Below are 72,089 nucleotides of genomic sequence, written 5' to 3' on the forward strand. Positions count from 1 at the left end.
CACTGTTCATAATGGGCCAAAGATGGAATCAACCATGATGTCCATCATCCAGTAAATGGATGAAGAAAATGTTATATGTAGATACACATATATTTGCACACAAACACACACACACATGAAATATTATTCATCTACAAAATGAGTAAAATCCTATCAGCAAAGTGGATGGAACTGGAGGATATAATGTCAAGTTAAATAAACCAAACAGAAAGACAAAAACCACATATTCTCCCTTGTATGGATGAGTTAAAATATTTTAAAAATGAAACTCAATCAGAACAAAGAATGTTGATCATTAGAGGTTGAGGGGATGCAAGGGATGAAAGAAGTCTGAGTTAAAAAAAAAATAGGATAACCTGCGTGTGATTCAATAATTGTGACAAAGATATAATATGAGATGTTAATAGGGGAAATGGAATGAGGGATACATGGGAATTCTTTGTATTACTACCTGATTTTTTTTTCAAAATTTAAAGCTATTTTGAAATAAAATGCTAAGAAAAAGAAAATATCAATGTCTTATGCAAATACGAGTACAGTGTTTGAAAACACATCTGATTTGAATGATCTGATAATTTAAAAAGCTTTGTCTGTGTACTCTGCTGTATTGACATCAGAGATTCCACTGATAATCTTCATGGAGCCTTGTCAATCACCCAAAAACTCATAAAGAACATCAGATACAGCAAAGAGACTTGCTATCTTTTTATGTTTTTATCACTAAACAGCAAATAAATATATATTCCTACAAAGCACATTTTATATGCCTTTCAGAATATAAAACCCTGAGGTTTTGATGACTATTCAAGCACAGCTTTCATATTTTGGATGGCAAAGCAAATTGAACTCCAAAAATAAAATGATAAAGAAATTATTCAGAACATGCTCAAATTTGTGACTTTTTATCACAAATTCAGGAATAGATTTTTGATTCAAGATTAAAAAGTTGCTTTTATGGTTGATGCTAAAAATAAGTACTCAAGCTGATACTCTAGAAGACAAAATTGGAAATATTATAAACTTCAATATTGTTTCAGATCTATAGGTAGTGCATTTTTAGAATAAAGAGAATATGAGAAAAAGATAAGTAAAGTCTATAATTTTTATCTATAAGTAGAAAGTTACGGAGTTATATTCAAACATTGCAGAAGTCTTTATGAAAATTAAGCTATACTATATAGGCAGCCATTAATATGAAGGAAAAAATATAACCACAAATTTACAGCTAAGCATATGAAATAAGGTATTACAGACATATATAAAAGGCCTTGTGTATTTCAGCATGATTGTTTATACTTCTTTCTAAGATTTCAAGCAATATCCTGAAGTCGAGTTTCTCAAATTCTAGTGCTTTTATATTGTATTAATATGGAGATAGTATCACTACATAATATAATCCATCATCAATCAAATAATTAATTTTATATAAATAATAACATGGTCTGTACATTCTATTATAATTGCTCATAATTTTTGAGACATTTATTCATTTTTTCATGTATAAATCTAGCTAATTCCTTGTTTTCTTAGCTGTGTAGTGTCCCATTGGATTAATCACCCATGACATTTATTAATTCTGTTGGTGAATAGAAGTCATACTCCAGTTAGATGTTAAGTTTGTGCTATAATTGGAAACAACTTCTATGCATCAGAAAAGCATTAATTTCTTTTTAAAAAGGATTTATTTATTATTTATTTATTTGAGAAGTAAAGTAACAAAGAGAGACAGGGAGAGACAGAAAGAAAAGTCTTCCATCTGCTGGTTCACTCCCCAAATAGCCAGAATGGCTTGGTCCAAGCAGATCTGAAGCCAGGAGCTAGGAGCCAGGAGCTTCTTCCAGGTCTCCCACATGGGTGCAAGGGTCCAAGCACTTGGGCCATCTTCCACTGCTTTCCCAGGCCATAGCAGAGAGCTGGATGGGAAGAGGAGCAGCTAGGGTTGAACTGGTGCCCACATGAGATGCTGGCACCACAGTCAGCAACTTTACACACTACGTCCCAGCACTGGCCCCAGCATTTATTTCCTGCTCAGGCAGACTATGCTATAATTTAAGAAGATGCTCATTTCCACTGTGTACTCAGAGATCCAGGTTCTTACCTAGAAAACCATGATCAGCACAGGGCCCGCCCTATGGCATGCATACAGGGTAAAGCTGCCTCCTGCAACACCAGCATCCCATATGGGCACTGGTTCAAGTCCTGGCTGATCTACTTGTAATCCAGCTCTCTGGTATGGCCTGGGAAAGCAGTAGAAGGTGGCCCAAGACCATGGGCCACTACACTCACGTGAGAGACCCAGAAGAAGCTCTTGGCTCCTGGATTCGGATTGGCGCAGTTCTGGCCGTTGCAGTCAGTTGGGAGTGAACCATTGGATAGAAGCCCTCTTTCTCTCTCTCTGCCTCTCCTTCTTTGTGTAACTCTTCCAAATATATAAATAAACATTAAAAAAGAAAAAGAAAGTCATAGTCATCATGATAATGAGAAGTTAAATGAAAGGGCTGTATAGTTTTCTTGCATTGTTTGTTTTCTGATCAGAACTAGTCTTGTGATTGAACCCAAGAGAACTTGGTATTGGATAACAGTAGTAATATTGATCACTGATTGTTTCTTATGTTCCCTACTGCAAAGCCTGATGATGACTCCTTGTACTCTTCTGAGAGAAATTATCTGTGAGTGATGGTGCAGGGCCTGTGGAATGCCACCTCTTCAGTTTTCTTATGTAACAGATGAATTGCATTTTCAAATAATTTTATGGCTTCCCACTTCAAGAGGATGAGAAATGCCCCAATCTCATTGGTATGCATGCTATTTTACTGTGAGTTCAAGTCACATCTGCGTTTGCTCTGGTAAAGTTGAGGATCTTCTTGTTTAATGGTCTCTCAGTGTTGATATTCTGTGAATGAATTATTCAGATCCATTGCCAATTTTTCCATTGAGTTGTTTCTCTGTCCCTATTAATTTGTTGAACTCTCTGTATAATGATAATATGGATAGTTTCCATATCCTGGATAACGTCTTAAAGTTTTATCATGCCTTCATATGTACAAGTTTCTTCAATTTTAATGCAATCCCCTACAATTGGTACTTTTTTTTTTTTGAAAGGCATAGTTACAGAGACTAAGTGCTGGGCCAGGATGGTGCTGGGACAGGCCAAAGATAGGAGCCTGGAGTTTCTTCCAGTTCTCTCTTTAGCACTTGTACCATCCTTCATTCTTTCACAGGCATATTAGCAAGGAGCTGGATCAGAAGTGGAGCAGCCAGGTCTCTAATGTGGCACACCTGGAATGCTGGCCTCACAGGTAGAACCTAACCTGCTATGCCACAGTGCCAGGCCCCTGTTTTTTATTTTTTAATATACTGGCATAATGAAAACATTCACCAGGTTTTTAAAAATTGTAATACTTTGTGTTTTATGTCTAGTTTCATTAATCCCCATATGTTTTTATGCTATCCTGAAGAAGTTTTTCTTTCTTTTTTTTTTTTTTTAATTAAGCCCGACAGCCAGGTGATCACCATTGGCAACAAGAGGTTTCACTGTCCCGAGGTGCTCTTTTAGCCTTTCTCCCTGGGCATGGAGTCCTACAGCATCCATGAAAACCACCTTCAATTCCATCATGAAGTGTGTGTCGACATCTTCAAGAACCTGTAAACCAGCACAGTGCTGTCAGGAGGTACCACCATGTCTCAGGTATCACCAACAGGATGCCCCACTGGGGCGGTGATCTATCTATCTATCTATCTATCTGTCTATCTATTTAGCATCTATATAGATAGTAATATTCTTATTGATTCTGTTTTATTAGGTGAGCAATGTTTTTATCCTAAGAACCATGCAAAACTATCTGTAGTTTTACAGTAAATCTTGATATCTAGAATACTTATCCTTATCTTGTTATTTCAGTTTAAAAAATTTTAGTAGTTTTTGCATTTTTGCTCTTTCCCAAATTACATTTTAATAATGTTGTGGTTTACAAGAATGCAATTGGTTGTTATATGGTCATATGTAACATTAATTCTTGATACTAGTGCATCCTTGCATTTTATCTTATGTTTTCTGGACAAAGAGTTACATCACCTGTAAATAATGATGTTCTATTTTTTTTTCTTATGTAGCTTGTTAATTTTTATTTTGCTTCTGCACCTGCTAGAGCATTCTGCAATTTAGTGAATGCAATTATAGAAGGAAATATCTGTATCTGTTTTCAGTTTTAAAAGAATGCTTCTGATATTTTATCATTAGTTATAATTTATATCATAAAGATTTAACAGCTCTAACTCAACAAAGTCAATACCAGAGTTAAGACCCTTCAACAAGGTGTTTCCTTTGTTGAAAGTATTCCTTCTTGGTTACAAGTTTTTCTCATGATCAGATAAATATCTAATGTCATTTTTGTGCCTCTTGATGTGACCAGTTTTTTAAAAAAGTTTTTTAATTGTATATGATCTTTTTATTCCTAATATTGTCTTCATTTTTATTAGCCCATTATATTTAGTCCGTAGTAGAGCTTTTGTATCTATATTTATAAGTGAGATTAGTCTACAATTTATTTCTTATCCAATTGTTGTCTAATTTAATTTCAGAGGTTACACTGGCTATATGAAAATTGTTGGGATATTTTCTCTGCATTCTATCCTCTGGAAGTTTCTGTAAGATTCAAATTATCTGTACTATAAATGTTTAGACAGCACACCTCTAAAACCTAGTCTACTAGCATCTAGTAATTTATATAACCTTCACTATTCTCTCCACAAAAGCATATGTTATTTTTATAGATTATACCCATATGGCCAAGGTGACTCTAACACAGCCCTAAAAAAAAGCCTTACTGACTGGTTTTTCAATCCTTATATATCTTGCATAGTATTTAAAATGTATATATTTTGTAAATATGGCAATATGGTAGAATCTTACTACTGAAACTTTTTCTAAACAAATAAGTAAAGGGTGAAAATTGCTGAAATGAATGAGCAATTTACAAAATAAATAAAAATTTAAAAGCATATATAATAGAATTTCTCTACATTGAGATTTTCTTTTCTTTCAGAAAAGATTAACTAAGGGTAACAGATTTAATATTCAGTCAAATATCCATTTTGTATAAAATTAAAAGTATAAATTGGCACAATTACATTAATTATAGATATTGATAAATTTTAAAATACATTGTATTAATTTTCTTTTCATTACCCTAATTAATACCATAGAGAAGTAAACTTATACATGAAAAATGTATTTTTGCTCATGGTTTTGGAGGTGGAAGATTCATTCACCACTGGGCAACCTACTAGCCTAGTGTCTGATGAAGCTGTGGGTGGAAGAATGATGATATGATGAGCTGGGAAGCAGAGAGTATAGTCAGGCCCAACTTACCTTTTGTAATCTATCCTCTTGTGAGGGTTACCCTCTGAGTGCATACTCCCAAAGGCCTAAAAAGTTCCCACAAGTTCAACTCCAAGACACCATAATTGTATGAAGTCTTCATCCTTAATCAATTGGCCCTTAACAGTAGTAGATTTTTTTTTTGACAGGCAGAGTTAGACAGTGAGAGAGAGAGAGAGACAGAGAGAAAGGTCTTCCCTAAACATGAAAATTTAGAAACTATTAGAAGAAAACATTGGAAGAACATTACAGTGCATTGAAATGGACAAGGGTTTTCTGGATCATACCCTAAAAGCACAGTAAACTAAAGAAAAAAGTAGACAAATGTATTTCATTAAATAATTTCTGCACAAGAAAGGAAACAACCAACAGAGTGAATAGACAGACTATACTGTTAAAGAAAATATTTATGTTATGTATCTAACAATACAATTAATATCTGGTATGTATAAGAAACTGAAAAAACTCCATAATAAAACAAAACCACAAATAATAAAATATAAAATAAGCAGACATACCTCAAAGGAAGACATAAAATTGTCCAAAGCATATGATTAAAAAGGGCTCAATAAAGCTCTTAAATAATCTGAGAATTACAATTCAAAACCACAACGAGCCATAATCTCACTCCAGTTAGTTTGGCTATAATAAAAAAGAAATGATAATAAGTATTGGCTGATGGTGTGCAGAAAAAGGAACACCTGCGTACTGTTGTTAGGAATGGAAATTAGTACAGCCATTGTGGAAAACAATATAGAGTTTCCCTAAAAAATGAAAAATAGAACTACCATATGATCCAGAAATCCCATTTCTGGGGATATAGCCAAGGGAAATAATATCTATCTGTCAAAGATACATATGTACTCCATGTTTATAGTAGCAGTGTTCACAATTATCCAAGAAATGGAAAAATCTATGTGACCATCCATTGATGAATACATAAAGATAATATGGTACATACACATAATGCAATATTAATCAGCCATAAAAAAGATGACATCTTGTCATTTACAACAACACAGACGGAAGTGGAGGTCATTCTATTATTTGAAATAAACCAAACAGAGAAGAATAAGTGCCACATGATGTCACTCATGTGGGATGAGGGTTTCACAAATAGATGATTTCATATAAATTTAAAATACAATGTTGGTTGCTAGACACTAGAGAGGGAAAAGGGCTATGGCAAAAAGTTCATTGATGTGTTCCAGGTTATAGCTAAATAGAAATAAGTTCGGTGGTTCTATTGAATAGTGACTATAGCTTATGTTAATGTATAGTATGCTTTCTATAAAAACACCCTATGAAATAGGATTTTAGATGTTCACCATAAAGAAATATTAAATACTTGAAAGCATGAATATATTTATTCTGATTGGACATTATATGTGGAAAAAATACATGGTAATCCATAAACATGAATAATTTTATGTATAGTCATAACCGTTAAATACATAAATAGAATATAATGTAAACCAAAAATTGACTTAAGACATTGTCCATGAGTACCAAGTTATAATAATATCAACTCAAGTGCAGATTTTATGGACAGTGAATCATTTGTCCAATAGCCTGTGATGATCTTTAATTTTTCTCTTTTCCTGTATAGTTAAAACAAAATGACCTGCAGTCTATCAAATATCTTTCTGGGAAGCTGACATCATGAATGTTTCCCCAGCTTGCTAAAATCTGTGATTTGACCCTGCTTAAGGAGGCATGGCATCTACTCAAAATATCTTGCTATTAAAGATAAAGCTTTACGGTTGATTAGCTTAGCTCAATGTAAAATATAGATTTATTTGTAGGAGTTTCCATAGGAGAATTTTAAAAAGAGCTTACTATCAAATTTTTTTTTACTTGACCTGATGAGACAAATCAAGCCCATGATAGTGATTTAATGCTACAATCAGCAGTGTGTCAAATTTGATTGATGTGTCCCTCAAAGTCTGGTGAGTTACTTGATCACCCAACTCCCAAATTTTTCCTAGAGGCCCCCTCATTAACCATACCCAAAGAGATTCTTTTAGTCAATTGTCTTTTATTTTGTCCTTGAAGTAAAATTACTGTTATTTTTTGTTCAGCCCCTCTGTTTTGAAAGGAATAGCACAGAGTGACCTTAAGATGTTATTTATGATAGAGTGCTACACTTACCTTGCAAATTGTCAACTGTGTAGTCAGGTGGCAAAAAGTGATTTATTTGAGGAGACTAAAGTAAGAATATAATAAATGTAATTTTCACAAAACACCAACTTTAATAGCTCTCAGTGTGTTATAAACACAATGAGATTTACCATTGGTACTGAGTCAGCACCCGATTACCTTTTTTAGCATTCACCTCCATAGCATTAGACTTGAACATCCCCAGTACACACATCAGCTGACATACATTGCAATACAAGGATGAGTTAAATGATATAGTCTCAAGAGGATGTTTCTTTTCTTTATATACTTTGAAAAGATTTACTAAAAGTTTTATGAATTTCAGAGACATTTGTGCAATTCAGCATGTACTCTATGTGCTGCCTCAAAAGTCCTTCAAACACGGAACAAAAACAACAGAAAGAGAAAGTTAGAGAAATGAATTGTGGTTTGTGTAAAGCGTGCTATTCTAAGTAGTATCCATGGATCTGCATCACGGACAACACCCAGGCGCTTGATACAAATATAGAATCTTATTTACTAAGAGTACTGATTCGGATTTACTAAAACCTTCAAGTGAATTGTATGAACAGTAAAGTTGGAGAAGCACTAACCTAAAAGATTATCTTACTGGATTTGAATAAAGTAGACTAGTGACTTCTTTACTTACAACCTCACAAATAATTTCAATCCCTTCCTCTCTCTTATTCTCAATCTCCTTACTAATCTAATATCTAATACTTCACCTATGTAGACACCCCGATGGAATTGTTTTGAAGATCAAACCATGGCACACAGAAATTTGATAAATAACCTTGTTTTTATTTATCACCATTAAAGGTTTAATAGGAATCAAAAATACTGATATAATAATTACTATATAAACTAGGTATGTTTTTTTTTCTGTGATGATAAAGAGTGTTCCTAATGTTAATCCATATTGCTTCATTTTTGCTGCCAGGAACATGGGACAATTTTAATTCACTACTTCCAGCTTCTTGCCTTGGGTAGGGTCACATGGCTAGTATGCTAACAATTCCAGATAAAATTGTCATTTCCATGTTAGAGCATTTGCTTGCCAACATAAATTTCTGGCAGTGATTTCTTGTCTTCAGCCTGGTCTTTCCAATATGATGGAGTTTCTATCAACCCAAGGCCCTGAATGTGGAAGACATAGTGAGAGTTGACCTGTCATTAACATATATCATTAATGGCAAATAAACATCTCTTGAGTTAATCCCAAATGGGAAATTAATATACTATGTCCAGGTATAATTTGATAGACACATTTACTTTACAGTTCCAATTTTCAAGATTGCAAGTTACTTTTTGATATTTTGATGGAGGTTTAGGTTTTCTATACAGACACAAACTGCATAAATTACTTAGAATAACAGCATAAGATAATATGAGGTATGTTTTTGACTCATTTTACAGCCCAGGTCTCTGGTTCAGTTATTGCCTCTTCAATCTGCCCTGTATAGCCTAAGAAACTAATCTTCTGTGTAGACTGCAACCTGAGATTTTTCTAGTTCCTAACTCTGACTTCATAGTCTAATCAGTATTGTAGACACATTTATGTACTTTTGCATATACCAAGGCTGACATTGAAAACTGATGATGTTAAGTTTTCTTGAAAAGGCAAGAAATGTACTTACAATAACTTTCAACTCAGAAATATAGAAGCTTCTAGTAATCTATCAGAATATACTATAAAGATGAAATAAATTTGCTATAATTGATAAAATCTTTTGTTTTAATGTGCTAAATCAATACTCCTAATCATCTTTTAAATTTAATTTGCATTTCTTACAACACCTCAAGAATCAACCTGTTTTGAAGCCAGAATATACTCCCTATTCTTTTCCAACAAGTGAAATAAATTGTGAGGTATGATTGGGGACTTTTCCTTCCACAGATTAGTAAGAAGTTTATGGCCGGCGCCATGGCTCAACAGGCTAATCCTCCGCTTAGCGGCGCCGGTACACCGGGTTCTAGTCCTGGTCGGGGCACTGGATTCTATCCCGGTTGCCCCTCTTCCAGGCCAGCTCTCTGCTATGGCCCGGGAAGGCAGTGGAGGATGACCCAAGTGCTTAGGCCCTGCACACGCATGGGAGACCAGAAACACCTGGCTCCTGCCTTCGGATCAGCGCGGTGTGCCGGCCATAGCGCGCCGGCCGCAACGGCCATTGGAGGGTGAACCAATGGCAAAAGGAAGACCTTTCCTCTCTGTCTCTCTCTCTCACTGTCCACTCTGCCTGTAAAAAAAAAAAAAAAAAAGAGCTGAAAATACAAAGAATAGTAACAGGAGTGAGTGTGTGGCAAAGTAATTAACTCATCGCTTGAGACATCAGCATGTCATACCGTGGAATGTCTGGTTAAGAGTTCTGGCAACTCTCCTTCTGATTCAGCATCCTGCTAATATTCACCCTGGTAGGGAGCAGGTGATGGCCCATCAGATTAAGCCCTAACTGTTGCAGGCATTTTGGCTGTTAACGAGCAGATGGAAGATCTCCCTGTGTCTCTCTCTTCACATCTCTAATAAAGTGAACATTAAAATATAAATATTTACATTAACAATAACAACAGTAATATTAGCTATTAAATACTGATTACTTACTAAGTGGCAACGACCAGGACAAAATCTTTTTCATTTAATTCTCCCAAAATCCCTTTGAGATGAGTGTCATCATTATTCTCACACTAATTTTTTAGGTGGGAAACTGACACCTCAAGAGTTTTATGGACTCCCAAGGTGATATAACTAATAGATGTTTTGAACAAGAATTTCAGTCTCCAGAGCTTGCACAATTAACTCATTCCTCTAGATTATTCCATAAAGTGAGACTCTCTGGGTCACTGCCTTAGAACAATGAGGGAGACAATCATTAAGAGAGGAAGAGTTGTATCTAAACTATGGATGTTATTGCAAGTATCCAATTCATCTTGTGTAGAACATTAGAAATGCACTTGACATTGGATAAGAACACTAACATCATTTTAAAGCCAAAATATAAGGACTATTATGTGGTCCACTATCCTTTATAAAACGGATGCTCTATTGAATAGCAACTATGAACTAAGTTTCTTTACCTGGACCACTTTATTTATGTTTAACAATATTTGTCATACTGAATCGAGTATTATTTAAGAATAAATCATTGTGGGGCTGGCGCTGTGGCATAGTGGGTTAAAGATCTTGCCTGAAGTGCCAGCATCCTATATGGGCACTGGTTCTAGTCCTGGCTGCTCCTCTTCTGATCCAGCTCTCTGTTATGACTTGGGAAAGCAGCAGAAGATGGCCCAAGTCGTTGGCCCCTTCACCTACGTGGGAGACCCGGAAGAAGCTCCTGGCTCCTGGCTTCAGATTGGCACGGCTCTGGCCGTTGAAGCCATCTGGGGAGTGAACCAGCAGATGGAAGACCTCTCTCTCTGTCTCTACTTCTCTTTGTAACTCTATCTTTCAAATAAACAAAATAAATATTTTTAAAAAAGAGTAAATAATCATTTTCATGGAAGCAGTTACTTGTAATAAATCTTGTTTATCTTAGAATTTTCATGTATTAATGTTTCTCATCAGCCAGTCTTTAAAAGAGTAGGATTTCTCATCTGTCTCTCATTTTTACACATAAACACAATTCATAATATTATTTCCAAGTTGTTTCATTATTCAATATTAAGTTCCAATTAATTAACAAGTTCTCAGAGATCCGATTTTCAATATCTAGTCATCTATGAAGTTGGAAATCCTGCTGACAATTTTAGGAACTACAATATTGTGATAAGAAATAGGACATAGGACAGTAATATCTAGGAGCCTCATGATTACATTCATTTGATTCTTCAACATGCAAACCATAAGGTAGTACTAAAAACACAAGTAGTATCACTAATTTAATTCTGCAGGAGAAATGTTAATAGTTTTGTTTTCATTTTTTTACGTATACAAACTTCTAATCTCAGAGCTATTTCAGAAAGTAATTACTTATAACACATTTTACATTAATATGAATTTCATTATACAGTGTGTATGGAAATGACTAGATAAGAGAATACCTTTTCATGTAATTCATAGTTATAATTAATGATACATAAAATGAGGACCTGCTATTTAAAATGCAAACATTTTTCTAGCAATATATATTCTACTTTATTAAAATGTACTCAATATGATTTCAAACCAAAATCAATTTGAACAGTCCCTTTCTGTTACAAAATTTAAATTTTTAATTATAAAATTAATTTTCCAAGAGAGTAGACTGAAATTGCATGTGTTGTTGACTTTTTTTTAACCAGACTACTCATCTAAATAATTAACCTTTTTTCCATGTTATAAACCCAAATATTGTATTAAAGTTTTTCTAAGGGTAAAACAGAGTCCCACAAGCATCTTTTCTGAAGGATTCTTTCAAAAACTACCATATTCATTAAGCCTGTGAGTTGATTGAAATTATGTTTTTGCAAAATTATGTTTTTGCAAAAATAAAATACAAAAGGAAGGAATGAGGTGGATCGAAAAAGGAAGAGGGGCAGGGCAGGAAATTTGATTATTTTCTTAGAATTCTACCCATAAAATCTGTTCTCTTAATATTAATATTTTAAAGAAAACTGCTGAACAGTCTTATAGTAACATTATTTTTGAGTAATTCAAATCATACATTAGCATTTCAAAATTACAGAAGATTTTCCATTGCTATAACATTAGTATAGAAGAATGCATAAACTAAGTGAGTAATTTTAATAATTGCTACAAAGTTACCAATGTAGCAAGCAAACTCAAAGACCAATAAATGGGGGGTAGGAGAAGGATTTTTGTCCCAGTGTTGAGGCACCACTTAGGACTCTTGCATCCCAAACAGCAGTGTCTGGGTTTCAGTACCAGCTCTCTCCTCCTGGTCCAGCTTCCTGCTAATGTGCACACTGAGTTGCAAAAAACGATGATTGAAGTGGCTGAGTTTCAGCCACCCACAAAGGAGACCTGGATTGAGTGTTACATTCCTGGTTTCAACCAGACCCACGTCCAGGGTATTGCAGGCATTTAGAGAGTGAACCAGCAGATAAGGTTTTCATTCTCTCTCTCTCTCTCTCTCTCTCTCTCTCACCTCTCCCTCTCAAAAACACAAATAAATTTAAGCAAAACTTGTAAAATTAATATATGGAACATTATGAGACATAACATTTACCTGCTTCCCTCCCAATCCAAATTCAATGTATCTTCTGACTTTTAAAACCTTAAAATGGCTTTACAAATATTTTTAAACTTTATATAGGTGAGATTAAACAGTAAGTGTTCTTAATTCTGTTAAGCTTTCAGTGAACATTATGTTTGTGGAATTACATATTTGCATGTTTCTTGTATATCTTTGATATGTAAATGTGTCATAACATGAATATTTGTCACTTGATCTATAATTTATCTAATTGATTTATCTAGTTATTTATCTGTTGATGAATGTTAGGTGTTTTACTTTTTTTTAAATTTTTGTTAAGTTTAATAACATATTTTATTTGATCCCATATAGGCAAAACGTTACATTCCAACATGTACTCAATATAAAAAATTATTGGGGTATTTTGCATTTTGCTCCTATGAAGGAGCAGGACTCCACATGGAGCGGCTTCACCTCAAGGCCCAGCAAACACCTGTGACTGACAGCCACCACGCAGGCCACGCACTGCCAGCCCGTAAGGTTTAAACCCTCAGAACCACCTGTCGCTTGGCTTCAGAAGACACACAAAATATAAAAAACGGCGAAGAGCGCCTGAGCATTCACTGTGTTGTATTTTGTCACCCTCGCACTAAGGACGGGTGCTTAGGCCCGCTCCCAAAGACGCGAGACTAGCCAAGGCGGCGCTCAGCCCCAGGAGCTCCGGGCCAACAGGATCCTCGCGCCCACACACGAGCCACGGGCGCCGCAAGCTCAAGCGTTCTTGTGACTGCAGCCCGGATCCCTCTTCTTTAAATTTACCTCACGACTCCTCTAGCACGCCACTTCCTCAGGGGTCTCGCGAACGCCCAGCTTACTTAAAAAAAAAAAAAATTATTTATTTACTTGAGAGGTAGAGTTACAGAGAGTCAGAGGTATAGACAAAGAGAGAGGTCTTCCATCTGCTGGTTCACTCCCCAATTGGCCGCAACGGCCGGAGCTGCCCAGATCCGAAGCCAGGAGCCAGGAGCTTCTTCCTGGTCTCCCACATGGGTGCAGAGGCCCAACAACTCGGGTCATCTTCTGCTGCTTTCCCAGGCCACAGCAACCAGGACTAGCACCTGCGCCCATATGGGATGCTGGCGTTACAGGCGGAGGATTAACCTACTGCACCAGGGCGCCAGTCCCATGGGGCTTACTTTGTAAAATAAAATATGCTGTCTTAGAATTCTATTTCATAAAAGGTCAGGGTAAGATGGCAGCTGGGTAAAATGCTCAGGGGTTATCTCCCCCTCAGAGACACCGGTTTGAACAGATTCTATGCACCAAGCCAACTTCACTAAGGAAGGCAGGGGAGGGGTCACTGTGCCTGGTTTTATTATGATCAAAGAAGAGATGCATTGAGGAAGGCAGAATGGAAGGAGTTTCTCTGCAGCACCGCTCCCCTGGCTCACAGAGATGTCCAGAGGATGGAGATGGTGTGTGCAGCACAGGGAGGGCAGAAGCTCTGCTTATGAGGCAGCTGAGCAGAGCTTGAATCCAGCTCTGGCACCTGTTAGTGGGGCTCCTTTAGGCAAGTTACTTAGCTTCTGAATCTCATTTTCTTTTCTATAAATAAAACAATCCACTAGAATGAAGTGGGATTTTTTTTTTATTTTTGTTACCATTTAAGAATATAGTTCATGTGATATGTATTAATATGTGCGTATTTTCCCTTGGAACAATGCTTCAGTATTCACGAATTCCATGTTTACTAAAACTTCAAAAATATAATTAGTGCAATTAATGGTAATTAAATATTCCTTTTTCTTAATGAAATGTTAGGTAATTCACTCATGTTTCCAGTACTTTTAACTTTACTGAGGCTAGTTTTATGACCTAATAAATGTCAACCTCCGTAAACACTTCAAGTGCACAATTATTGTGTCAATCATACATGTTGGGTTGAATGTGTCTACCAAAATTCAGACATTTTAATTGCAACAGTATCTCAGACTGTGACCTGATTTGGAAATAGGTTAAGGGAAGACAAGCATCTCTTTATATGACAAACTGGGGTAAGATGGATTCATAATCCAAAGAGTGCCACACAGAGAAAGTCCGATGAAGATTTTTCACTATATGTCCACAAGCCAGGGAACTACTGGAACACAGGAGCGGTCTGGAGCAGATTCTCCTCTGGTACTTTCTGCAGGAGCATAGCTCTAGCAAGCATATAGATCACATACCTCTAGCCTACAGGAAGATTAGTGTCCGTCGTTTCAACCATGCCCTTAGTTTGTGGCCTTTCAAATAAAAAATATATTTTTAAGAAATGTTTCACTGTAGTTGCAGGTTTTTTCCTTCTTTCAGTGATATTATTTTATATTTACTTATTTGGAAGCATACAGATTTAGATGCATGCAATGTAAAATTATTAATTTCTCTGATAAAGTTTTCTTTTTATGATAAGGAAATGTACATCCTTTTCTCCAATACTTCATTCTTTAAATTCCATATTGATATTAGTATAGTTATATCAGCTTTATTTTTGTTTTTATTCACATATTATGTTATTTTTTCATCTCTCTATCCTGTGCATTTCTGAATTCTTATATGAGTATTTAAGGTATTTCCCTTGAAAATAGTATATTATTTTTAATAGCTGACAATCTCTTTCTAATTGGATTGAACATACTTCCTTATTTTTTCTTTTAATTGTCTTACTTTCACAGTGTTCTTTTCTTCTCTGATCTATTTTTTAATTAGATGAGATTTTTGTTATATCATCCTTCCCTTTGTTACCCTAATATTTGCAAACTATTTTATTGCTACTTTGAATGATTTCCCTGGGGGGTCGCAAAAACTTGTTATAAGTATAATACTAGTTTACATTTATTTTTCATTGCCAGAATAGTATGATAACATTATAACATCTAAAAACCATGAATGTAATGACATCTTTTGTGCCACTGTGATATATTTTAATTTTACACATATTTTAAATTGGGTTAGATTATAATTTTGCACATATAACTCAAAGATTTATGTTTATTTGTAATACATAGTATATCATTTGCTAAACATAATTTTACATAATGTAAATTTTATTATTTAAAAATTCCTATTACATTTAACTCACACTTTCTCTTTACATTATTCTTTATTTATTTGCCAATTTTGGAGCATCCCTCTGGAATTAATTTCCTTCTATCTCAAGAGCATGTTTGCTCTTATTGCAAAACTATTGCTGATAAATTTTTTTAAGTTGTATTGGTCTAAAACTGTCTTTATTTCATCTCCCTTTAAGAAAAATGATCTTTTAATATTTTAAAGATATGAGCCAATGTTTTAGTGTATTCACTGTTTCTATTAAAAAGTTATCTTGGGGTCGGCACAGTGACGTAGCAGGTAAAGCTGCCGCCTGCAGTGCCAGCATCCCATATGGACACCAGTTCGAGACCTGGCTGCTCCACTTCCAATCCAGCTCTCTACTATGGACTGGGAAAGCAGTAGAAGATGGCCCAAGTCCTTGGGCTTCTGCACCTGTGTGGGACACCTGGAAGAAGCTCCTGGTTTCTGGCTCTGGATCAGCGAAGCTCTGACCATCTGGGGAATGAACCAGCAGATGAAAGACTCTCTCTCTCTCTCTCTATCTCTCTCTGACTCTACTTCTTTCTCTATGTAACTCTTTCAAACAAATAAGTAAATCTTCAAAAAAAGTTATCTTGTCAGTTTTATTATTGTTCCTTCAATCATAACACGTGTTTTAAAAATTTTTCTAGCTAGGTAATGTTTTCTTAGGACAGTTAAAATGACAATTGCACCACCCATGTACCATTTTAGAGGGCCTGGGTTTGAATCGGGGCCCTACTTCCAATTCTTGCTCCCTACTAATGTGGGAGCCAGGTGGAGATGCCTGCTACCCATATATGAGAACTGGACTGAGCTCCCATGTCCTGGCTTCATCCTGGTCTTGCTCCTGCTATTCCGAGCATTTGGAAAATAAACTAGCAGAGTGTGTTCTCACTCTTGTTTTCCGTCTTTCAAATAAATAAAATAAAACATTAGTTTTTACATTGTTAATAAAATCTATCAACTGATATTTCTTTGTGTTTATCATCTTAGTGATTTTTGATTTTATGAATTGATATAATTTATCTTATTTCTGTTGGACTCTTTTTTTTTCATTATGAGACTAAAATGTATGTGTTTTTGACACTTTCATTCCACCCTTTTGTATTTATGTTCTTTCCCTCCATAAAAATCTCATTCTCTGGGGGCCGATGGTGGTATGGCAAGTTAAGCCGCCACCTGCAGCACCAGTACCTCATTTGGGTGCCAATTCAAGTCCTAGCTCCTCCACTTCAAACCCAACAATCTGCTCTTGTGCCTCAGAAAGCAACAGAGGATGACTGAAGTGCTAGGGGCCCTGCACCCACCTGGGAGACCAGGAAGAAGTTCTGGGCTCCTAGCTTTGGACCAGTCCAGCTCTGTTGTTGCAGTTATTTAGAGAGTGAACCAACGAATGGAAGACCTCTCTCTCTGTATTTCCCCCTTTCTCTGTAATTCTTCCTTTCAAAAAAAAAGAAAAAAAATCCTCATTCTCCTGATTCTTTAGGCTTTACCATATCATCTATACTCATTCTCATTTTGATTGTATGTAATAATTGTAGCTATTATAGTTTTAATTTCCACGTTTACTTAATTTATTCCTAGATTTGAATGAAACAAAAAATTGTTTTGATTTCCTTGAAATATTACTCATGATTATTTCCTAATTCATGTTTGATATTCAAGAGTACATTTCTACTTTTATTTTTCTATTTTAGATGGAGAGAGGAGAGAGAGAGAGAGAGAGAGAGAGAGAGAGAGAGAGAGAACATCGGCTGATCCACTCCCCAACTGTCCAAAATGGCCAAGACTGGGCCAATGACAAAGCTGGGAGCTGGCCTTTGCTATGGGTGGCAGAAACCTAATCAGCATCACTACCTCTATTGCCTTCCAAGACCTGCATTGGTAAGAACCTGGATTCAGGAGCTGGAGCTATGAACTGAACACCAGAACTCAAAGTAGAATGTGGACATCCTAATTTCTTGTCTTCCTTAAGAGTACTTTAAAAAATCATGGAGAATGGAATTAAAATATACATTTATTTTGATGCAAAAGTATTTTGAAATTGATACATAATTCTATCATATGCATGTCCATGAACTTGAAAAGCTTTTTGCATGCCTAGATTTCCAAAAATCATATTTCCCACTGCAATAAAATTCTATTTCCCATAATCTTTTAAAAGCACTGTTATATTAAATATCTGGGTCCATTGTGAGTCTGTTTCTATTGTCTGGTTTACTCAGATAAAATGAAGGTGTCATCAGTTGTACTCTCTTCTGGAATCAATAGAGGAGATTTCATTTCTTATTTTTTCAGATTGTTGGTAAAGTAAGTGCCTTGTAGTTGCTGGATGAAGGTCCCTGTGTTTTAGCACTATAAGCTGAGGGCCATTCCAATCTTCCAGATGCTACCATACTCCTTGCTTTATGGCCCTTTCTCCACCTTCAAGACCGACAAAGGCAAGTTATCATATCACATGTCCCTGACCACCATTCTGGCTCTTCCTTTTCCACATTTACGAACTAGTGTAAGCAGATTTGTCCCACTCACATAACTTAGGATAATCTTCTTAAAGTCATTAACCTCTATCACATCTCCAGAAGTTCTCTTTACCATTAAAGAAACACATTCACAGGTTCCAGACATTAAGGCATACACATCTTTGCAATGATTTTTATCTTGCCTATCAAATACTTCATAAAATAAAACATATATCAGGGGCCGGCACTGTGGCTCACTCACTTGGTTAATCCTCCACCTGCGGATCCAGCATCCCATATGGGCGCAAATTCTAGTCCCAGTTGCTCCTCTTCAAGTCCAACTCTCTGCTGTGGCCCTGGAAAGCAGTGGAGGATGGGCCAAGTGCTTGGGCCCCTGCACCCTCACGGGAAACCGGGAAGAGGCACCTGGCTCCTGGCTTCGGATTGGAGCAGCTCCAGCTATTGCGGCCATTTGGGGAGTGAACCAACGGAAGGAAGATCTTTCTCTCTGTCTCTCCCTCTCACTGGCTGTAACTCTACCTCTCAAATAAATAAAAAATAAATAAACAAAATATTAGCCTAAAGGCTGATGTCCAGAAGAAATTATTATAACTATGCATTTCACAATAAAAACTAATTTCAAATAAGTTTCCTTAATGAGTAAAACACAGTTTTCTGGTAAACTTCTATTATAAAAGATAACTTATTAAAACATAGTAGTTATACAGTGAATAATTGTTGAATGAATGAATGAACAAGTGACTGAATACCTATATCCTCACCAGTCTCAAATGATACTTTTTGTTTCTTGTGGAATATAGTAGTACTTCTTTTTAATTTGTGGTGTGGACCTTTATATACTTATTTTTCATTAGGTTATGGTACTTTTAAAAGCTCGTAAAAGTGAAATTAAAGATAACATTAATTTTCTAAGAAAATTCCAAAGATCCCTTCATACTAGGCTCTTCAAAATCAATGTTCAATATGTTTTGAAAGGAAATCCCTGTCACAGTACAGGTTCTGAATGAGAAGAGTGCCCAGCTGTCACTAACTAGTTATCAAATTAATATTAGTCATATTACTCAAATAAATTATTATCAAGTAAGTATCATTCATATCATTCCATTCTTCTTTCACAATTTCTCTGTGGTATAGGCAGGACAAGAATAATTAATACAAATTTATGTTTTAAAGATCAGTTTATTTGAAAGACAGAGATATACAGGGGGAGAGACAGAGCAAGAGCCATAATGGCCAGGTCTGGGTCAGGTCAGGCCAAAGCCAGGCCAAACTCAGACACTTGGAACTCCATCTGGGTGCCCCATGTGAATGGCAGGGACTGAAATATTTGGGCCATTCTATGGTTCTGTCCGAAGAGCATGCGCAGGGAGCTGGATAGGAAGTACAGCACCAGTACGTGAACCAATGCCCATGTGGGATGCTGGCACCACAGGCAACGGTCAAACCCAACATGGCACAATACCACTTCCATTAATACAATTTTAGAAATGTGGAAATTGAGAGTCAGAAGTTATAAATGATAAACCTACAGTTTAGAGCTAATTGTGGCAAGCCAAAAAATATAGATTTTCTTCATTTTTGTCCTTAGTGTTTTTTTATTAAACTTTTATTTAATGAATATAAATTTCCAAAGTATAGCTTATGGATTACAATGGCTTCCCCCCTCCCATAATTTCCCTCCCGCCCGCAACCCTCCCCTTTCCCGCTCCCTTTCCCCTTCCATTCATGTAAAGATTCATTTTCAATTCTCTTTGTATACAGAAGATCAGTTTAGTATATATTAGGTAAAGATTTCAACAGTTTGCCCCATATAGCAACACAAAGTGAAAAAACTACATTGGATTACTAGTTATAGCATTAAATAACAGTGTACAGCACATTAAAGACAGAGATCCTACATAATTTTTTTTCAAATTAATTAATTTTCTATGCCATTTCCATTTTAACACCAGGTTGTTTTTTTTCATTTCCAATTCTCTTTATATACAGAAGATCACTTCAGTATATAATTAGTAAAGACCTCATCAGTTTGTGCCCACCCAGAAACGCAAAGTATAAAAATACTGTTTCAGTACTAGTTATAGCATCACTTCGCTTTAGACGACACATTAGGGACAGATCCCACATGGGATGTAAGTACACAGTGACTCCTGTTGCTGATTTAACAATTTGACACTCCTGTTCATGGCGTCAGTAATCTCCCTAGGCTCTAGTCATGAGTTGCCAGGGCTATGGAAGCCTTTAGAGTTCGCTGACTTTGATCTTATTCCGATAGGGTTATAGTCAAAGTGGAAGCTCTCTCCTCCCTTCGGAGAAGGGTACCTCCTTCTTTGATGGCCCCATTCTTTCCACTGGGATCTCACTCACAGAGATCATTCATTTAGGTCTTTTTTTTTTTTTTCCATGATATCTTGGCTTTCCATGCCTGCTATACTCTCATGGGCTCTTCAGCCAGATCTGAATGCCTTGAGGGCTGATTCTGAGACCAGAGTGTTGTTTAGGACATCTGCCATTCTATGAGTCTGCTGTGTATCCCACTTCCCATGTTGGATCTTTCTCTCCCTTTTTGATTCTATCAGTTAGTATTAGCAGTTACTTGTCTTGTTTGTGTGATCTCTTTGACTCTTAGACCTATCAGAGCTATCAACTGTGAGCTGAAATTGATGAGTTAGACAGTGAGAAAGAGAGACAGAGAGAAAAGTCTTCCTTTTCCATTGGTTCACCACCCAAATGGCCACTACGGCCGGCGCGCCATGCCGAACCAAAGCCAGGAGCCAGTTGCCTCCTCCTGGTCTCCCTTGCGGGTGCAGGGCCCAAGGACTTGGGCCATCCTCTACTGCACTCCCAGGCCACAGCAGAGAGGTGGACTGGAAGAGAAGCAACCAGAACAGAATCCAGCATCCCAACTGGGACTAGAACCCGGGGTGCTGGTGCCGCAGGCGGAGGATTAGCCTAGTGAGCCGCGGCGCTGGCCAGATACTAAATATGGACAAATTGTCTGACACTGTTTTAAAAGCTTCTTTGCAATGTTTAGGCTTTTGTTTCAAAGAACTGCCCAGTGTGTATCCAGCTTTTCAGACAACAAATGACCATGTATTTTCCAGATATAGCTATTAAACTTTTGTCATTTTGATTAGATTTTAGAAAAGTTAATAATATTATTAAAGTAGTCTAGCACTCTGTCATAAATTCTCTTCCTGATTTTCCCAGGCAGCATCAAAACTATAATAGGTAAGCTGGTAGAAATAATGGAGCATGGTTATGGACTTATCCCCTCTACCTCTTATGAAAGCGTGGAAGTGGGCTGGTATGTTGCCTGAGTGGCATGTGGTCAATGACAATGAAGCCATAGATCTTAGAATGCACATCAGCTTTGCCATTCACAAGCAGCAAAATAGTAGGCAGTACTAATCACATTGCAAGGTGTATCTATGAGGATACTACAAAAAGTTTATGGAAAAATAGTTTATTTTGGTGCGTATTTTTAAATACATAACTTTCATAAAGTTTTTGAGGGCTGTATTGATAGCTCATTAAAATTATAGCTTTATGACTATCAAAATAGCTTATGAGTTCTATAATCAGAACTAATAAGCAGCATGAAGCCCTTGACGATGCTGCTTTTAAAGGTGTTTTTGCATTCTATTCCTACTGATATAATATAATCCTTGAAATGAGGAAAAAATTCCACATAGGCTATGCAACAGCATTATGGAGGATGATTTTACCAACATTCTGTCAGTTTGGACATTTTACAACGGTTTACATGGCTGGTTTTATTAGGAAATAGATCAAAATCTTCCTTTGACTACAGAGAAAGATTTGCATTGTGATAACATTCTTTATTGTGTGCCTTATCAAAACTTAAAAAAATCAAATACTCTCGTTTGCCCTCTTTCTCTGGGATGTACTGGATGTGTATAAATCCAGTCACACCATTTCCTCAGCATGTGTATATCAGGATCCTCTTACTTAGCTTAGGCTTTCAGCTTGCATTCTCTCCCTTTTAACCAGCATATCTGTTACGTGGGTTTTGAAGCTTTGTTTCATATGTCATAGATCAGACACTCTGAAACAATCATCATTCATACTGTGTCAGAACTCGGGATACAAGCAACTATTTTCTGCTTCTTTTTTGTTGTAATTCATCTCATTTTATAGCTTTTCAGAATAACTGTAAAATTTTAAAGTCACTCTTATCAGGATCAAGTCATCTCTTTGAATTAATATCATTCACATCAATTATTCTTTTAAAATATTTCTGTAAGAAAAAATCTTGTCTCTTCCTGTATTTACTACTTTCCAACTTGCTATGGTCTACTGTTTTTCCATAATTCTATTTCAATTTTTTAAACATGGAATTCAGATGTTCAAAAGATATATCAAAGTATAAAAAAGAATTCATAAAATTTTGGAGATAAGCATATCAAATAACAATAACTTAATATTCTATTACTGTGTTATATAATCAAATGCAAATATTTGTGTTTGCTTAGTCTCTTCTGCAGAAAGCCATTGTACCCAGAGGAAAAAATGAGCATATAAAATCAAATTCCAATACAACATGAGTAGTACTAATAAGGAAATGTAGACAATATTCTGAGAAGAGCAGATACAATTAACCAAAGTTAATAAATAAAAAAAAATATTCATGGAAGAGATGTCATTTAGGTTGACTGTTAAAAGATTTTTTTAGTATGATGTAGAATTGAGTAGAAAGTAGGGTTAAAACATACTGCTGGCGATTACCATAGTATGACTTATTAGTTATCTGTTACTACATAACAAAGACCATCATGTACTTAATTACTAAAACAACACCTGATTATAACACCACAGCTTCATGTGTTAACAGTCTGGTCATGCTTATCTGAGTCTATTTAGGCTACAATCAAGGTGCACACTTTTCTGCATTCTGATTCTCAACAAGGGAAGAATCAGCTTCCAAATCCATAAAGGTTGTGTTGACATAAGTAATGTTCCTGTATAGGTCATGGTCTATTCTATTACAGGACGTCAGCTAAAAGCTAGTCAGGTCCTAGAAGCCACCTGCAGCTTCCTCTATAAAGCTCAGCCCATAGGCATTTCAAACATGAGCCTTTGCCTCTACAAAAGCATAAGGGGAATCTCTTGCTTTTACAGGCTTTCAGTTAAACAGGGAAAAGCCTATCTGGAGTCACCCCTCTTTGAGTAACTCAGTATCAACTGATAACGGGTCCTAATTACACTTATAAAATCCCTTTATTTTGCCACACAACACAACATTATCAGGAGGATGGCTTTCCATCACCTTCACCATAGTTTATAGGTTAGAAGTACATCAGAGGTCCCACTCACACTTCAAGGGGAGGAGTTCATGCAATGGTGTGACCATCAGAGGCTAAAAATTATTTGTGTCTTCTTCAGGATCCACCATAATGGGCAAAGGTAAGCAGACATTAAATACTATGCATTGCAATCCAGACTGAGTTCCAGGATCCTGGTTTTGGCCTGTTGTTTCCTCAGCTGCTGCAAGCAATTGGAGAATGAACCAGTAAATGAGAGATCTCTTATTGTCTCTCTGCCTTTTAAATAAGGAAAAATAAACAAATGGCTTTTAAAAAAACCATTCCATTAATCTGAACATGGAATAGCACATACTAGGGAATGGGAAGGGTAGAAGGGAAGTTGGATAATAGATACCAAATCACAATTAGTTGAAGGGAATAAATTCCTAGCATTGCAATGTACAGTGGGGGTGATTATAGTTCATAATGACCTATTATGTTTGTTCTGAATAAATAGAAGAGTTCAAAGCATACAGTCATAAATATTAATCAGTAATATTAATAAAAAGTGCTATTGAATGTGTTATATGCAGGTGCTATTCTGAACACTCAACAAGAATTACACTTTAAAGTAAATCATATGATTTTAAACTCAAATGGCAGGTGAAAAAAATTGAAATGAGAATAATTCACTCAGATTCATATCTCTGGTTGACAGCAGAATCAGGATTCTAATTTTGGAATATAGACAGAGTCCATTGCAGAGTTCACGTTCCTGATCATCTTGTGATTTTCCTAAATTCAACACTGTAAAGAAACTTTGTCATATTTTTCACTTGTTCTCTATTTTATTGCTTTTTGGATCCCTGTCCTACTAATTTGTTTCTGCAGATTATTAATATGACTTTTCCTTCTTATGCTATTCTCTTCAAATCAGAAAATACAAATGCTAATAGATATAGCTTAATATTTTCTTGAAAAGCAAATTGAGAAGGGGCATAGGGAATCTGTCATCATAAAAAATCTATTTAAAACATATTTATGTGCTGATAGTATTTTAAATAGGACTATAATCTAGTAATAAATACTATGGTTTTATGGGCAAAGAGGACATACAACATATTCACTTAAGTGCTCCCTATGGTATAATCTAAAGAAACTGAGTCTTTTGTTTAAAAATTTCTCTATTGTTTGGGAAGCTATATTGTAGCTCCATTTTCCCCTTGGATTGCATTTTCCTCTAAACACATGTGAGTGTAATACTAAACCAAATCATGAACAAGAGGATGGAAGATTCTCTCTCTCTCTCTTTCTCTTCCCTCTGTGTGTGTATGTGTGTGTCCTTCCCTCTCTTCTCTGTAACTGTCTTTTAAGTAAAATAAATAAATATTTTAAAAAGAGAAAGGACCTATATTCCTTTTTTTTTTTGACAGGCAGAGTGGACAGTGAGAGAGAGAGACAGAGAGAAAGGTTCACCCCCCAATGGCCACTGCGGCTGGTGCGCTGCAGCAGGCGCACCGCAGTGATCCAAAGCCAGGAGCCAGGTGCTTCTCCTGATCTCCCATGTGGGTGCAGGGCCCAAGCACTTGGGCCATCCTCCACTGCACTCCCGGGCCACAGCAGAGAGCTGGACTGGAAGAGGGGCAACCTGGACAGAATCCGGCACCCTGACTGCGGTGCCGGCGCCGCAGGCAGAGGATTAGCCTATTGAGCCATGACCTATGTTCTAAATGATAAAATACTTAATGTTTTATACTTACACGGTCTATACTTTGAAGAAATATAAATACAAAAGTACAAATTAGCAAATTAATATTTCATCTGACACTAATGAACAGAGCAATTTTTATGACTGCAGAGAGTTTGTTTCCCTAAGTGCACTTTTCCTGACTACTGTCTTTCTTTACTCTCCAGAAAAACAAGATATTCCCATAATATGGAAAACTTCAAAGGGTTTCTTAAGTAACTATTATTTTATGTCACCATGAACATTACGAAATATCCTTTGAAATTCATCCATTTTTTAAGACATATTTTTGAACCTGACCCTGTGAACCAAGCACTTTCAAACACACACACACACACACACACAGAGTAAACGTAATATTTTGAGAGGAGTAAGTTGACTGTGAGAGTATAATACAGGGGGCTGGCGCTGTGGCACAGCGGGTAAAGCTGCTGCCTGAGGTGCTGGCATCCCATGTGATCACCGGTTTGAGACCCGGCTGCTCCACTTCCTATCCAGCTCCCCACAGTGGCCTGGGAGAGCAGAGGAAGATGGCCCAAGTACTTGGGCCCTGCACCCGCATGGGGGACCTGGAGGAGGCTCCTGGCTCCTGCCTTCAGATCAGTGCAGCTCCGGCCATTGCGGCCATCTGGGAAGTGGAACAGTGGCTGGAAGACCTCTTTTCTCTCTCTCTCTCTCTCTCTATCTCTATCTCTATCTCTATCTCTCTCTGCCTCTCCTTCTCCCTCTATGTAACTGTGACTTTCAAGTAAAATAAATAAATCTTTAAAAAAAGAGAGGGAGAGTATAATACAGGGGGAAGTCATAAAATAATTTATAGAACAAAGAAGAAAATTTACATGGCATTGGCAATAGGTGGGATCCTATGTTATATAAGTATTTGTGGCCAGGAAAGTTAAAAGACACATGAAGCAATCATGTAGTAAGCTCAGTGGGATTCTGAAGGAATTATCGCTGAAGCAAAAGAAACATCTGAGATATTAAGGCTTGGCAGCTTCAAGGAATTGTCTGGAGGATACAGTGCCTGGAATGGACCCACAGCTGTAGAACGTAGGATCAGTTCAAGATATTAAAGTACAAAATCAGTTGGCTAGGAGAGACCAGAGCTGAAATACACACACACACACACACACTCACAAACACAAACACAAACACAAACATACATACACATACACACACAGAGAATAAATTTTCTTCACTTAAAAATGTCAGAAGAGTCTTGAACCACGGATAAGCCACTTACGCTATTTATTACCAAATGAGCCATCTGTGAATTGCCATTATCTTCCTTGAATTTGTTTTACAATCCTTCACCCAAGGTCTTTTCTTACCATTCAATAATGTATGTTGTTTCTACTGGAAATCCTACAAGTTATGAGAAACCTATAACTTATAACGCATAAAACATAAATTATAATTCCAAACGTTTTCTTAAGGAAAATTTGATGCTCCTACAACATCGCCATCATTTATCAGAGCACCAATTCGAGTACAAGCAACTCTGCTTCCCATCCAGCTCCCTGCTAATGCGCCTCAGAAAGCAGGAGATGATAGTCCAAGTGCCTGCATATCAGCCACTCACATGGGGGACTCGGAAAAATTAAGCTCCTTATAAAATCAAATTTAATATTTGTAGACTGTGATATACATTTTAAATGTTATTTACTGGAGTACTGAAATTTTTTAAAGATTTATTTATTTATTTGAAAGCAGAGTTACAGAGAGGTAGAGGCAGGGGGAGAGAGAGAGTGAGATCTTCTGTCCGCTGGTTCACTCCCCAAATGGCTCCAATGGCCAAAGCTGGGCCAATCCTTAGCTAGGAGCCAGGAGCTTCTTCTAGCTCTCTCACATGGGTACAGAGGCTTAAGCACATGGGCCACTGCTTTCCCAGGCCATAGCAGAGAGATGGATAGGAAGTGGAGCATCTGGGACTTGAACTGGAGCCCATATGAAATGCTGGCACTATAGGTGGTGGCTTTACCTGCTACGCCACATTACCAGCCTCTGAAGTTGTTTTTAAATGTATTAAATAATGATCTCTTCATTAGTAAGCCACATTTCAGTACAAAACTCTTACAACAATCTTGGATGTATACTTTACATCAAAACATTAAGACTAGGCATCCTAATTCAAGTCCCAGCTGCCCTTTTTCGGATCCAGCTCTCTGTTAACGCATCTGTGAAAGCAGCATAAGATGTCCCACTACATGGGAGACCCAAATGAAGTTCCTGGCTCCTGGGTTCAGCCTGAATAGGATTAGTCTTCGCAGCCATTTGGATAGTGATCTCTCTGTGTTGCTCTTTCCCTCTCTCTCTGCAACTCTGCTTTTCAAACAAATAAACGTCTTTTTTAAAAAAGACATGATATCCTTTTGTATTTACATCATTGAAAATCTCATGATAACATTTTATAAAATGAGAGATAATCTACTGGCTTGGGAAAACTGTTAACAAAAGCAACAAATATGAAAACAGTGAAACAACCATCTTTCCTCTTTTTTTTTTTTTATTTACTTATTTTTGACAGGCAGAGTGGACAGTGAGAGAGAGAGACAGAGAGAAAGGTCTTCCTTTGCCGTTGGTTCACCCTCCCAATGGCCACTGCGGCCAGCGCTCTGCGGCCAGCGCACCATGCTGATCTGAAGCCAGGAGCCAGGTGCTTCCTCCTGGTCTCCCATGCAGCTGCAGGGCCCAAGGACTTGGGCCATCCTCCACTGCATTCCCGGGCCACAGCAGAGAGCTGGCCTGGAAGAAGAGCAACTGGGACAGAATCTGGCACTCCGACCGAGAATAGAACCCGGGGCGCCGGCGCCGCAGGCAGAGGATTAGCCTATTGAGCCATGGCGCCAGCCCTCTCTTTTTATTTTTATTTTTGAGAACTAATATATTTGGGATAGTTTTTTTTCCCCAGAAGCCATTTATTTAAGGTATACAAACTCTATGCATTTCATAAATACAACTTTAGGAACATAGTGATTCTTCCCACTCTGCCTGCCGTCCCACTCGTCTTCCCAACCTTCTTCCTCCTCCCTCTTCTATTCCCATTTTTATTTTTTACTAAGATCTATTTTCAACAAATAGTACAGAAAAAATATTCCTCAACAGTCAAGACAAGGGCTGTTCAAAGTCATCACATCTCTAAGTGTCAATTTCACTTTTATAGATTACTTTTTAGGTGCTCAATCCAATTGACAAGAATATTCTTGTTTTCATATGTGACCTTCAAGTTAACATAATGCACATACTTAAAAATTTACATAAACATAATTTAAATTTCAGTGGTATTTAAATATTAGTGATGTTTTATTTTTCCATCTCCAGAAATTTAATAAACCAGATTTTGTGTAACCAATCTAAAGTGAGCACAATGAACTAAGTAATGAAGAATTCCACTATTTTAGTGCCTTGCTCTGAGACTGACTGTGACTTTATATTATCTTAAGGTGTTCTTTCTAAGATTAAGCTTATTTTCATTAATCTGTGCAAATAACTAAGCATTGGAAGTTGGCTATGCAGGGCACTGAAATAAGCACTGAAAAGTCCTTGTAACTTTTTCTTTTTTACCTCCTCTAGTTTTCAGTATATTTTTATTTAATAGCATTTCTTTTTAAAAATTTATTTATTTATTTGAAAATCAGAGTTACACAGAGAGAAAAGGAGAGTCAGAGAGAGAAAGAGAGTCGGAGAGAGAAAAATCTTCCATCCCCTGCTTCACTCCTCAATTGGCCACATCAGCCAGAGCTGCACCATACCGAAGCCAGGAGCCAGGAGCCAGGAGCCAGGAGCTTATTCCCGGTCTCCCACATGGGTGCAAGGGCCCAAGGACTTGGGCCATCTTTCACTGCCTTCCCAGGCCACAGCAGAGAGCCGGATCAGAAGTGGAGCAGCCGGGACTCGAACCACTTTCCATATGTGACGCCAGCACTGCAGAAGGCGGCTTTAACCACTACGCCACAAAGCCGACCCCTTAATAGAACCTCATATATGTGCACTAAGCAGGTTTTTTTCTAGTACACAGTGCCTATATACAAAGATGATTCTAACACTTTCTACATCATATAGTTGCCTTTATAGCATTGATCTGCATTTTAGAGGGTACTGTGAAAAGTAAAGTATTATGAATATTAAAGACCCACAAACAATTACTTTCTATAGATAGTTCACAAAAACTTAAAGTTCCATAATGACCATAAGCATTTCTTTTAAGGATTTCAGAATAGAGGCCAGCACTGTAGCTTAGTGGGTTAAGCCACTGCCTGCAGTGCTGGCATCTCATATGGGCGCCGGTTTGAAACCCGTTTGCTCCCCTTCTGATCCAGCTCTCTGCTACAGCCTGGGAAAGCAGTAGAGAATGACCTAAGTCCTTAGGCCCCTACACCTGCAAGAGAGACTTGGAGGGGGCACCTGGCCTATGGCTTCTGATAAGAGCAGCTCTGGCCATTGTGGCCAGTTGGAGAGTGAACCACTGGATGGAGGACCTCTCTCTCTCTCTCTCTCTGTCTCTCTCTCTCTCTGTCTCTCTCTCTCTCTCTGCCTCACTGTAACTCTGACTTTCAAATAAATAAATAAATCTTAAAAAAAAAAGAATGCCCTTCCTGTTCCGGTGAACCCTATATTCTAAGACTCAACTTATAGATTTGAATGTCTCTTTCCTAAGTAGAGCATTGTGTCCATTTACTTCTACTCTTCCACTAATAATTTACTCTGTGATGTGACGTATGTTGACTGAGAACATACACAATAAGAGATGATGATAATGAAAGGCATTCCGTAAGCTAATCCTTACTGCATTGCATGCTATTCTGGGTTTCTTAAACCATAAGAACAAAAGATACTTTCTAATTCTTTTAAAATTTTCACATATTATTTTCTTTGGTAAGTGACTAATTTTCTTTGGGCTTTGTTTTCCCAGAAATTTGTGTTCATTGTTAAATAAGACTATTTTCCAAAGTAACAAAAACAGCCATATTTCCATTTGTTATTTGAAATCAGTTGCTAAAAGTGTTCTATCTGAAGTAATAGAAACACAGATTGCATCCTTACTTCTAAATACTCTTTATTAAAATCTCCCTAAAACATCTAGTCATTTCATAGCCTCTTAGTTTGCCCAGGTTTGGATTCCCTCCAGATTTTCATCTATGACACAATGACTAATTCTCTGCACCTCTGGTGCATGGCATGTGCTCCTGACCCTGGTATCAAGTGTTTGTTTGACTGTATGTGTCTTTCTTTGAAAATCCTCACTTTAGGAAATGTCAGAGATCTAATTCTCAGGCTATGTTAACCAGAAGTGTCTAGTGTTAGCCAGAAGTGTAATAATAATAGAGAAACTCACTCAGATTTTATCTAGAGATTGCATGCCTGTGATGTCCATTTTCCTAAACAAAAATTGAAGCAGGAGACTGAGGGAAGTGTGGTTGTCTTCTTGGAATTGTACCTATGGAATGCATAAAATCTATTCTCTTTATTCTCTTTATATAAATAATTTTTATAAAAAATAAATCTTTTAAAAAAGAAGAAAAGAGAAGTTAGGGTACTTGGAAGGGATACTAATCCTGAGAAGAAAGTAAATTTACCTACGCTCAAACAACAACAAAAAAATAATACGAATACGAATATGAATACGAAGAAGAAGAAGGAGAAAAGAAAAATAAATTTTGAAAAAACTTGTAAAAATTTGAAAGAACAGAGATCACATTTTCAAATAGAAAAACTTGACATTAATTTTAAGCCCATAATAAGCATATTCTTTATTAAAAGTAATCCTTTGCTACAAACACATATATGCATCCTTTAATAAAATCATAGGCACTCCAACCCCCCCTTGGAAATCGCTGCTGATCAACAATTATTTTATAAGTTTACTCAATATAGAGATGTCTGTACAAGGTATGTATCCTACATTTGGGCCAGGTTAATTGTTAAAGACATTTATTTATTTGAAAGGCAGAGTTACAGAGAGGCAGAGGCAGAGAAAGAGAAAGGTCGTCCATCCACTGGTTCACTCCCTAAAAGGCCACAATGGCAGGAGCTAAGCTGATCCTAAGCCAGGAGCCAGGAGCTCCTTCCGGGTCTCCCATGAGGGTGCAGGGGCCCAAGGACTTGGGCTATCTTCTACTGCATTCTCAGGCTATAGCAGAGAGCTGGAACGGAAGTGGAGCATCTGAGACTCAAAGTGGCGCCCATAGGAGATGCCTGCAAAGCAGATGGCTTTACTTGTTATGCCACGACGCTAGCCCCACACAGGTTAATTTATATAAGTTTTTGGTATTACAAGAATAGTATTAAGTATTTGAGTTGTTACCTAATAATGTAGTGAGTAAAAATATTTCAATTTTATATTCAGACATAGTAAACTATTAGTTTTATAATAAATAAAAACATGAGGCTATTTACCATTGTCATTTCACAATTATATTTTGATTTCCTAATACTGAAGTTGTATGTGTGGTCTATGGTATTGTATTTTCTTCAGTAGGAGAACAGGAAAATGCTGCTTTGAACTTGTAAATGATATAACAGGGTAATAAATATTAAATACATATATATTAATATCACAATACATTAAATAAATATAAACCATTACTTTCTGGCACATCCTTACATTTTATTTTCTTTAAATGGAAAAGAAAATATGGAAAATGTGTATTATGAAATAGCTGTGTATGGTTTTAAAATTTTTGATACCAAATGAACATGTTTTTTAATTCTATTTTCCATGAACTTTTTGAAATACCCAGGTATTTTTATGTTTTTAAAATTATGGTTCAAATTTTTAGGGATTTTGTTTTGTTTTTAAAGAAGTAAATATCTCTAAATGGCATAGAAAGCAATTGCCAGCTATCAAGGCAAGAATTTTAAAATATGATGGCCAATAAAAGCATTTCAAATAATTAGTGTTTAGCCGTGCAGAGGTTTTAAGGGTCCATGTGGACAGCTGCAAGTTGTCTTGGAAAATCTATAATGAAGTAACTCTTCTAAGGCTTATTCTCTCCCATATGGAACAAAATAATACAGCCTTGACATTGATGTATGCAATGTATTTTTAAGATGACATTTACACAATATTGTTCTTGCCAGTAAAAAGTAACAATCCATTTTCTCTTGCGAAAAAAAGGTTCTTCTGTGGTATGGTACAATATAACTGACAAGGCCTAATAGTCCACCCACTCCATTTTGTTTTTTGATTTACTCTCTGAAGATAATAAAAGATTACTATCATAATAGAAATATTTTAAAGGTTCTACTATAAATATCATTAAAATATTAATTTTTCTGGAGCCAGCTCTGTGGCATGGTAAATGAGGCCCCCGCCTCAGTGCTGGCATCCCATATGGGCTATGGTTAGAGTACCCACTGCTCCACTTCCAATCCAGCTCCCTGACATGGCCTGGGAAAGCAGTAGAGAATGGCCCAGGTCCTTGGGCCCCTGCACCCATGTGGGAGACCTAGAGGAAGTCCTGGGCTCTGGCTTCAGATGGACTCAGCTCCAACATCAGATTGGCCCATCTCTGGCCATTGTGACCATTTGGGGAGTGAAGCAGTGGATGGAAGACCTCTGTCTCTCTCTGCCTCTGCCTGTGTGACTTCACCTTTCAAATAAATACATAAATATTTAAATTTTTTTCAAAATAAATGTTTCCTAAGGACATTAAGCATAAGATGAGCCAATACAATTATTGAAAAGAAATAAAAACTTAAACCTTATACAATGCTTTTAATTTTATTCACCGTAAAAAATTAACATAGTCATGTGTTTGCTTATCATCATGTGTTATAATAATAATAGCATAGGAGCTATACTTAGCCTGTGTCTTAGTTCGTTTGGGCTACTATAAAATATTATGATATAATAGGTGTCCTAAACAGCAAGCATTTACTTCTTATTGTTCTGGAGAGGGAAGTCCAAGATCAGGGTGCCAGAATGGTCAAGGTCTGGGGAGAGCTGCCTCCTGTGTTCAGGCAGCCTCCAGCATCTTAGAAAAGCACTGATGTCATTCACAAGGCCTCTGTCCTCATGCTGTAATTACCTCCCAAAGTCTCCACATCCAATGAAATCACACTGGAGATTATAATTCAACAAATGAATTTGGAGAAGACACAGCATTCAGTTCGTAACAACCTAGTTGGCACCAACAAATATGCAATGTGTACTTCTGAATAGTACAATTACTTTAAAATGTACATTGAGAGTCAATGAGAAGATGAAAAGGCTTCAATTCAAGAAAGACTGACTCTCAAGGTCAAGTCAAAACCTAGTAATTCCACAATTATAATACAGAAATAATTAATGGATGTAAGACACAAGCAAGCTCACAAATTCAGGTGTTAAATAAATATGAGGGTACTTCAAATAGTTCATAGATAAATAGAGTCAAAGATATTTATTTTCATGGCAGGTACCTCTTGGGGTGTTCACATCTGATATCAGACAGCTGGTTCAGCCCTGGAAATTCAGCTTTTAATCCAGCTCTTTTTTTTTTTTTTCTGACAGGCAGAGTTAGACAGTGAGAGAGAGAAACAGAGAGAAAGGTCTTCCTTCCGTTGGTTCACCCCCTAAATGGCCACTACGGCCGGTGCGCTGCGCCGATCCAAAGCCAGGAGCCAGGTGCTTCCTCCTGATCACCCTTGCGGGTGCAGGGCCCAGGCACTTGGGCCATCCTCCACTGCCTTCCCAGACTACAGCAGAGAGCTGGACTGGAAGAGGAGCAACCAGGGCAGAATACGGCGCCCCAACCAGGACTAGAACCCAGGGTGCCGGCGCCGCAGGCGGAGGATTAGCCTAGTGAGCCAGGGTACCAGCCTGACCCAGCTTTTTTATAATATGACTGGGAAAGCAGCAGATGATAGCCCAAGTGCATGGTTCCCTGACACTCAACAAGGATACCAGGCTGGTGTACCAAGTTCTTGGGTTTGGATGGCCCAACCCTGCATGTTGGAGGCATTTGGGAAATGAACTAGCAGATCTATTTCTTTCACTTTACTCTGTCTCATTTTCTCCCACTCTATCACTCTACCTTTCAAATAAATAAATAAATCTTTAAAGGTGTTTATTTTAATGCAAACAATTTTAAATTCATGTATAGTTTTTCCATAAAATGCATTTTTATGAACTTTCTTAAATATTTTTGCATACTTGTATTTTTTGTAATTAATTTGGGTCTAATGTTTTATTTTTCTTAGCAAGTAAATACAGTGTTGTTTTTCCCCTTGGGTATAGCTCCTAACCCTACCTGGAATACTGAGACATGACTTTGAGTTCTAACTCCATGCACTCATGCTAAATCTAAGTTTTGCAGAGCATTTCCATATCACGTAGCACTAAGACTCTAATCATGGAGCCAACTGGGCGTTTCTAGCTGTAGGAAATCCTTGCTTGTCTGAGGCACTGAGAGCTCTTTATTTCTATAACCTACTTTTGTAACACAGTCTTTTTTCTCTGGGTCATGTTACATCCTTGAGCTGTGCTGAATTTATGCTTAGAAATTAGAAATTACAGAAATATTTTTCTTTCTCTTTTTTAATTTGAGTTAAATTTTATATTATAGATATTATATATATATATGTATATATATAATTTTAGTATTTTAGTAGGCTTATGGCTAAGGCTTCCATAAAAAAATTTCAGGAAGGTTGATGATTTAGTAAGAACTTGGAAATACATTACTGTGTCCAATCAGGAATCTTTTAACATCATAAAATTATGTGGAGATAGGGAACGTAGCACCACTATGCCCACTATGCCCTTCCTACCACCCCACAGAATAGAACTGATGGAACAAGTCCACAATTTTGAGTTAGCCTCAGATTGTAGGTTCTTCCTGTCATTCAGGCAATAAAACCTCAGAACTCAAGAACATCTTTGTATGGAGGTAGGTATATTTGGATAGTGACATCCACCTGCTTATAACCTAATGTTGTGTAGTAAGCCAAGCTTAATGTAACCTTAGACAAGCCTGAGTCATCATATTCCCAAACTTGGAATCTACTCCCTGGTTTGGAATTTAATCTAACTCCCCTTTTTATCCCTTCCTACACTCTCTCGATTCTAAGACTAAGGATTTTAGAAACAGGAAGCAGAAAATATACTGTTTTGAGGATGATGGAAAAACAGAATGAGTATAAATAAGGGTGAAAAGATAATATTTTAAAGTAATATCAGCCAGTCAAAATAAAAGTGTAGGAGGAAAATATTTCTATGTCATAACATGAGAATAGATAATCAAGAGATTTAATTTTTTAAATTTGACATCTTCAAGAAATGTTCATAGAGTCACAATATATAAAATTATGAAAAACATTGTATTCAGCAAAAAAAAAAGAGATGCAAAAATTAATCTAAAAGCAAAAACAATTCACCAGTAAATCAGTCTAGTTTCCAAATGATCCTATTGGTGATTCAGTTGCTAATAAAATTTTGGGACATTTCTGAGATGGTCCTGGTAGGAATTGTAAAATAATGTGTTACTTTTACAACTCTGTGACAGTCCTCTTTTTTTCTTAAGTGTGGCGTGCCTGATTCCTTCATGTTCTCTTCCCCACTTTCCTCTAAAAACCTATTCTGGAAAGACGTGTCACAGCATTTACTAATACTGAAGATAAAAGTCAGTGATAAGGTGAACAACTGAGAATATTTCTGGAGCCTCACGTCCATATACCACTTTTGAGTCACTTTTTTAAGGAATACAAGCCTATTTACAATTTTGGAGCAACAATTTTTCCAGTAACAAATTCTCTGATAAGTTTTTTTTCTTCCAAAATTAATTTAGTCCATAACCTATATATTTTACTAGCCAGCTAGTGGAAAATTTTGTAAGACTAATTTAGAATTGCCCTTGCATATTATTCCTTATCTTTAGAATCTAAAGCTAAAAAGAAAGAAAACAAATTCCTGTGTGTATCAGTATTGCTACAACTATAGTGTTTTTTCCAAACTTTGTGTTGTATCTTCGTCAAACAAACTGCACAGAATTATATACTACTATAGTTTAGAAAGAGAAATAAAAAAGCTCCAAAAGAAAGGAAAGGGTAGAAACTCACAGGAGGAGCTAGCAGTTTTCAGAGTCAGCAATTGGATTCTCTCCTATCTCGCACTCCCCACTATTCCTGTTGGTGTATAGACTTGATCATCAGTTCATTTCCTGACATGTATGCAGAAAAACAGAAAATACATTTGGATTATATTTTCTACGCATTTTGATTAGCATTACAGAAATCCATGTAATTCAACGACTGTAGAGAAAGAGGTCAGTAGTCATAAAATATAATATTAGTGGTGACTGTAGTTTTTAATTTAAAGATTACTTTTAGCAGTTTCTTAATTAAATGCTAATAACTTCACATCTAGATAGGAAATATATGATCATCTCACTGTATAAGGTAGTCATTCCCTTATTTGTCAAACTAAGATTCAGCTTATACCAAATAATATGCAAAGTAAAAGATGGGTTAGTATGGCATATTCAAATATAGGAATAAGTTTCAGTAGTTGGGTTATATAAGCCAGTGGTGTTATAATTGCATTAAAAATGTACCTTCTCATTGAGCTTTCATAAAATTTTTGTTTCTAATGTGAGTTAAGAATGCATCTAAAATTTTAAAACAATGGACTCCTATGGAGCTTGATTTGAGGTAAAGATGATGTCTTGCATTCACTTGAATTGGAGCAGGGAATTTTATTATGATTACAATAATTGACATATTTTATGGATTCATTTCCTAATTTGGCACCCACTCAACTTCACTGTTCATACAGCAAAAGTGGCATAATGGATTACCATGAATTATTTTTATTATTATTAAAGTTAATTATTTTTTCTGCATGTTTGCACACGTTAACATCATTAGGTTTGTAATCTAATAACACAGACATTAGAAATTATGCACTGTCAATTAGAGACATTTTACAACAGAAACAATAAAAGTAATCATTATTGAAAAGTAGTTGGCTCAATGTACTTGGCATTAGTTAATCAAAGTTATTTTGAGATTGTGATCATTAATAAACTTTCATGATATTATACAAATGAAGTGCTCTGAAATTCATTAGTCAAATTAAAAATATATTCCAAAATGAATAAGTGGGTTTTGCTTTTACAAATGTGGTTTATTTCACTCCCAACATATGACCAAAACAATTTAAAAATAAAATATTGCTTTGAATTTTCAGCTAAAATGGAAAATGTTTCCCTATAAATTTAATTAGTACTTTTGCAGGGAAGGATATGAACTTCTTACTTATTCTGCTTAATTTTCTCCATTTTCTTCCATATAAGTTAAAGAAATTATTTTTTGCCTTTCTGCATGCCCTAGGGTATATCATTTGAAACTTCTGGCCCTCTTGCTTTGAGTGGTTTTTCTCTAACAAGCAGCAACAGAGGAATACTGAAGGTTGGAAATAGAGAACAGCTTGCTTTATAGCCTGCTTCTGCTTTTCTCCTTTGTTTCAGCACTCCTAACCTGCTACCAACTGCACCCTTCTTTTCCAGACCTCTCACTGGGGCCCAGCAAGCTCTGAGTTCTTCTGATGGTGGTAACAGTTTCCTGATGTTGCCAGTGTGTGGATGCTATACAACCCTTATTTATTCTTGTCTTTCTATCTGTACAACTATTTTAATTAAATTCTCTTCATTTAAGCCATTTCAATGGATTCTGATAAACTCATGCATGTACAGTTAATCCAAAACTAGTCTGTTTCTGGAATCATTGACTAAGTGTGGACTACTTTCATGTCATTCTATGAGGACAGATACAATGATAAAATACTGTATTCATGGACAACTGTCAAGATATCTAAGGTATCAGCTCCAGTACGCATATTAGTAAATTCCACCATTACTTAATATGTTTCTGATACACAGAAATGTAAGAAGTTATTTTAGATATCTAGTATTATTTACAAAGGATTTGAGCTCAAGGACACTGTTCATTCCTGACTCATTTATAGCCTGAGAGTCTAATGTATCATGGAACACAGTAGTTGCTAACCAAATGCCTAGATAAAATAAACCAGATAAACTTTTGGTTTGACATATCATCAAAGCATTGGTTTATCAATAAATGATTGAAGTTATAATTTTCTCTTGACAGGCAGAGTTAGACAGTGAGAGAGAGAGAAAGACAGAGAAAGGTCTTCCTTCCATTGGTTCACCCCCCCAAGTGGCTGCTACGGCCGGCGCATTGCGGCCGGCACACTGCGCTGTTCTGAGGCCAGGAGCCAGGTGCTTCCTCCTGGTCTCCCATGCAGGTGCAGGGCCCAAGCACTTGGGCCATCCTCCACTGCCTTCCTGGGCCACAGCAGAGAGCTGGACTGGAAGAGGAGCAACCAGGACGGAATCCGGTGCCCCGACCAGGACTAGAACCCAGGGTGCCAGCGCTGCAGGTGGAGGATCAGCCTAGTGAGCCACGGTGTCAGCGAAAGTTATAATTTTTAAGAAAAAAATGAAATTTCTTTAAGAATTTATTGCTGAAAATTAATCAATTTTCATTTAATGTGTTCTGTTATTTGCTTTAACATTCATTAACTCTCCCTAATCCTCAGTATATGTGATTGGATCACTTTATGTGATTTATTTACATAGGTCTTAATTTCAATCTGTGAGTAATGCTTTGACTTCTGGCTTTTGGAATATATTTTCTCTGAAATAGCTTTATTTCCAGCATAACTTGTTATACATTAAATGTTATCACTTCCTCTTACATAATTATGAAGAATGACCTGAGAATTGTACAGCGTCAGTCAAAAATACAGTGCAACATTTGTAGCTTCATGTTTTATTTCACAGGTTTTTTTTTAAGATTTATTTATTTGAAAGAGTTACGCAAAGAAAGAAGAGAGAGAGAGAGAGAGGTATTCCATCTGCTGGTTCACTCCCCAATCGGCTGCAACGGCTGGAGGCTGGAGCTGTGCCCAGAGATTATTCTGGGTCTCCCACATGGGTGCAGGGGCCCAAGGACTTGAGCCATCTTCTACTACTTTCCCAGGCCATAGCAGAGAGCTGGAACAGAAGTGGAGCAGCTAGGACTAGAACTGGTGCCCCTTTGGGGTGCCGGCACTGCAAACAGCGGCTTTATCTACTACACCACAGCGCCAGCCCTATTTCACATTTTTTAGAAGTACTGTAATTTAGTCCTTTTTAAAATTAATTATTTGCTGAGAGACAAACAAAACAGAGCTCACATACACTGCTCACTCTCTAAATGCATCAACAGCCAGTATTGGCCCATGACTAAAGCCAGGAGCCAGGAACTCAATCCAGGTCATTCACATTGTTGTCATGAACTCAATTATTGAGCCATCATCACTGTATCTCAAGGTCAGCAAGGCAGGAAGCTGGAATTCGGAGACTGAGCCTGTGGCGCCGGCACACCAGGTTCTAGTCCCAGTCGGGGCGCCAGATTCTGTCCCAGTTGCTCCTCTTCAAGTCCAGCTCTCTGCTGTGGCCTGGTAGTGCAATGGAGGATGGTCCAAGTGCTTGGGCCCTGTGCCCACATGGGAGACCAGAAGAAACACCTGGCTCCTGGCTTCGGATCAGCACAGTGCGACAGCCGCAGAGCGCTGGCTGCAGCGGCCATTGGGGGGTGAACCAACGGAAAAGGAAGAACTTTCTCTCTGTCTTTCTTTCTCTCTCACTGTCCACTCTGCCTGAGAAGGAGGAGGAGGAGGAGGGGGAGGGGGAGGGGGGAGGGGGAGGGGGGAGGGGGAGGGGAGGGGGAGGGGGAGGGGGAGGAGGAGGAGGAGGAGGAGGAGGAGGAGGAGGAGGAGAAGGAGAAGGAGAAGGAGAAGGAGAAGGAGAAGGAGAAGAAGAAGAAGAAGAAGAAGAAGAAGAAGAAGAAGAAGAAGAAGAAGAAGAAGAAGAAGAAGAAGAAGAAGAAGAAGAAGAAATTTATGGACAGAATCTCCCAAAACAACTTTGCCTTCTGACTTCAGGACAATGAAAAAAAATCTGAGGAGGATCTCTGCAGGCATAAGAATGAAGTCAGACACTAATTCCCCCAGTCCACTCTGCTGGGTTGCAATACCTTTATAGATATCTTCATTTCCTTTTTGGATGTTGCTAGCCTTGAACTGTAAGTCCTGTGCTAGTCCTCTCCAATACTGTATCTGCTCTATCCTTTGCTCCTTCAGGCCTCGAATGAAATGTTGTTTTGGCTAACTGTAGGGAGAAATTAAAATCCCTTATCAATATATTATTAATATATAAACTTACAGCCGGCGCCGTGGCTCAACAGGCTAATCCTCCGCCTTGCGGCGCCGGCACACCGGGTTCTAGTCCCGGTCGGGGCACCGATCCTGTCCCGGTTGCCCCCCTTCCAGGCCAGCTCTCTGCTGTGGCCAGGGAGTGCAGTGGAGGATGGCCCAAGTGCTTGGGCCCTGCACCCCATGGGAGACCAGGAGAAGCACCTGGCTCCTGCCATCGGAACAGCGCGGTGCGCCGGCCGCAGCGCGCTACCGCGGCGGCCATTGGAGGGTGAACCAACGGCAAAGGAAGACCTTTCTCTCTGTCTCTCTCTCTCTCTCACTGTCCACTCTGCCTGTCAAAAATAAAAAATAAAAATAAAAAAAATAAAAAAAGATAAAAAATATATATATATAAACTTACAGTTCTGTTAATAGTTATTTCAATAGACTTTCATTAATTAACTCATTTAAGTGAGTCATACTTCTCCTGACAGGACCATGATGCTGCATGAAATATTATTAAATGTTATATATATATATATATATAGGTGGAGGCAGAATGAGAGAGATGTCTTCCACCTGCTAGTTCACACCCCAGATGACATTAACGACCAGAGCTGGGCTGATCTGAAGCCAGGAGCCAGGAGCTTCTTCTGAGTCTCCCTTGCAGGTGCAGGGGCCCAAGGACTTGGGCTATCTTCCACTACTTTCCCAGGCCATAACAGAGAGCTGGATCAGAAGTGGAGCAACTGGGCCTCAAAGCAGTGTCCATATGGGATGGGGCACTGCAAGTGGTAGCTCTACCCACTACACCACAGTGCCAGCCCCAAATGTTTCATATTTTAAGCTTTGTAACTTCCTCCAAATAATATATTTGGCAATACTATTTATTACACTTCTATTCCAAAAAGATGTATTATCATTGACATAATATTTTTAATTGAAAAATACGTAATTGGAATGCAAAACTTAATTATATCATATATCTTATTTCAAAGAACCAGTTTGCCATACATTTATGTAGCTTTGAAGAGAAAATATCCAAATCTATTAAAAATCTATATCATCATTTTAATATACCAATAAATATTTTCATACATACAGATGAGCTAATAACTTCCTTCTTCTACAGTTAGATTAATTTGCAAATATATATATGTAAAGTGACATTATAGCTCTTATATTCTACAGAATAAAATGCATTAACATTTATAAAGGTAATCATTAATCATCTTTGCCATATTATAATCTAATTTTACCTTCATATTTCATGCTTTGTCTATTATTAAAATGCCATGTTGATGTGGATTATGTCAGTATGTCACATTACCAACATAGCTGATTTTAATAAGTCCAAGTTAAAGAGCAAAACAAACATGCCTTTTCTAAATGACTCCAAGACATTATTTTTAACACTACATCTTACATATAAGGAATTATTTGTATATTACTACATTATATAAAAAAGTAAACTTGCAAATGCTACATTACAGTTATCATTAATGACTCTAAAATATTTATGAGACATATATTATTCTATTTTCTCATGCTGCGTGTCATATACACAGTGAATTAACCAGAAAGAGGCAGTAAATTTGAATAACTACCACACATGGTTAGTCAGGTGCTGATAATGCTATGCAGATAAATAAAGAAGGAGAAGGCATCAGGTATTCTGGAGTGAGAATGAGTTTCATTGGATATTTACTTTGCTGTCAGATAAAGCAAGATGCTAGAATAATTTAACTCCTGTCTGGGTTGCTGTTGTCATTTTTTTTTTCAATCTACATGTACTTTAAATCCAGGAGATGATTGTTATTGCTCTTCTACACAGTAAATATATATTTTTGTTTGTTTCCAGATAATTATAATTTTGCTACTTTGTTATTCCCATCTAAATCATTTGCCTTGCATTTAGGATTTGTTTCTTATCATCACAAAATAATCCTTTTTATCTCCTTTATCTCAGCTACAGTAATAAACTTAGGATTTCTTTTTTTGTCATTTTTTTGCTCCAAAATTGTCTTCATTTTTTTTTTTTTTTTTTTTTTTTTTTACAGGCAGAGTGGACAGTGAGAGAGAGACAGAGAGAAAGGTCTTCCTTTTGCCGTTGGTTCACCCTCCAATGGCCGCCGCGGTAGCGTGCTGCGGCCGGCGCACCGCGCTGTTCCGATGGCAGGAGCCAGGTGCTTCTCCTGGTCTCCCATGCGGGTGCAGGGCCCAAGCACTTGGGCCATCCTCCACTGCGCTCCCTGGCCACAGCAGAGAGCTGGCCTGGAAGAGGGGCAACCGGGACAGAATCTGGCGCCCCGACCGGGACTAGAACCCTGTGTGACGGCGCCACAAGGCGGAGGATTAGCCTATTGAGCCACGGCACCGGCCATCTTCAATTTTTTAAAGACTTATTTATTTGCTTGAAACTCAGAATTACCCAGAGAGAGAGAGAGAGGTCTTCCATCTACTGGTCCATTCCCCAGATGCCCACAATGGTGGGAGCTACGCACATCCAAAGCCAGGAGCCAGGAGCTTCTTCGGGTCTCCCATGCGGGTGCGAGGCCCAAGAACTTGGACATCTTCTTTACCAGGCCATAGCAGAAAGCTGGAACAGAAGTGGAGCATCCAGGACTAGAACCGACGCTCAGACTGGATGTTGATACTGCAAGTGGCAGCTTTACCTGCTATGCCACAGGGCAGGCCCCTTCAATTTCAAACTTAAAGGAAAAAATTTGAGGTTTAACCCTTTCATACAGTTATTTTATTTTCACACTTTGACTATACAATTCTTGTGTCTCCTAGTTTCCATTTATTCTGTTGCAAAGCTGTATCTCAGTGAATGATTTTTCTTTTCGTCTGTGTCCAATCTGCTATTAAACCTAGCCATTGATTTCTCAGTTTTAAATTTGTATTTTTTTCAGTCCTAGAATGTACAGTTCACTTTGTTCTAGTTTCCAATTCTCTGCTAAAATCTCCAATCTCACATTTATCCTCTTTAGCCATAGTATTTAAGTGTCTGATAAGTTTCATTACCAGGAGCTCCATCAGTGTTTTTCTATCATTTATTGCCTTTTTATTTCTTTTATTCTTGTTGTTTTAACAGTCTGCACACCCGTGATTTTTAATCTGTCAAGCTTTGTGAGTAGAAAATTGTAAAATAATACATGATTTAAGATGATGTTATAATCTTCAAGTGGGGATTTGCATTTACCTCTGGTAAACTACTAGAAACACTAGTGTTTGGGGATCATCTTCATCCAACAGAAGAGCTTGAAATGATTCAGAACTGGATTCCAAGCTGTACAAGGCTAACTCATTAGGGATGCATTTTCTCCAAGAACAGTCCTTCAGGACCCCAACCATATTTGGGAGATTTAATAGGTTTCTTTTAGAGTGAAGTAAATTTGAATATTTGTTCCTCCAGTTTCATAAGATTTTCAAAGGCCCCTTTCAATTTCTTAGCCACTTGATTACCTTGTCTGAAATCTAAAGGAACCCTTAAGGAAAAAGCCACTCTAAAACTTAGGTATACCTCTTTTCTTCCAGAATTTAACCTTCTCTTTCTTCACGGCTTTAATGGCTTTTCATGCCTTCAGGCAAATGTTCCTCACTTTTACTCATTTTTCTCAATAAGAAAGTTGGTCAACATTTTCCAATCTTCCATGACTGGAAGCATAAATCTATCCATAAATGCATTACTAAAGGCAAAGGAAAACAAATTCTACTGCAGATCCATAAGGATTGGAGAAACAAAAACAATGAGTAGATATTTACCAGTTTCAGAAAACAAGGCATCAAATTCTGTGTGTAGATTAGAAAGTAGAAAAACTAGATTTTAATGAAGATTGTTGTTGAGTGCACTAAAAATGCTTCGTGATTATCTTGTGTGTCCCATCGACTTGAATTTAAAACAAATTAAAAAGAAAAAAATGGTGCAAAATGAAGTTTATACGAGAACTAAAACTGAGGTGCATACAAGTTATAAAGAAATGGATTAGCAAAATGTGTAAGTTTTTCTAAAGTTCATGGGATCATATTAAAATTATTTTCCTTTGCAGCAAAAATAATTCTACCAATTTATTTGTTGCTAGACTTAACCTTCATATAATTTTTTAAATTATTCTTCAGAATTCCTCCGTTATCTTAGAAAGAAAAAATACTGTATAATCACATGAATAAGTAATATTTTGGGCAAAATTAATTTACAACATCATCAGTTATCAAATAATATATTTTATTTTTAATCTATTATCTGCCTATAAGTACATTTATTTTCAATGTAGATACAGTCATGTACATCATAACTTTTGTCCTTTAAGAAAAATAACAGCATAACAAGATATCTGTGAATTTCTACATGTTATTCATAGCAACTATTTAGATTTTGCATTAAAATTCTAATATTCATTGCTTTCTAATAATAACTTTAAGCTGTACATTGTAGAAATCTATAATGCTGTGTAATTTAATATTTAAGAACATCAATTTAGGGGCAGGAATTTGGCACAGCAGTTAAGACACTACTTGGGATGCCTACATCACTTATAAGAGTCTCTGGGTTTCAGTCCCGGCTCCACTTCCAATCCAGTCTCCTACTAATGGACACCCCGAGAGACAGCAGTGATGACTAAAGTCCATCTGATAAATATAGATTTAAATAAAAATCTTTCTGTTTCACTACTTGTCTTCCTGAGTCAGAGTTTCTCCATTTGTAAAATGGAGTAATAAGAAAATTTATACCAAAAGCCTGTTGTGAACTGTCCAACAAGTATGTGAAAAAATGCTCAGCATCACTAGTCATGACAGAAATGTAAATCAAAACCACTATGAGATATCTTCTTACTCAAATTGGAATGGCTTTGTCGCAAAGACAAACCATAAATAAAATATTTTTAAGAAGAAAAAGAAAACAGATCTGGACGAGAGCAGCTGGTAGTCTCCAAGCACCAGGATAAGATGAGGAAACAATCAGTTTCTACTGCATATATGTATTGAAATATTGTACTGTGCCCTATAAAGTGTATGAGTTGAAAATATTTAAAATAAAAATTATAATAATAATAATCACAGATGCTAGTGAAAAAGAGAAGTTCTCGTATGGTGTTTATATAAATGTGAACTACTACAGTCACTGTGAAAACCAGTATGGAATTTCTTGAAAAAATATTAGAAGCATGGATGGGCATCTGGCATAGTGGTTAAAATTCCACTTGTAATGCCTACATCCCACATCAGAGTACCTGGATTTCAGTCCAGATTCTGTTCCCAATTCCAAACTTCCTGGTAAAATGCATCTTCGGAGGCAGGAGGTTATGGCTTAAGTACTTTTGTCACTGCCACACTTATGAAACACTGGGATTGACTAACTACCTCTGGGCTCCAGTCTGGCCCAGCGCTATGTAGTTGTGGACATTTGAGGAATGAACCAGAGATCGGAGATAGCTCTATATCGCTGCTTTTCAAGTAAATAAAATATGTATTTTAAAAATACATACAAAGACAGAATTGCAATATGATCATCAATTCCAGCACTGGGTAAATATCCAAAGGAAAGGAAATTAGCATGTTAGATATATCCAACCCTCGATATTTATTGCAGCACTATTCACAATAGCCAAGATATGGACTCAACCTAAGTGTCTCTCAATGGATGAATGGAATAAAAATTGTGAAATATATTCAGTCATAGAAAACAAGGAAATAATGTCATTTGTAGCTCATGGATTAGCCTGGAAGGGCATTATGTTAACTGCAATGTGAGGTATAGAAAAACAAAAACTTCACTGTCTACCTTATATGTGGAAACCAAAAAAAAAAAAAAAAGAATCACATATAAGTAAAGAGTAACATAATAATTATTAGAGGCTGGGGGGCTGAAGGGAGGAGAGGCTGGAGAGAGGTGAGTTAAAAAGTACAGGAATATACTTAAATAGGAGGAATCACTTCTAACATTCTTTAGGACAGTGGGATAACTATGACTGACAATAATTAGCTATATATTTCAAAATAGCTAGTGAAGAATATTTTGAACATTCCAAACATAAGATCTGATATATATATTTAAAGTGATGGATGTGTCATTATCCTGTTGGCATATTTATAGATTGTCTGTATGTATTTAAACATCACAGTTACTCCATAAGTATATATAGTTTATTATAAGTCAATTAGAATTTTGAAGTGGAAAAAAAGACATGAGGATTAGCACCAGTACAGGGAAAAATTTCAAATGTGGTCTGGCATACAGTAACTACTCAATAAATAGTTCAATAACTTTAATAATTTTAAACTATGAACTAAAATGTTATATACCTGCTAACCAAGAAACAAGGAACATTAGCTTTGAAACTGGAGTGCTGAATTTAAATGCTCATGACTCACTGCTTGGTCAGCTGGGAAATTATATAACTTTTGAACCCTTAGTTCCTTTTTAACTTTTATAAGGAAAATTGATAGCTAAGCTCTTAGCTTCAACATTAACTTACTCAGGCTCTTCCTTACTATTTCTGTCCTCTTCATCTACCTCCAAGCTCCAATAGCCTAGCTAAATTCCAGTGAGGAAAAAGGCATAGCATCTGAGATGTTTTCTTTATTATATGTTTTGTTGCAAATACAATTTGCACCTAGAAAGGTGAGTACTGCAAAACACAGAAAAAATATTTTCAATTCACTCCTTTGCATGTTCTTCATACCAACAACATGTAGCACATACATTTGATATTCTAGTGAATATACTAATATTGGAATGCTCCATACAGAAAAATGAACAGTTCTTTGGTCTCAAGAATATTGGCTGTTTTAATCTTTGTATAAGAAAAAGTGTTATGTTCCCTAAAATTAAGTAAAATAATAAAATTATGTCACTATGTAGTAAATTTCTACATTTCCAAAGATTGTGTTATTTTCTTTAGCTTTACTTCAATGGTAATCAAAAGAATAAATTTGTCACTTTTTATTAAACCTGCAACCAACATATTATTGTATTGTGAAGAAAGCAAACTAGGCCATACCTAAGTTTTTTTTTTTTTAACTATTTATGCTTTAGCATTTTAAAGGATATAGCTTATTTTCATGAATTTTAATTCAAACTTGATTACATATGGATAAGAAATACAAGAAAATAATTTTATAATACATGAGAAAGTTGTATCATTAATGTCCTGTTGTCCTCTTTGGTTTACTCTTATATTTACTTTATCACATTTTATAAATAGCTCTTTAATAAATCTCTTCTCCATATTAAATTTTGACAGCGCCAGTGAAGAATTTGGAGCTCAAGGAATAAGATTCAAAATATGAATTGTTAAGAGAAATAAATAGGCTATAAAAAGGTTAATGTAAGGTTTATTCAAGGCAGAACATGAGTAAACAGGTCTGGGAGAAACAAGCCCAATAACGTTTGAGGAGTCTTGATCTGTGTTCATCAGTGTTCAAATTCTAGCCCAAATTTACATATTCAATGACAATAATTATCATTTATCATTATATAGTAAACATCCATTGGTTTGGCCCAAAGTAGTATGCTTTATGTAAGTGGGGACAAATTTCTCTTCTCACAGATTGGAGACTACATGTTTTAGAACATTGTTTCAAATATTGTCTCTAAAAAGCGCTACTGAAAAGAAGACTACTGATTAATATTAAAGAGGGCATTTCTGGGAACAAATAAGGAATGTATAGATAAAACAAAGGAGTACACAAGGTTACACTAGATGGACAGCATGAACTTATGTGAACATCCCCTAGTCAAACAGACCCACTAGCTAAGATTAATTGCTCTTTGTACACATGCTTTAAGATGAGTCTCATTTAGAAATGTGCCAGGGGATTCCAATTCAATCCCATCAAGGTGGCATGTACCAATGCCATCTTACTAGTCTAAGTGATCAATTTCTGTTCACAATTGATCATAATGATAGGACTAAGAGTCAAAGGGATCACATAAACAAGACTAGTGTCTGCAAATACTAACTGATAGAACAAAAAAGGGAGAGAACAATCCAACATGGGAAGTGGGATACACAGCAGACTCACAGAATGGCAGATGTCCTAAACAGCACGCTGGCCTCAGAATCAGCCCTTAAGGCATTCAGATCTGGTGAAGAGACCATGAGAGTATTTTAGACAAAGAAACCCAAGACATTGTGGCAAAAATAAAAAATAAATAAATAAATAAATAAAAAATCTATATGAAAGATCTCTGCGAGTGAGATCCCAGTGGAAAGAATAGATCATCAAAGAAGGAGGTACCTTTCTCTGAAGGGAGGAGAGAACTTCCAATTTGTCTATGACCTTGTCTAAATAAGATCAGATCAGAATTGGTGAACTCAAAAGGCCTCCGTAGCCTTGGCAACTCATGACAAGAGCCTAGGGTGATTACTGACACCATAAACAAGAGTGTCAAATTGTTAAGTCAACAACAGGAGTCACTGGGCACTTACTCCTCATGTAGGATCTCTGTCCTAAATGTGTTGTACATTGTGATTTAATGCTATAACTAGTATTCAAACAGTACTTTATACTTGTGTTTCTGTGTGGGTACAAACTGTTGAAAGCTTTACTTAATATATGCTAAATTGATCTTCTGTATATAAAGATAATTGAAAATGAATCTTGATGTGAATGGAATGGGAGAGAGAGTGGGAGAGGGGAGGGTTGCAGGTGGGAGGGAAGTTATGGAGGGGGGGGAAGCCATTGTAATCCATAAGCTGTACTTTGGAAATTTATATTCATTAAACAAAAGTTTAAAAGAATGTAAAAAGAAAAAAAAAAGAATAGCGCACTTCAAATGTTATCTTAAAAAAAAAAAAAGGTTGAAAAATAAAATTTTCCCCAGAAACCTATTATTTAAGGTAGACGAACTTCATGCATTTCATAAATACAACTTTAGTGACATAGTGATTCTTCCCACCCCAACTCGTACCCCTCTTCCTCCTCCTTCTCCTACCCTATAATCATTCTTATTTTTTTTAACTAAGATCTATTTTCAATTAACTTTATACACAAAAGATTAATTCTATACTAAGTAAAGAGTTCAACAAATAGTATGAAAAAGAAAAAACAAAATTGTTCCTCAGCAGTTGAGACAAGGGCTGTTCAAAGTCATCACATCTCAAAGTGTCAATTTCACCTCTGTAGATTACCTTTTAGGTGCTCTGTTAGTCACCACAGACCAAGGAGAACATATCTGAACACTAGATCAGCAAGTAGAGCATAATGGATGATGCAAAAGTGAAACTTGATACCTGGCAAGTCTTAGAATTTAAAGAAGAGATTCAATTATGTTCTTAATAAAATTTCATATTAAACAGAGTGGTTAAGTGTTTTGCACAACTCAAGCAATGCAATAAATGTCTTGTATGCAATGAAGTGTCAGTTTTCTTTTTTATCAATCCTAACTTCAATGTTTTAAATTTTCACTTCATAATGTACTAAACTAAGGTACTAAATGTACTAAAAAGTTTTTTTTTATATTCTTTATCCAAAATTTCCAACTTATATCCTGTCCAATTCATTTGAATTCCAGTCATTCCACAAGATATTCTCATGTTTAGAAATCAGCGTATTTTAAATCCTATGGGACACAGCAAGTATTTGCAATCTTCATGTAAATTAATAAGCATATTTTTAGAATTTTAAGAAGTTTTACTGAGTAGCTCAATGAAAGTGCTTTAATTTTTTTTTGTAATTCTAATGCGTTGTATTTGCCTTCCAAGTTTTTTGATTAGAGTCCATTATTTCTCTTGTATAAACTAATTGCTTACTGTTTTATTATAATATTTATCATGGACAAGTAATGTCACAGGACTTTGGTACTGAGTGAGTTTTCTAGAGTTGCCCAAAAAGAAAAAAAAGAAAAAGAAAAACACCAGTGATCAGTCTCTTTAATCTCCTAAGAAACACTGAAGTGTCATAATAAAATAAATAATAATAAAATAAATAAATTAAATAAATAAAAACTAAAAATTTGATTCTCTAAAACTTCTGCGTTTTATATCAAGTATTTTTGGTAAGTTCTTCCTTCAAATGGCTATATTAAACATTGTGTATTTTAAGTATTACCTCCCATTTATGAGGAGTCTTCAAAAAGTTCATGAAAATACATATTAGGAAAAAAATTCATACATGGACCTTAATTTTTTGCATTCCAAAATAAATGTGTCTTTTTATATCATTTTTCAATGAAGCTTTTGAAGTTCTCTTATGTACTTCATTTGTTATAAAATTATGACTCCATTTTGTTATGACACAAAGAAAAATATTTCCCGATTTTAAATATATACAAGAATTGAAAAGTTAAAAGGCATTTATCAATGTCATATGATATCTGAGTCAAATACTCATAAAGAATGACAGAGGCCTTCAGAGACTTTGTCTCTGCTCTGCAGGGCAATCTTACTGACACCGCTCTTGGTGATCTCTAGATGATAAGTGGTAGAGTCTGGCAGTCGGGTACAACCTGTTTTACTACTGGTTATACACATAATTGACATATAAAATATGGAGTAAATAATACACAGTAGAGTGCACATTTTAAGTAAAAAGTAGAGTTAAATACTTAATTTTTTTGCACCTTATTAACTGAGGGCAGCTTTTAACAGAGACCAGATAATAGAAATAACCATTGAATTTGAATGAATTCAAATTCACAGAATCACAGAGAAAGGGAAAGAGAGAAAAAAGAAAGATTTTCCATCCCTTAGTTCACTCCCCAAATGGTCACAATGACTTGGGCTGGGCAAGGCTGAAGTCAGGAGCCTGCAACTTCATTTGAGTCTCCCATATGAGTAGCAGGGGCCCAAGCACTTAAGTCATCTTCCAATTCCTTCCTAATCACATTAGCAGGAAGCTGGATTGGAAATAGAGTAGCTAGGACATGAACCACCAGCGAAACAGGATGCCAGCATTGCAAACTGTGGCTCAACCTGCTGTACCACAATATCACCTTCAAAATCTAATCTTTTATTGACAGATGAATAAAAGTTCATCTAAACCAATTATGCATCTAGTCCTGAGATTTGACATAGGTCTTTAGGATTCTGGTCGCATAAGTTTTGCAGTCATCCACATTAGAGAGCTGGCTTCCATGAACAAGTTTTAGTAACAAACCCTGAATAATCCAGTTTATCATGAGTTTCTGAAAAGTCTATGTAGAATGTAAGTTCAGTGACCTATTTGTTTCCTCTAAGACTAAATACTACACCATTCTGTAAAGTTAATAGTGTTTGCATGTATACAGGAATGAACCAAAATCCTGCTCTTACCCTCTGGATAAACTTAAGCAATTTAAAATTATGAATATTCAGATTTCTCGAATTCCATATATACACTACGCCTTTTCGTACACATATATACCTGTGATAAAGTCTCACGTTTCCACTTTAAAAGGATTCTGGCTTCTCTTCGGCATATTCAAATTGCCAGTATCACCATTCATGTACTTTGGAATTTTTATTAGGTAGATTAAAGGTTGCTTGAGCACAAACACCCTGTGCTGTGACAGTCAATCTATATCCTAGAGGGCTACCTACTGACTGATGGGTGAGAAGTCTTTATAGTGTGCATGCACAGGCCAAAAGGTTGATCCCATTCTAGGTAGGACAGAGATGGGTGGCTAGAAATTTAATCATGCTACTCAGAGCAAGTCAAAACTTTCAATCATTTATTTCTAGAATTTTTCATTTAATATTTTTGATCTAAAATTGATTGGAATAATTGAAACTGCCAAAAGCAAACCACTAGTTAAGATGGGGACTACTGTAACTACTTTGCAGACAGGGCAGAAATCTAACATAGAGAAGATTTTTTATACATACTGCTTGTGAGTCATTCTATTAATTGAAATTTTAACCTGCAGTATACGGAAAGAGAATTTCTCTAGTTTGTGAAGATAATAGTCCCACCTTGGCTTTGTTGTAACCTAGCCATTTAACCTCTAATGAGTCATTTATTTCGTCTTGGGGACTCACTGTTGGAGTAGTTTCTTTTCCTAACTATAAGACTAATATAACTTAATAATCTACTTCTAAGTTTCTAGAAGGCAGTTCTGTAATCTTTTTCTCTGTCCACAAATTATTTTCAAGCGCATTATTATCCATAATTTTACGTAAGAGTTCTTGCAAAAGATTAGACTGTCCATGAAGTAATATTGCAAGGAATTCTGGGAAACAAAAATATTCTCAGATAGTGACTGTAACAAAAAAAAGCTAAGGTTTCTCAGAGTTTCCTTACAATCAAGAGCACCTCTAGCTCTGCTTTACCAACAGCAAAGTAATTTTTCTTATTTTATATTTTTGGTGTTATATAAAAGAACTTGGCTATTTAAAAAGTTCTAAAAGTACTGACTCCAGGCATTATATATATATATATATATATATATCAAATAAATATATTTATTATTGCATCCAGGAACTATATGTATTAAATAAATATATTTCTTCAAAATATTAAAAGCTGCTATGAAATATTTTCTTTTCAAATATGCTCATTGCTTAATACAAAATATTTTATTGTTAGTAATGTAAGAAATGGAGGAATTAAATGCAAATTCTTATAATGAAAAGGTAAATAAAATTTTTATAAATACATTGAAATTAGAAAAATAAGTTGGAAATCCCCTTTAAAGAAATATTTAAACATCTAAACATATTTGCCAAAAATGCAAAACATATATAATTTTTTCTATTACTTTTCAATACAAATAATAAAATCACAAAATCTTGCTTTGTTTAAATTTTTTCATTAGTGAATAACAACTTAAGGGTACTCTCTAATGGATTTCAATATATATTATAAACAAATTAATCCACTATGCATTACCTTACAGATCATTCATGTAACTTAGAGATAATGACTTTAAGCTTATAATAGTGTCATTGGCAAACTCAGTCTAAGGTATCATTTAGTGATATAATAAAGCTACATTTTCAAGAACTTTATTTTAAAGGTGAAATAAAACACTGAGTACAAGAAATGCTTATTTGCCAAGAAGAGAAATAAGTCATTTTATGTCCACTGCAAGCACACCTTGCTTTATTACTCACAAGTTTCACATTCAACCAAGGTCAAACAATACATTCCCACATCACCTTTGGAAATTTTGTAACACGTCCTGTTATAAATTTACCTTTATTTTATGAACAGGTAATTTGTCATTCCTTGTAGAAAGAAGAAAACGGTTTTTGGAGGTTAGATTGTATGCTATGATACATTTTTAACCTTTATGGAAACCTTAGCAAGCACAGTTCCAGTTTGTGAAGTAGTGAATGTTCTTGTAATCTGAACAACCCAACCCTCATCAACAAGCATTAAATTATCATACCCAAAATCTGTTTCCACTTATTAGGAAGAAAACACAGAAACTGAAGACTATGTATAGTACAAACAAAAGAAGACAAGAAGGAAAGAAGAGGAGGTTGGGAGAAATTGAGTTAAAAACTAGAACCTAAAGTGAGACATGAGGAGTTTTAAATTAATCTGAATATTGTAGGTTGAATCACATCCTCCTCCAAATTCATATCATAACATCCTAAGTGTAGTATCTCAGAATATAAATTTATGTGGAAATAAGTGTTTTAAATGTGTAATTAAGTTAAAACAAGGTCATCAGGCTGAGCCTAATCCAACATTACTCGTTATCCTTGTAACAGGGAGATTATGACACTGAGGGAATTCCATGTGAAAACAGAGGAGAATATGTTATTTACAAGGCAGGAAGAGAAGCCTTAGGAGAAATCAAACAAGCCAGCAACTTGATCTCAGACTCCAAGTCCCCAGAATCATCAGGAAATAGATTTCTTTGTTTTAAAGTACATCCAATTGTGGCACTCTGCTATGGCAACAAATGAACATGCTGGGCAATAGGAAGGAAAGCAAACTTAGTAGCAATAGGTATATTCAATCATGAGGAGGCATATGAAGCACTGAGTTTATATCAAGTCCATCAGGTATACATAATTAGATTTAATAGAAAGGGCAAATAGGCTTTCTAGTTATTTTGCAAATCTGGCTGTTAGCTAGTTGTTTTGAATATATTCATTAGTATTTTTCAGTAATGAAAGTGTTTATACCAACCACCCCAAAGATAAAAAATAAATTACTATAATTCAAAATCAATCAAATGGCCTTGTGCTAACACTGAACAAGTTCATGGGCAGTTTTCCAGAGTTAAATTGAATTTTACCCACAGTGACCCAAAAAATTAACTTATGAGAGCCTTTATCATACTGAAAAACCAAATATGAGTCTACTCAAATCCTAGTTGTGTCTCATCTGACAATGCCAGGAGATCTTTCACACTTTGCCTATTTCTTAAAAACACAGTGAAAAATAAAATAGGACTAATGTCATGAAGGAAAATTTTACACAACAGAAATTAAATTCTTCATGAGGTGTGATACTTGGTATTATCAACACCAAGATGTAAGTGGATACTGTTTTAAATTTGAGATGATTTATTGATATTTGTAACTAAAAAGTCTTAGAAAGGTGTAGGTTGAGCCTGAAGTTCTCTGAGTCACTAGATTTCCGTCTTGATTTCATTATAACTTTCAGTCTTGTTCCCTCCATATGCCAAATAGTATCAGTGACTCTCCATAGTACAACCTGAGTTGTCATAGACTCAGGCTGTACCATTAAATGGCATACCATTGCATCCATATAACTACTCAAAGTGTGGTCCTCAGAACAACACTAGTAACATCTGGGTGCTTGTGACAAATTTGAATTCTAGGTAATTTGTCAAATAATTAATTGATCTGTTGGATCTCTGAATAAATATTTGAAGGGTGGAGCTTAGAATCTGTTTATCACAAGCCCTTCAAACAATTTTATGAATATTAAATTTTATTCAAAGATGGCTTTTAACCTGGTGTCACATTAGTGTCATTTCAGGGCGATTGTAAAATTGTACCACAGGCTGAGTCTGTTATCAAGATATTCTAACTGTTTAGTCTAAGGTGGAGATGAGGCAGTCCTTGCTTTCCACGTTTCCCACGTGTAAATTTCAGTTATTATGGTAGACTTAAATAACATCTGTCCCTAAATAACATCAAAGAAATTTTAATTGCAATGGTATATTAACTATGAGGAGCTGCATAAATTATAAACTTCATTACTAGTTCTTCAAAACACAAATCTATTTAGATAACAGACATGAATTGGGAGCAGTGACCAATCATGCACTTGAAAAAAAAAACCCATATCTGTGATTGGTTACTGTATATCTGTTATTCGGTTTACACATTCTGAGTGTGTTTCTCACTGATAAATCCATGTGACATATTTTAAATATGGATAATCAAAAAAGGAAATTGGCCAACCAAGATAAAAGGGCAGCAGAGAAAGGAAAAATGATAATGCTGGAAGTGAAATGAAAATCAAACGTAAATGGAATTTTAAAAGAAATAGCTGACCAGGGGAATGTTGACACTGCCCCTGTTTGATAAACTCTGAGATATGAAGCAGGAGAACTTATTGAAGGCAAACTTATCAGTGTGGAGAAGGAAAGCGGTTGTGAATAAAAGGATAAAGATGTCTCAGAGGAAGTGACTTAGGCAAAAATCTCACACTAAAAGAACTCTGAGATATCTCACAACATGGAAATCACAAAGAATAAAATATTGGAAGTGTTAGTTAGGAAGTTAAAAATTAGCCTAAGTGTGTGTGAGAAGGGCCTGAAGAAACCAGCATGTGCTTTGGAAGCCGGGAAGTCCAGCATTTTGGACTTCAAAGTCCTGCTCAGACCATGATAACCTCCCAGGTGGTCACAGCCCTTCCCCCAAGGAAAGTTCTCAGAATTCTCTTTCCTCAGGACCAAATGGGTTATCTGACCTGATTCATGGGGCAATTAAATCTTCACAGATGCCTAAGGGCAGCCTTAAATCTGGAGAGGAATTTGCTCATTTTCACCCAACAAACCCTTCCTCCAGGGCTCCCCATCCTTTGTCCTGGAGGAGAAGGAGTGGGTAAAGAGGCTCCCTTAAAAACCCGGACCCCAAACAAAGACTGCTTGCTCAGCTCTCTGCTCTCTTGGGAGTTGCCAGCCTGGCCTGCTGGGTGTATTCTCTCCATTCAACCACATAACCTCGCTCTACTCCCATGCGATTGACTGGGCATTCTATCTGTCCCTTCCATTCTGAAGGATGTCCTATATCTAGTAAAACCTTATTACTTCGCTGTCTCACACCTGAATTCTTTCTTGTGTGAAGACAAGAACCCACAGCTTCTACAGCTCTATTCTCTTTTGTCTGGTGACAAAAGCAATCTAAGCTTAGAAATAAGTATGGTGATTTGTCAAAGCATAGCAAAGATGCTCACCCAGTCTCCTAAGTTAAAAAGGAAGGCAAGCACTGTTCAAACTGCTTTTGGTAAGTTTTCTGCAAAGAAGGAAATACATTGCTTTCAATGTTTGCAACATTTTAATTTCATATAATACCTAAATACTAGCTTTGTATTAGAATTAGACTACATTAACAAGATAGTAAGAAAAGTTTGATATTTGACAAAAATATTTAAAGGTCAGGGAGCAATTGTAGTTTCTCTATTGTTTGCATGGTTTCAGATTGCATGGCCATTTCTGCATAATGGGAACTGCAGTATTTATAAATTTCCCAGGTGTCTCAAAAATGCTGACAGAGTTGACAACCACCAATTTGAGCAGCAACTCTCAAAATGTGGTCCTGGACCATTAGCATCAATATCAATAACAAAATTTTTATAATGTAATATATTTGGCTCCACCCATTTGTGGAGCTAATAAATTTGCTAATAAATTTGTTTTATTTAGAAAACCTTTAAGATAACTTTGATTCCAATGTATGCTTACAGATTAAGAATCACTGATCTAGTAAATGGGAACAGGGGCCGGCGCTGTGGCTGTGGTGTGACAGGTAAAGCTGCTGCCTGCAGAGCCGGCATCCCATATGGGCATGGGTTTGAGTCCCGGCTGCTCCTCTTCTGAACAGCTCTCTGCTATGGCCTGGGAAAGCAGTAGAGGATGGCCTAAGTCCTTGGACCCCTGTACCCACATGGGAGACCCAGAGAAAACTCCTGGTTCCTGGCTTCAGATCGGCACAGCTCCGGCCATTGTGGCTAACTGCGGAGTAAACCAGTGGATGGAAGACCTCTCTCTCTGCCTCTTCTTCTCTCTCTGTGTGTGTAACTCTTTCAAATAAATTAAATAAATCCTTAAAAAAAAAGAAAATGGGGAACAAGCTTCTTGACCTAAGACTCAAAGTAAAAAGCAAGACTTTATCTGTACTCTAGCAGTATTCTTAATTCATCTTAGCCTCAATCAAGATATGTAATTGTCATTGATTCAATCACACTATTACAAAAATGAAGAAGACAGAGGCTACCAGGAGGAACCCAAAAATAACTACTATGAACTTCTCTTTTGCAAAGGTTTTGCAAATCACTAAAAGGAAAAAATCGGGGTACAAGTTTCAAAATTAAAATAGAAGAAAAATGTAAACAATGTATGGCTTATAAATAGCAATGCAAGTTAGTGAACTTTTCTAGCTGTTCTATAAAGAAGTTTCCTTATTAAATTGAACTGAAAGGTTTCACAGACAAAAAGAATGACATACACAAAAATGTCCATTTCAAGCTAATTAAAAACATTGAAAAATTTCCAAACATAAGTAACGGAAAATTTTTGATTGCAATCAGGACATTAATATATAGCCAAAGAAAGTTTCAATAGGTTCTGCAAATGATTCAAATCACATTGATGGACTATAGTTCAATTATTACTACAACTTTGACCAGAATTTACAAACAATTTCTTTTAAGAACACAGGCCAAAGCTCTTCAAGGTTGTTTCTTAAGCTATGATCATAAAACTTGCATAAGCCCAGAGACTGTGTTTGAATATTCAAATAGGCCATCACTTATGCAAAGTATGGAATTTTTCTCCCACACACTTTGACCCTTTAACTTTTGTCATTACATACACAGCTGGTTTGCTTAGAAATAATATAGTGGTTCCTGCAGTATCTATTGGTTTCCTATATTAAGTTGCTTATGTCAAGGCCAGGAAGAACTAAAAAGAATGAATAGTTGACAAATCAATAATCATTTTTTCTTGAGAACACTATGTAAAATTATGTTCAAGCTAATCTAACTTCATCAAAGTCACATAAAGTTATAAGTACTGAGAATATTTTTGCTTGAAATGAAACATTTATTTGGTATTTTTTTTATCTTGATGGTTATAATGCACACAGAAAGTTTATTTAAATAACTGGCATAGAATACTACTCATTAGCTTTAGTTTTTTTAAAAAAACAACTTCATACAAACGTGAGCATTTGTCCAATGTTAAGCCATAATGCATTTATTTTCTTAATTATTATGAAGAGATAATAAATAACATGCATACTTAGTCTCTCATTTAAGATAGAATAGCAGGCCAGGATTCCACATGGCACCTGAAACAAGCAAAAAAACATATATAGACCAAATATATAGACTGATGATTTTCCGCTTTGAACACCCACCAGTACAGAACATCACTAAGAGTTGAAAAAGAAAGAGCTCTATGATTTCCCCAAAACAAAAATTCCCTCCTTGACCAAATTGTAGTTAGCTCCTATGAACTCTCATCTCAAGTTGGCCCCGCCTCTTGTACTTTCACGCTTGCACCAGAAATGTCCAGTTATAGCAAGAATCGTACTAAGTCAAGTCAGCCAGCATTCTTCATCCTCAACATCTGATCAGCTTCCTCATCCTCCAGGTGTTATCATGTTGCATGGATTCACACAGACTCTCCCCTTATCCCTGGTGTTTCCTCTTAGCAATTTTCTATCCACTGGTGCTGCCTTTAGTTCTGAACTATAAATTCCAACTTTGGCTAGTTATATTTAGAGTTGAGAATAATCTCTGCCCCCTACTGCAAAATCTCACTGTAGCTGTCCTAAACCTATTGTGATAGAATCCCAGGAAAAAGTCTACCTTCAGGTAGTAATTTTAGTAAGTGTAAATAATTATGGAAGTGAACTCAGTAAGAGCCCGGTATTCTCCACAATTTGAAATGAAATTGGAAATCCAGGTTTCCCAGAGCAGAATATAAGAGGAGAGAGAGAAGTCTCTGAAAATCTGCAAGGGGTAACGATTTCAGTTAATGAGCACAGGCATGTGAAGAAGAAAACTAGCTCTGGAGTAAGAACCTACTGAAACCTGTTCTTGTGCAATCCTGGGACAGAATGGAAAATCTCATAAATCTACAGACATCTTTTAGAGTACTATGAAAAATATTATTTCACTGCTGAGGGAAATTAGCTCTGGTGTAGAGGCTGTTCCAGCCCCTTCCAAGAAAGCTGTAAAAAACAAGTTTCATCGGACTATTTCCAAGCAACTTTAAGTGTATCTCAGAACAAATTTCAAGGATATTTACATGAATTAAAATATTTAGCAATGGCACTATGAAATTCACAAACTTTGGCATCCAATAAAAAGTCATTCAGAGAAGCAATCAGAGAAGCAAAGATATTTTTCTTCAGAATAATAATAATAAATACACCAATCAATAGAAACAAAGCTTAAATGATATAGAGATAGAATTATAGGGGCTGGCACTGTGGCTGCATGGGTTGGGCCATAGCCTGTGGCACTGACATCCCATGTGGGTGCCAGTTCGAGTCCTGGCTGCTCCACTTCCAATCCAGTTCCCTGTAAACAGGCCTGAGAAAGCAGCGGAGGATGACCCAAGTGCTCAGGCCCCTAAACCCACACAGGAGACCCAGAGGAATCTCCTGGCTCCTGGCTTTGGCCTGGACCAGCCCTGATAGTTTCTTCCATTTGGGGAATCAACCAGCAGATGGAAAATCTCTCTGTCTCTCCCTCTCTCTCGCTCTATAGCTCTGCTTTTCAAATAAATAAATACTTTCTAAAAAGTTATTTAACTATGTTTTTATGTTCTAAAATTCAATAAAAGTTTGAGAATGTTAAGAAAGGATATAAAAGTTGCAAAAACAACCAAATTGAATTCTTGAGAAGAAAAATACACTTCTATTAAAAATATTTAAGACTTCATTTCTGGCATATTAGAACCAGCAAAGGAAATACAATTTGCCTGAACACAATAATACATAAGATCCAAAGAAACACTGAGGGGAGAAAAACAATGAATGAAAAATTAGCAGCACCCCAGTAAATTGTGGGGCATACATATTATAGAGGAAGGAAGAAAGAAAATCTTTGAAGATATAGCACAATCATTGAGAATCTACTGGGACAAGATAAACATGTACACTATAAACTGTAATGCAGCAACTAAAGAATGCATGTAACAGTAATAACTAAAGGCCAACAAAGATAGACTCCGGCTCAGCTCTCTGCATCTTTGCTGAGTTGCCCGCCTGGCCTGGCCAGGTGTACTCTCCACTCACCCATGCAGCCCCCCCCTCCCCCAGTCTGAGGGACTGGGCACTCTCTCTCAGGTCCTGTCTGGAGAGGTGCCCATCCGTCCTTACAGATGTTCCTTCTTAATAAACCTTGCTATTTTACCTCCCACTACTCTCTGTCTCACGCCTGAATTCTTTCTTGCGCGAAGACAAGAACCCTGCAATTTCTCCGGTAACATTTTTGGTAACCACGAAGGGATTTTGAGAAGACATCGGAGGTCAGTATTCCTTCCCTCAAGCGGGACCGGATCTGTGGAAGTGACCGTTGAGTGTCCGGCACCCCACAGCTCTCCGAGAACGCGGAGTCCTCCCGGCCACTGCTTAGCTAAGGCCGAAACTCCAGAGGGATTGTAAGGAACGGGAGGGCGATTAGGAAGGGCAGTTGCCTGAGAGCGTGGAGACCCCCTGAGCTCGCTTTGGCTTCCCGGCGGCCGGACCGCGACCCGAGGACCAGGTCTCTCTCTTGGAGGGACGCCTGGTCACGCTGCCTACTGCTACGCGAGCAGGGCTTAGCCTCGGTCGAGGCTAATATTGGCCCTCCAGGTAAACTCAGACAACTAGGTAGTGGGCACTCTTGAGCGATAGGAGATTTCGAACCCCCCTCAACCCCCAGACACCAGGGCCTTTTCCCTTTGCTCTCCTCCGGCTGAGATTCGTAGTGGAAGGTGAGGGCAGTCGCTCGCATCTTGTCCTCTGTCACTTTCCGCCCTTCTCCCGGGGCTCCCTCCCCCACTCTTTGCTTTCTTCATCTCCATTCCTATACCGCTGGCCAGGAGAAAGTAAGAGGGAATTCCACCTAGGGATAAGCTGTTGCCAGTTAACCCTTTCCAACCTGGTAGAAGGTTTTCCGTCTTTGCAGCTTATGGTAGCTTTGGTGCATCTTGAAGTTTTTGTGAGCTATTACTGTTGCTAAGCTTTGATTGTCTGAGGACTGAATCTGGAAAGGAGCTAAAGTTAACTATCTGTTTTAATTAACTGAGTGTTTGCAGTAGTCCTGATTGATCTGGCTTTGGCTGAATTATAGGAGGTTCCCAGCACTCTTGGTGAAATGGCGCACCTACCCAACCCCACGGCCAGTCCTGCCAGGCCCCGGTGTGCGCAGTCTTCCCTGTAAATGGGGGACCACAGCCTTTCTCTGCACTCTATTCCAGTCCATGTGGCCTGCCGCACCCAGGCAGGCATAGCCCTATATCTCTAGGGAGAGCACACCCTCCCTCCCCCCAGGGCTGCATTTTTCCTCCCCTGGAGGAATTTCCAATTCAATACTTACTACTGCTGGCCTTACCTAAGGAAGCAAGAACCTTAATCCATTAACCCTTTCCAACCTGATGGGTTTTTCTCTTTGCAGTCAATGAACTATGGCTAGTTCTTTTCTGTGCTGCTGTCCCTGACTTATCTGATGAGAGTGTTCCTTCTCCTGCCTTGAAGGTTTCGCATTTTTCTATTGCCATTATGAGTCTTGATTGGGAAAACTGCAACGCAAAGTTGTTTATGTTGTTTATCTGTTTTCAGTGTTTGAGTGATTACCCAACTGATCAGAAATGTACTAATTGTTGGCTAAACCGCTTGACTCTGACAGCTTAAATTCTAAACCGAGTCTTCCAACTTTGGGCTTCCAGTCGGATCCCTGGAACTCTCAAAGGATGAGACTCTAAAATTTGTTAAAGTAACAGCTGCTTGAGTCAATTCAGATTATGTGAAATGTATTAAAATGGTGTAAATGGTGTCAGACCTATGTTGTATTCATGTTTTTGCTTTCCAGCTAGAGTGGTCTTATAAAAATAAGAGTAAATTTGTGTGTATACAAGCCTTTATGTTGTTAACATTGGTTCAGAGAATTAAGTTAATGCCAAAGCCCTCTGGTTTGCTTGGTAGCTCACTTGCTCGGTTTTACATGTCTTTGATATGCTTTAAACATGTTTCTCTTAACGATGAAGATCTTTTCAAAGTTGTGTCCATGTTTGCTGTCCAGGAGGAGTTATTCTTATGTTACTTAAAAGCATGGAAATGTAATTTTGACTTTTAATTCAGATAATGGTGTGGTATTCATTAATAACTCAGTGTCTTAAGCCATCTAGGCATCAATGCTAAGCAAAATGTGGGAAAATGTATTGTACTTTTCACATCTTAAATTCGATAAGAGAGACTGTTTGAGTTTGTTAGCATGTATTCTCATAGATTGTCCATACATGACAATTCAAGACTATGTAAAAGTAACTACAGGTGTAAAGTTTCAGAAGGTGTGAGCAAGTCATAAAAAGTTTTAAAAGGTTTACAACTTTAAAATTGTTTACAGAGTTTTCTTTGAGTGCTAATGCCAAAATTACATTGACCTAAAGTTGAAGTCTGATCTTCTGTTACAACAATGAGGTTTTTAAAAAATGTGCACTAATGTTAGTAAATATCTGGAAATGGTCTAAGTCGTAAATCTTGGAATCTGTTTTTGCAAAAACTGTAATGTCTATTTTAACAGTGTCTGCTTAATCGGTTGCTCTGCCATTTCTAGAGTTAGGTCCTGTAAGCTCTTTTTGACTCTGTTAAATAGTTCTAAATTATGTGAACCCTTATGTTCAAGGTTTTTATTTCTGGTTTATTCAACAAGAGACATAGAATTCATGTTCTGCCAAAGTAATCTATTGTGTACTCTACTGTCTCTGTTAAGTTCAGATTGAAAAAAAAAAAGCATTGTTAAGTATTATGATCAGATCTGGTTTAAAAGTGTAAAAATCACCCTGACTAATGAATGGCTATCATTTCAGGATGTTAAGGAATTCTATTTTGACCAGATACTCTAAGTTCTCTTGGCACCTTTAGCAGACTTTCTGAAAATCCAAGTTCTAAATTATCCGGACTTTTGACATCCCCAGAGGGCCCCTGGAGATGTCAAAAGAGATATCTCTCATCTTGCAGAGATAATAACCAATCGGCTGTTTAGATTAAAAGTGGTGCCAAGATGTGAAATGATGCTAAACTTCAGCTATAAACATGTTTCTTTCTAGCTGCTCCAGTCTCTGGCTCAGAAGCCAGATCCTTTAAAGAGGGACAGATGAAGTCTCCGTCCAGCTAACACTGAACAACCAGGCATTGATAGTTCAAGTATTACTAGTTCAAATGTGGATCAAACGGGAGGTCTAGCCAAAAGGGAGAAAGTGTTCCAGAAGAGACTTAGAGACGATGGGAGATGGTTATGCGGCAGATGCTAGAGAACTGGGTTCCAGGAGCTCAAGAAAACTCTAGTGTCCACAGGCTACACGGTGAAAGCCCGGAAGCCCAAAAACTTATGGGTTACACGGTAAGACTAGTTAAACCCGGAAACCCAGGCCCATAGCCCACTGGCTACACGGTAAATAATCCGGAAGCCAAAGGATGGCAGAGACGTCTGCCACAATTTCTCCTCTAAGTCAGGCTACGCAGTAAGCACTGGTTAAACTGCCAGTTAAATCTGAAAGCCCAGGAAGTCAGTCTAGAGACCCGACTCGGTTGCCTCACTTCTCCTCTTTTCTCTTCCAGAAGGGAAGTTACTACAGTTCTGCAGGACTCTCCACTGTGATGTACGGTTTGATCCCCAGACCTTATGTAAGGAATGGTTGACCTTCTCTGTAATAATGCCTGGCCAAACAGCATAGCCAAAATAAGAGGTTAAACTATAAAATAATGTGACAGCTAGATCAATTTTTCAGTGTACACGGTAAATGGGCAGAACTCCCCTTTTAAACCAAATTGAGGGATAAATAAAAAGTTGTACTGATGACCTCAAAGTATGCAAGCAGGTCACCACAGTTGATCTTACCTAAAAGGTCATAGTTCTCCTCATGGGCATGGTCTTAACTCGCAGAAAAATACTAAGTGTCAGAATTTGCCCATGACCATAGTTTAGCTCACCCTGATATTAAAGAAATCAGGGTTGGGTTGAGCACCCCCTTGACTGACATAGAGGCTGCCTCCTTGGTCTACTTTATTAGAGACCAGGAGAACGAGGAGCAAGCTAGCAGCAGGAGCGATATGAGGATAGGCAACAGGCCAATCTATGGCTTTCTGCACGGTGATCTGCCGTCAAGGAGACCCAGCAAGGCCAGTGCACCCCAAACAGCACCTATTGCTGATATAAGGAGCCAGGGCATTGGGCAAGCAGCTGTCGTGACAGAAACTGCCTTCTGTCAGCTCTGCCAAGAGCATGGCCACTGGACACGGAACTGCCCTGGGTATCGAAGGACTCCTGGTTCAGAACCGCAGACCCTGTGGCCCCGAGCTAAAAAGCCTTTAGCTCTGCCCAGCCTCTGCCTAGCTTCTAGCTCCAGCCACTGCTATTGAGGGGATGGCCTAGGGTCAGTGAAACGCAAGTTGCCTATTTCTACCAGCCTCCTATTAAAGCTCTCCTCCTAGTCCAGCCAGGTAATGCAAGTCAACAGGGTGCCTCTCTTAAAGGAGATTCACATCTCTTGCAATTCTCTTCCAGCACCCCCTGCATAGGTCTGGGCCTCACACACCCAGCCAGGCCTTAAACATCTATCCAATAGTATTAAGCTTAGAGAAAGTCCTCCCTGCCAGTTCCTAAAAACAGGGCTTTCAGTAACAGCTAACTCAGATAGTCCTGCACCTATTTTGACAGGTCCTCACTGAGGACTTAAAGGGACTATCTCTTGAGGGGGGTGCACAATAATCCATAATGTAGATGATTAAATGTAAATGATTTGTAGTCTGTCTCCTTTCCCAGTCTGAGACTCTAGTCTAGAGTCTTAACTTCCTAGCAAAACTAGCTACTAGGTATCTGGAGGAAAACAAAGCATTGCTAGTCCATTAGAGTGTTAATTATTTAACCCTTATCCTCTCCCCTGGGGAGAGAAAACCAGCCCCAGAGAGGATACGGGCCATGCAGCAAATTCCTACTTCTGCAAACTTCAGGCAGTCCCAGCTTTTCTCTATCAGGTTACAGGTTCCTAGATACAGGGAAACAGCACAGTTCCTAAACCAGGCTCTTGACAGGCAGCCAAAGCAGAGCCCCCTCCTTTGGGGGAAAGAGCAAACCACAGCCTTTGCTCAGCTAAAGGATGCTATGATAAAGCCCCTGTGCTAGGACTGCCAAGCCCAGAGAAACCCTCCCAGCTGTACATCACTGGGAGGCAGGGAGTCACCTTAGGAGGGTTAACTCAGGATCTGGGACCTGTTAAGCAACCAGTGGGCTACTTTCCTAAAACCTTAGACATGGTTACACAAGGATGGCCTCAGTGCCTAAAGACAATGGCAGTAGCTGCCTTGCTGACAGAGGAGGTATCTAGAATTACACTGGGGCAAGATATCGCCCTTTATACCTCACATCAAATAAATTCTCTATTAGAGCAAAAGGGCTCTCACTGGCTCACAGATAGTAGAATACTAAAATATCAGGTCCTCCTTCTAGAAAACCCCCAGGTAAAAATAAGGCATTGCTCTACACTAAACCCAGTTACTTTAATGCCAGTTCCAGGGGAAAGTGGTCCCCTCCACTCCTGTACTGAGACTATAGATCAAGTCTATAGTCTTGATCTATGCCAGCAGAAGGGACCTAAAAGCCCCCTGACTAATGCAGATGAGGTTTGGTTCACAGACAGAAACAGTTTTGTCAGACAGGACCTGCTTCTCAGGGTATGCAACAGTTACAGCATGGCACGTTATTGAAACGTGCTCTGCCCCCAGGAACTTTTGCTCAGCTAGCAGAACTGATTGCCTTAACCAGAGCTCTAGATCACACAAGGGATTTTTAAGGTATCTTCACTCTGCATGGAGACCTTAGTCTTCTGGTAAGGTAGGAAGAGCCAACAAGGCTCTATGGAAAACATCAAGTATAGAAATGTGTGCTTGGTAAGAAAGGTTCAGAAGGAAAGAGTGTTGTTGGTAAGAAGGGCTAAAAAGGAAAGAGCTTTTTATATAAGGAAAGGACATGGTTTGTAAGAATGACTTTATCCTGATGGCTAGTTTACTCTAGACTGGAATGGAAATGGTGAAATGTTTAAAGTAAGTTGAAGAGGGTGTGTGGAAGTCACAAAAGGTTATAAGAAAAAGAAGTATTAAACATGCTAACTGCTGCTCCAGGGGGTATCTGTGCCATGCTCCAGGAAGAATGTTGTTTCTGGGTCAGACTGGACAGGTACAAACCCAAATTTGTACTTTTCCTGGACAATTCCAAACAGCTCCAGGACCAGGCCAAGCAGGGCTGGGATTTCTGGCCTAACATCTGGTCATGGAAATCTTGGCTATTTCCTCTCCTTGGCCCAATAACTTCTGTAATCTTGCTGCTTCTCTTTGGACCGTGTGTTTTTAATGCCCTTGTTCGTTTTGTCTCTAGCAGACTAAGAGCTGTTGAACTCCAAATTGTCCTCAGACAAGGCTTCCAGCCCATCCCACTGGATGACCTGAGCAGCCCCCTGGACCGAGCAGCACAGTCTTTCCAAGGCTACTGTCACACACCATAAGACAGATAGCAAGAGGAAATACCCAAATCTCCCTCGACGCCCACATGTCAGCTTTGAAGAAGTTACAGAAGACGGAACTTCATCCATAATCCCAAAAAGAATTTTGGGTATTACCTCTTGAGGGGGGAATGTTAGGTAGGAAGTCAGTTATGAGCTTATGTGTGTGTGACAGGCCTAAACAGAAGACATCTATATGCATCTGCATCTCAAAGTCATCCTAACAATGTTTCAGGGGAAGCCCAGATTTCGCATCCTGCCTGCCCTGCCCCCTTCTACCTGATAACCTGCCAGGTGGAGGCCCTCACCCCTCCTGCTTCCTGCCTGATAAATCTTCCACAATCTCCCAGGTGCAGCCCAGTATCTGCATCTCAAACACCCTGCTCCCTTCCTCCTGTCTGATAACATTTGCATCCATAAAGTCCTTTGTGTCAGGCCTTCAAGAGAAGTTTTTCTATTTACATCCAAAAAGCCCTTTGTTCCAAGAGGAGCAGAGGTGGGGAAGCAAGACCCACCTCCTTAAAACTCCCAGCCTCAACTGGACTGCGCGCTCAGCTCTCTGCATCTTTGCTGAGTTGCCCGCCTGGCCTGGCCTGGCCTGGCCTGGCCAGGTGTACTCTCCACTCACCCATGCAGCCCCCCCCTCCCCCAGTCTGAGGGACTGGGCACTTTCTCTCAGGTCCTGTCTGGAGAGGTGCCCATCCGTCCTTACAGATGTTCCTTCTTAATAAACCTTGCTATTTTACCTCCCACTAAAAAAAAAAAAAAAAAAAAAAAAAAAAAAACAAAAAACAAAAAAAAAAGATAGACTCCTTAAAAATACTTCATTAATATAAAAGAATAAAGGAAAATGGTCAAAAAAGCAATATAACAAATAAAAGCATAAAGTACACATCAAGATGATAACATTAAGCATAACCAAATGAAAAATTAAATGATCTAACTACTCTAATTTTTGTAAAATGAAGTAGTAGAATATATAACTATATACTACCTTCAAGGAAACTATTTTGAATATAGGGACAAAAATACTTAAAAGTAAAACAATAGGTTAAAAACATACAGCACATTAATGCTATTCAAAAGATAATTGGCATGATTATGTTAACATTATATTAGGATATAACTATTAATATCAGACCAAGTAGATTTTAGTGCAAAAAATACTACTGGGGTTATAAATGAATACTACAAGGGCCAGTACAGTGGCACAGCAGAGTAAGCTATCTTCTGCGGAACTGGCATCCCATATGGGCACTGATTTGAGTCTGGCCACTCCAGTTCCAATCCAGCTCCCTGACAATGCACCTGGGGAGACAGCAGAAGATGACCCAAGTGCTGGGACACCTGCAACCATGTGAGAGTTCCTGAAGAAGCTCCTGGCTCCCGGGTTTGAAGTAAGTAATCTAAAAATTTTGAAAACTTTCCATTATTCTCTTAAGTGTCCTTCAGGAGAAGAATTTATGTTTTAAAAACTAAAAACGAACCAGGTTTTTCTTTTAAAGAATGTGTTTTTCGGGGCCAGTGCTGTGGCACAGTGGATTAAAGCCCTGGCCTGCAGCACCAGCATCCCACACGGGCACTGGTTCTAGTCCCAGCAGCTCCACTTCTGATCCAGCTCTCTGCTATGGCCTGGGATAGCAGTAAAAGATGGCCCAAGTCCTTTGGCCCCTGCACTCACGTGGGAGACCTGGAAGAAGCTCCTGGCTCCTGGCTTCGGATCGGCGCCGCTCCGGCCTTTGTGGCCATCTGGAGAGAGTGAACCAGTGGATGGAACACCTCTCTGTGTGTCTCTCCCTCTCTCTGTAACTCTGTCTTTCAAATAAATAAAATCTTAAAAAAAGAAAAGAATGTGTTTTTCATGTTGTAGCTGAAAATATTTGGCAAATCAAAGATATTAAATCTTTTCCCTATTGATTTATGTGAGAAATGGTTTAATTCTGGGTTTTACATTTAGAACTAGATACATTTTCAGTAATTTTTAAATGTGGTATATAAATTAATAGTCAATTTCTCATTTTTTCCCAAATGTTCAATCAGGTAAATATATTTATCCTTTCAAGCATTTAATATTTCCTTATAGTTAAAACAACCAAAATAATATTACCTACTTTTTATTATGTATATAGAGTACATTAACATAATCTATGGTCATGTTCATGTGCAAGAAAATCCAAAAACTTCTTACTCCTACCTAGCTGTAATTTAATACCCATCAGTCAATCTTTCCTGGTCAGTTCCTCTCCACCATCCTTCCCAGCCTCTACTATCCACCATTATATTTTAAACTTCTCTGAAATCACCTGTTTTAGATTCCACACGGGTGAGATCATGTGATATTTGCCTTTCTGTGCTTGACTTAAAATAATGACCTTCAGTTTTATCAATATTGCTGCAAATTAAAAGATTTTATTCTTCTAAATGGCAAAGTAACATTTGATTGTGTAAATCTACCACATTTGTTTACCTTTTATTCAATGGATGGATATAAAGTTGGTTCCTTGTGTTGTTTGCTCAATAAACATGGTAGTGCAAACGTCTCTGTGACAGATGTATTCCATTTCCTTTGGATATATATCCAGGAATATGATTACTGGATAGCTATATATTTAATTTTTTTGAGGAACCACCATACTGCCAGTATTAATTTACCTTCCCACCAAGAGTGTTCAAGTGTTTCATATTCTACACATCCTCTCTGAGACTTGCTATGTTTTATCTCTTTTATAATAGTCAATTTCATTGGAATGAGGTGATATTGTGGTTTTGATTTGCATTGCCCTGATTGTTACTAATGTTCAGCATTTTTTCAAGTACCTGTTGGCCATTTATATATCTTACTTTTAGAAGACATGTTTGTTTTTGTTTTTTTTTCTATGAGTTCTTTGAGTTCCTTATATATTGTGGATACTAACCACTTGTCAGATGTACAGCTTGCAAATATCTTCTCCCAAGCTGTAGGCTTTCTATTCACTATGTTGATTTATTTTTTAAGCTCTTTAATTTGATTTCACATGTTTTTCAGCTCTGATCCAAAAAACCTTGCTGGTTTCAATGTCCAGTAATTTTTTCTACATTTTTTCCTAATAGTTTCAAAATTTGGAATCTCACATTTAAGTCATAATTCCATTTTGAGTTGACTTTTGTTCATGGTGAGAGGTAGGATTAAGTTTAATTCTTCTGCATGTGAATATCCATTTTTTTCCAGGACCATTTAATGAAAAATTTTCCATTTTCCCAATGCACATGCAAATCACTTTTGTCAAAGATTAATCAGTGGCAGATAAGTGAATTTATTTCTAGTGTCTCTCGTCTGTCTATAGAATTGTTTTAATGTTGATACCATGCTGTTTTAATCACCACAGTTGTATACTATATTTTAAAGTAAAGTAACACAATACCTCCAAGCTTCGTTCTTTTTGTTCAAGATCAGTTTGGCTATTTGAGGTCTTTTTTTTTTTTTTTTTTTGATAGGCAGAGTTAGTGAGAGAGAGAGATAGACAAAGAGAAAGGTCTTCCTTCTGTTAGCTCACTCCCCAAATAGCCGCCACGGCCAGTGTGCTGCACTGATCTGAAGCCAGGAGCCAGGTGCTTCCTCCTGGTCTCCCATGCGGGTGCAGGGCCCAAGGACCTGGGCCATCTCCACTGCCCTCTCGGGCCACAGCAGAGAGCTGGACTGGAAGAGGAGCAACTGGGACAGAATCCAGCACCCCAACTGGGTCTAGAACCTAGGTTACTGGCGCCACAGGCAGAGAATTAGCCAAGTGAGCCATGGCACCGACCAAGGTCTCTTGTGACCCAAAATTTTAGTAGTGCTTTTTCTCGTTCTGTGGAAAATTTAATTGAAATTTTAATAGGAATTTAATTGAATCTGTAGATTGCTTTGGATATTATGCACATTTTAATAATATTGCCACTCTCAATCCATGAACATAGAATGTTTCTCCATTTCTCTTTGATTTCTTCAATTTTTTTTAATCAATTACTGACAGTTTCCATGCTACAGATCTTTTGCATCTTTGGTCAAATTTATTCAAATTATATATATGCACAAATGTATATACACATGAAAACAATTTATATAAAAATATAACAATGGTACTGATTTTACACATTGGCTTTGTATCTGGAGACTTTGCTGTATTTATTAGCACTAAAAGCTTTTTGGTGAAGTTTTTGGGGTTTTCAATATATGCTATCATGTCATCTGCAAAAAGCTCAATTTAACACCCTCTCTTGCAATTTGGATGCACTTTATTTCTTTCTCTGTCCTAGTTACTCTAGCTATGTCTTCCCATAGTATATTGAATAAAAGAGATTAAAGTAAGCATCATTATCTTCTTATAGATATTAGAAAGAAAGCTATCAGCTGTTGACTTGTTATATATGGTCTTTATTATTTTAGAGTACATTTCTTCTATACTTAATTTGTCCAGAGTCTTTATCATTAATCAATGTTGAATTTTATCATATCCTTTTTGGCATATATTGATACATCATTCTATTGATGACTTATATCATATTTATTGAATTGTGTGTAAACAGCCATACTTGCATTTCTGGGATAAATTTCACTTGATCATGGTGAATGATCTTTTTAATGTTCTGCTGGATTTGATTTACTAGTATTCAACTGAGAGTTATCATCAAGGATACTGACCTGTAGCATTCTTTTTTTATTGTGTCCTTGTCTTTTCTTAACAAAGCAATGCTGGTCACATAGATTAAATTAGTAAAAGTTCATTGTTGTTCCATTTTTTAAAAATAATTTAAGAAGGATTGGTGT

The sequence above is a fragment of the Lepus europaeus genome, chromosome 3 (assembly GCF_033115175.1).
Source record: "Lepus europaeus isolate LE1 chromosome 3, mLepTim1.pri, whole genome shotgun sequence".
NCBI lineage: Eukaryota > Metazoa > Chordata > Mammalia > Lagomorpha > Leporidae > Lepus > Lepus europaeus.